This window comes from Neltuma alba, unplaced genomic scaffold (genome assembly GCF_004799145.2).
Source record: "Neltuma alba isolate B1F8T4 unplaced genomic scaffold, ASM479914v2 tig00001210_pilon, whole genome shotgun sequence".
Taxonomy (NCBI): Eukaryota; Viridiplantae; Streptophyta; class Magnoliopsida; order Fabales; family Fabaceae; genus Neltuma; species Neltuma alba.
Genome location: NW_021632377.1, coordinates 282,455 through 342,707, shown reverse-complemented (window position 1 = coordinate 342,707; position 60,253 = coordinate 282,455). Strand labels below are relative to the sequence as shown.

Sequence of the window (60,253 nt, the reverse complement as noted above, 5' to 3'; positions counted from 1 at the left end):
ATAATTTATGGGGAGAGTCTACTATAATTTTTCTCTATGATCTTAAATATGGTTTTTTTTTTGTGAAAAAACTTATTTTAAGATAAAATTAGTAGGTCAACTTCCTCTTTTTAAATTGAGTAAAACTAGAAACTTCTCCCTCGTTTGAAATTTCATTACACTGCATTATTTTAGGCATTAATATTAGAGTATTAACATATATTAATATCCCAATTGATAGATATTATTAAGTAAATTTTTCATAAAAATATTCTTAATCTGACTAGACTCATTTTTAAACGAACTGAGCATTACGGGATTTAAAGCATAAAGTTGATTGATCAATGATTGGTGATTAAAATAGTTAGGACCAAACAAATTTTAGTAAAATAGTTAAAAATGAAAAATAATAGAAATCCGAGGAAATAATACCATTGAATTGGAATTAAATATTGCTTACAACAATCAGAAATAATTTTCTCACACACACACACGAGATTCAAAACATTGAATTTTCTTAAAGAACGAATTTCTTTCGCTCAATCTTTCACTATCTGTTGGTTATCCTAAGTATTCTAACTTCAGTAACTTCACGTCCAATGAAATTATGTTCGAATTACCCACCGTAGATTCAAAAATTAAATCATAATAATTAATACTTGTGGTTGTTATAAGTTGTATATAAATGGCAGTTCCAAAATTAAAATTCATATGTTAAATATTAATCATTTGAAGGAGAAATCCATAACAAACTAAATTATGTAATCTGAAATTCATCACAATATATATATAATCATACTTGATTAATTATTTTTCCGTCATAAAGTTTGAAAAACTCGTATAGTTCAGTTCAATGTATAGTTCATCATAAGATTGTTATAAGTTGTTCCTTAAATTTAAGGCCATTTGCCAGAAAGATATATGAATTGTACTGTTTTTTTAAATTATAAATTTTGCATTGAAAACAAATATTTTTGTCTTTATTTTTTTAGTTTAATATATTTTAAATAATTTTATATTGTATGGGATAATATATCAAAAAAAATTATTTCCTAAAACACAAAAGTGCCTTTTTTTACATGGTTTCTAAACATCACGTATTAAAATTTTGATATTATATATAGATATACAGGCATAGAGTATTTTCATAAGTTGAGTCCTAACAAGTTATCAACATTATGTCAAGTAGGTGTGGGTGAAAGACAACTAAAAAACTTAACAGATATTTGCTATAAATAACTAATTTAATTAATGTTTTTAATCTTTTTAAATTAGTTATCTAGCTTTTATATTGAGATTTTATATTTAAGACCAAATCTGACCCTCAACTAGTTCGTATATTTAGTACATGAGGTAGTATCTTATTTCTCATCATTATATGTAAATGTAAAAATTAAATGAAAATTATTGCCCGTTTACATTTTACTCACTGTTTTTTATATTTGAAAAATCTTTTTTTTTATCGTCACATTTCTGCACAGGGAAAGCTTAAAAATAATTAATTCAAATGAAGCAAAGTTCGTCGGAGGAAGGAGGAAAAAATTATGAACATAAAATACTACCTCCAGTCTTATTTATAAGATTTAATTTGTAGTCCATAAATAAAGTGTTAAGTGTTATAAATAATATCAGAGGTAGTATTTATGCTTTTGGTAGAAGATTCATGCTCGTTTTATACTCCTCGTTTGCCGTCAAAGTGTCAATCGAAAGCAATCGTTGCCGTGTTTAATTGTCAATGATTAAATATATAAATCACTAGTTGGATTATTAATCAACTCTTTTTAAGTAGTACCTGCATTATAATTTATGGGAGAGTCTACTATAATTTTCTCTATGATCTTAAATATGGTTTTTTTTTTTGTGAAAAAACTTATTTTAAGATAAAATTAGTAGGTCAACTTCCTCTTTTTAAATTGAGTAAAACTAGAAACTTCTCCCTCGTTTGAAATTTCATTACACTGCATTATTTTAGGCATTAATATTAGAGTATTAACATATATTAATATCCCAATTGATAGATATTATTAAGTAAAATTTTTCATAAAAATATTCTTAATCTGACTAGACTCATTTTTAAACGAACTGAGCATTACGGGATTTAAAGCATAAAGTTGATTGATCAATGATTGGTGATTAAAATAGTTAGGACCAAAAAATTTTAGTAAAATAGTTAAAAATGAAAAATAATAGAAATCCGAGGAAATAATACCATTGAATTGGAATTAAATATTGCTTACAACAATCAGAAATAATTTTCTCACACACACGCACGAGATTCAAAACATTGAATTTTCTTAAAGAACGAATTTCTTTCGCTCAATCTTTCACTATCTGTTGGTTATCCTAAGTATTCTAACTTCACGTCCAATGAAATTATGTTCGAATTACCCACCGTAGATTCAAAAATTAAATCATAATAATTAATACTTGTGGTTGTTATAAGTTGTATATAAATGGCAGTTCCAAAATTAAAATTCATATGTTAAATATTAATCATTTGAAGGAGAAATCCATAACAAACTAAATTATGTAATCTGAAATTCATCACAATATATATATAATCATACTTGATTAATTATTTTTCCGTCATAAAGTTTGAAAAACTCGTATAGTTCAGTTCAATGTATAGTTCATCATAAGATTGTTATAAGTTGTTCCTTAAATTTAAGGCCATTTGCCAGAAAGATATATGAATTGTACTGTTTTTTTAAATTATAAATTTTGCATTGAAAACAAATATTTTTGTCTTTATTTTTTTAGTTTAATATATTTTAAATAATTTTATATTGTATGGGATAAATATATCAAAAAAAATTATTTCCTAAAACACAAAAGTGCCTTTTTTACATGGTTTCTAAACATCACGTATTAAAATTTTGATATTATATATAGATATACAGGCATAGAGTATTTTCATAAGTTGAGTCCTAACAAGTTATCAACATTATGTCAAGTAGGTGTGGGTGAAAGACAACTAAAAAACTTAACAGATATTTGCTATAAATAACTAGTTTAACTAATGTTTTTAATCTTTTTAAATTAGTTATCTAGCTTTTATATTGAGATTTTATATTTAAGACCAAATCTGACCCTCAACTAGTTCTTATATTTAGTACATGAGGCAGTATCTTATTTCTCATCATTATATGTAAATGTAAAAATTAAATGAAAATTATTGCCCGTTTACATTTTACTCACTGTTTTTTATATTTGAAAAATCTTTTTTTTTATCGTCACATTTCTGCACAGGGAAAGCTTAAAAATAATTAATTCAAATGAAGCAAAGTTCGTCGGAGGAAGGGGAAAAAATTATGAACATAAAATACTACCTCCAGTCTTATTTATAAGATTTAATTTGTAGTCCATAAATAAAGTGTTATAAATAATATCAGAGGTAGTATTTATGCTTTTGGTAGAAGATTCATGCTCGTTTTATACTCCTCGTTTGCCGTCAAAGTGTCAATCGAAAGCAATCGTTGCCGTGTTTAATTGTCAATGACCTTCGTTTTCACTCTTCACATTTGTAAATTATAATTAATTATTCATAAAAAATTTTCCCAGTCTCTAGAAATATTTATTTTTTTCAACTCCCATTTCTCTCGTCATTTTCCATTAAGATATATCTATTTTCATTTATATATATTCTTCTGGTTCTTGATATAAAGCATATTTAACTAATTGATTAAATTAATAAACTAGATAAATTAGCTAATTATAAGTAATATGATTTTTTTTTCTAAAACACTATAATCATTTTTTTTTAATATTCTCTATCTCTTATACTTAATTACGATCGACAGAGTATCGAAGAAGAGTAATTTAAGAAAAAAATGATAAGTAAAAAAATAGATATTATATTTAGAACTAAAAATAACTCAATAACTAGATCTTATATTAAAGATACAGGAAGAATATATTAGTATCATTTATGACGCAGCAAAAAAGAATCTTCTCTTATTAGAAGCAAAATTCCAAAATAAGAGAAACTTCAACCGACAATTCTAGACGATGATGCAGACACAACATATAGCACGTTTGCCTCAATATATATGCTTCTTTTTTTTTTTTTTGGACTCACAATATATATGCTTCTAGAAATGGAGAAATTGCTCAGAATGCTCTCTCTATATGTATAAATTATGGTCCATCCGAACAAAATAACCCAAAAGTTGAATCCCTGTTGATAACAATTATACGTTTTGCCTGACTAATATTTATTCCTATATTATATTGTAAATAAGGGATAATTTCATTTAAATTGAATAGACATAATAAAATTCAAATTTAGGCTTACATTTTGAATAAATCCCTGATCAGGCCAAGCTACCTAATTAGAGATTTATAAATATTATTAAAAGTCTAAAATACCCTTTTGTGATTATAATATGAGTTTTGCTTTTATATTTTTTCCCTCACAAATTCTTTTCATGAAAATTTTTTTGCCGGATTTTTCTTAAATTTGAAAATAGTAAATTTATACTAGATGACAAGAAATCACAACATAATTATTTATTCATGTTAATAATTACTCCAATACCATTATCAATTAACAGTATAGGTCACTAATAGATTTTAACTTTGGATGACTTTAATTTCTGCTCAGTTTTGATATTGATCCATCTTCCATATACTTAATTATATACACACACACAGTTTTTTTTATTAAACACTTATATTTTTTAACTGAACATACGCACATTTAAGAATAAAAAACTTATACAGATAACAAACATTTTAGAAATTTTGAATTAAGAACTGTCCTATAATTTATTATTTTCATATTTCAGGAAAAAAAATTGTAAGAAAGAAAAATATAAAAATATCGGCTCATATTTTAATTATAAATAGGTATTTTGGTCTTTTAATAATATTTGTCAATTGTCCTAATTAAGAATTTATTCAAAGTAAAGATCTGATTTTAAATTTTATTATTTTAACTGAATTTAAATGGGATTCTCCCCGTAAATAAACATATCTCACCATAATTATATATTTATTATTTAATTTGGATGAAAACTTACATCATATTTATTGAAATAATATTTAAAATTATATTTTTAATGTTCAAATTAAATACATAGTATATTAAACACACACACACACACACACATTCAAATTTTCTCATTGTGAAGAAAAACATAAAACATTGTCAATAGCTGGAAACGGCGACAAAGAGCATCGTCGTTTCGCTTAAATATCGTTGACTAAAACATGCGGTGACTGCTGACTGGTCTTTTAGTCAACATCCTCTTTCCGGTCAATAATTAGCCGTCTATTATCTGAATATTATTATTGATACTACTTTATTAATTCTATTTTTATCTTCCAGGAAATCAAGATTATTTATCTGTAATTTTCTCCTTCTTCATCCTCCCCGTCTCTCTCTCTTCCCCCCGTCCCTCCCTCCCTCTAGCCTGGAATACTGATACTGAATTACTGAATCGCAAATCTTCTTCTATCTGATCAACCGTCAAATATGAACTTACCAGGGGATTCTGCCGGCGGAAGCACACCACCATCGTCCAAGAAGCAGCTTCAACTCCAGGGGCCTCGTCCGCCTCCTCTTAGAGTCAGCAAAGAATCTCACACAATCAAGAAACCACCGCTGCCACCACATGCCGCCGCTCACCAACCTCCCCGCCCCGCGCCTGACGCTGACGATTCCGGCCAGCAGCGGCAACCGGTGATTATCTATTCCGTGTCTCCTAAAGTCATTCGTGTTCCCGTCAGCGACTTCATGGACGTCGTCCAGCGTCTGACCGGGCTACACTCCAGCAGCGAGCAGGCGTCTGGATCCGGAGCTATTTCACCTGCGGCGAAGCTGGCTTCGATAGAAAAACGAGCCCATCGGAGAAGGAAAGATCACGGAGCTCCGGAAACGACGCGATGGCTGAATTGGAAGGATTGGAAATGGGCCAGTTCCCGGGAATTTTGTCTCCAACGCCGGCGAATTTAGGGCAGATATCGCCGGATTATTTCCTATCGGCCGCTGAAACGCAGCCGTTTTTGCATGATTTGAGCTCGTTTTGGTCAGTAAACAGCTTCATGGGGAGCCCGTCGGGATTGCTGTCGGCGAGCATAGTGTCGCCATTGGCGTCGCCGGATGTGTTCCGTCTCTTTGACTAGGAATTTTGGTACCGATTTTTTCTCTTAGCTGGTTGGTAGAAGGCAAAGAATTTATATTTATTATTCAACATTCTTCACTTCCATATAAAAGGGGGGAAAAAAATCACTCTGGCGGAATTCTGTGTACATTTTGTGCCAAAATCTGTGCAAAAGAACTTTAATATTTGTTTTGTCCATGAAACAACGACGAACTTGTGGAATGCTCAAATTATGGGTTTGCCTGGTTTTCTTGTCCCTGCCAGAATTCATTTGTATCATTTTCAGTTTCTAAAGCGGTTTTTTCTTTTTAACATATTTTGGACTCTTGCTCTTATAAGTTTTATATGACTTCCATGTTATTCCCATTTGTTTATTTATTTTCTTATCCTAATTTTAATTTTGGAGAAAATGACATTTAAAGCCTGAAAGCCATATAATCCCAACTGAAGATGACCAATGGCGGATTATCACAGAAGTTCACATAAGTTTATTACTATCACATTTGGGAGTAAATGGGTGCCCCAAATAAAGCATTTCAAGTGGCCAAATTTGGGAAATTACCTCACTGTTCCTTTTTCGATAAAGGAAATTACCTCACTAACCAAGACATAACAATGAGAAGCTAAAATTCATGAAAATGGATGCCACTAGTTAAATTATTCTTGTCAGTTTCTTATAATGGAAGTTGTCATTACTTAAATATTCGTAGTCTTTGTTCATTGAGTTTTCAGTCACACTTGATAAATTCATGAAAATAGTTTTCACCTATTAAAATGTTCTTACCATTTATCATAGTACAACTTGTCATTGTTTAAATGGAGGTAATCATTTCAACTTCTTCCTCTACTTTATTTGTAAGCTTTAAGGTATAGTTTATTTTATAAGCTTTAATTTGGGCTTATCTTAATATTTAATATATATATTTTTTTAATGTTGCTCTTAATTAGTTCTCTTTTATCATTTTTTAAAGATATTTTTCTTCATCTTTTTCCTCATTTATTATAAGGACATATTTAAAAATAAAATATATTTATAACATATTTATTACTTTAAGCTAATTTTAGATAATTATTTGTTATTCATGAATTTGTTATTTGAAGTTTATAATAAGAATAGAAGGGGGTAATACTTAATAAACTAACAAACTGAAATTTATGAAAGTAATCGTAGTTAGTTAAGAGTAATCGTAGTTAGTTAAGTATCATCCATTACCAAAGTTTTTATATGAGTAACAAGATTCAAACTCATAACCTTATGGGTTATGAGTTAACCCTTTATCAATTTGGCCAATTCTTATTGGCTATAAGGAACTTAAAAGAAAGTCTAAAATTGAAAATAAAATTTAAATATCAGGTCAGAGTTCGTTTGTTCGGTGTTCAAAAAGGCCCTAAGGCCCAGCCCAACGGCAAACTAGATAGGCGACCTCCAAAGGCCACTTGTCCTCTCAAATCGAAGACAACTATATATAAACGCATTGAACCAACGTCTATCTCTCTCTCTCTCTGTTTTTTTTTGACCAGCAGCATTGAACCAGCGTCTCTGCTCTTTCAAAATTCTTGTAACTGCATCCTAAAATTTTGCATTTTCCCCCCGCGCTAAATAACACGATTCAATTCATAATTCATAAATATTGGAGGGATATTGGTAAAAATCATCTAATGAAAATTTTAAGAATATATGCCAAAAAATAATTGAGATGATTTGTAAATGTGAAAGTTTTACTTCTAAAAATTAAAATATTATGAAAACAATTAAAATAATACATTGCAGAGAAGTGTGAGATAAAGAACGCTCTGCATCATTTGTTCCATCTCAGCTATTACGGTGCACATAAATGTCACAAAACTTGGTAATTATCATGAATTATTTTATCATTAAAAATAAAGAATGAAAAAATATAGAATGTTGGCAACTTATGCATCCATTACATTATCGGAGTTATCTTGACTTAATTGACATTTAATATACAATTAAGTCCTAAGAAATGAATATAATTACTATAACAATTGAGCAGCTTGCAATGATAAGTTTCAGAATAATAAGAAATAATAAATCTTCGTTTGTCATTGAAACTTTTTTATAGTTATTTCTTTTTTATAACAGTCTATTATAATTCTCCCTTCTAAATTTTGTTAGAGTATGAGATTGTATTTTCAATTTTTTGTGAATACAACAGGATTAAATTTTATTTACATACTTATATTACATTTTATAGACCACGATTAAAAAGTCAGCATACTACCGTCAGGAGCCAATAGATTGCTGGCTCAAAACAGCTTGTTGACGGAGCTGATGAACGAAGGGGAAGATTGTGATGGAGAATTGACGAAAGGAGGAGGACACTAATTTCGGCCTTTAACGAGAAAATCTGAGTCTGACAAAAGGATTTCAATATTGAAATAAGAAACCAAGTCAAAGTTTAGCCTTTAAAATCTAAATATCAAACTAAAATAAAAATATCTGTTATTTGTTCACGTATTTTAAAATAAATTAACCACACATCTTAAAACCCAAAAGAAAAAAAACCATTGGACTTTCAAAATCAATTACAGCCTATCTTTTCAAAATTAAACCAGTGAAAAAGCAGGGAATACTGCTAATTTTAAATTTTAATTTATTTTCAGTCTAAATGAATACTATGCTTTTAATTACCTCGAAAGAATTATTACGACAGACAATTTGTAATCGATCAGCTCTCAAATATTAGATTATGCTGCCGCCAAACATAGAAGTCTTTTGTTTTTTTGACCATAGGCCGAACAAAAAAGTCTTGTATCGTTGTATTTAGGATTAATTTATGAATATGCTAGCTAGGTTTATTTTTATATGTGACTTTCTATTATTAATAATCATCTAATAGAATTTTGAAGTCGTATCTAGATGCCAGTTTGACTGGGGACTTGAATATAATCAATTTAAGTAAATAGATGCCAGTTTTATCTTTCATGAAAATGATCTAAATTTTAAAAATAAAAAAAGAAACTTCCTTTAAACAATGTAGAGCATTGTCTCAACTTTGAATGCTTTGGTTAATAATAATACAACTGTAGAAAAAACTGGCAGTGATTTTCTCAAGTGAAACAAGTAGAAACTAGAAATGCAGGATAAAATGTCAGAAAATCAAGTAGAAAAAAGATAATAATAAGACATACTGAAGCGAAACAAGAGAGAAGTGTCTGATGAAAGAATATTGGTCACATTTGGAGCAGTTTATAAGTACTTTTTAATCATAATTTACTAAATACGAAGTAAGTATGTAAAAGAAGTTTTGTTCTAATTTAGATAAAATATGCTTATAATTGATTTTAATCATGATGGTAAACAGGGCCAAAAGCAAATTACGATATTCCCTTTTTACCGTCCTCCCACAGAAGCGCCGGCTCTAGAGTAGTTGATTCCGATACCCAAATTTTGATTTTCCGATCAAGTATCCAACATGAAACCTCCGGGAAATTCCGCCGACGGAGGAACACCACCGTCGTTCCAGAACCAACTTCAACTCAAAGGGACTGGGCAGCCACTGCATGCCGCCGGCGGGAGAAGAACACTGCCGTCGACGTGGCAGAGTCAACTTCGAATCCAAGAGCCTCGCCAACCTCCTTTTACGGTCAACGACGAACCACGCATTATCAGGGAACCATCATTGCCACTATACTCTGCCGGCGGAAGAACAGTGTCACCGTCCTCGCACAATCAACTTCAACACCAAAGGCCTCCTCAACGTCCCCTCAGAGTCAACCAAGAATCCCACATTATCAAGAAACCAACGTCGTCTCAGAAGCAGCCTCAACTCCGACGGCCTCCCCAACCTCCTCTTAGAATCGGCCAAGAATCTAACGTTTTCAGGGAACCTTCACTGCCACTGCATGCCGCCGATGGAAGAACACCATCGTCGTTGTGGCAGGGTCATCAACTTCAAATACAAGAGCCTCGCCAACCTCCTCTTAGGGTCAGCAACGAATCACTCGTTATCAGGGAACCATCACTGACACTGAACTCCGCCGGCGGAAGAACAATGTCACCGTCCTTGCATAATCAACCTCAACAGCAAAGACCTCATCAACATCCCCTCAGAGTCAACCAAGAATCCCACACTATCAAGAAAGCATCTTCGTCTCAGAACGAGCCTCAACTCCGACGGCCTCCCCAACCTCCTCTTAGAATCGGAAAAGAATCCAACATTATCAAGGAGTCATCACTGTCATTACTTGCCGCGGGCTCCGCTCAGCAAAGTCCTTACCGTATGCCGGAGGTGGCCAGAAGACAGCAGAAGGAACCAGTGATAATCCAAGAAGAAGAAATCAAAATCATTCGTTGTGACCCCAAAGATTACGCAAACTTAGTCCAGCGCCTTACCGGGCTAGAGTGCTCCGAGACGGACGGAGACGTTTTGCCGGCGGTGAACGTGGCTTCCATAGAAAAGACAAGCCCAAGAAACAAAGACAAACGGCGCAGGACTGAAGGTGACACGATGACCGAATTGGAAGGATTGGAAGTGGGGCAGTTCCGGGTCAAGGAGTCATCACTGTCATTACTTGCCGCGGGCTCCGCTCAGCAAAGTCCTTACCGTATGCCGGAGCGGGCTCCGCTCAGCAAAGTCCTTACCGGATGCCGGAGGTGGCCAGAAGACAGCAGAAGGAACCAGTGATAATCCAAGAAGAAGAAATTCAAATCATTCGTTGTGACCCCAAAGATTACGCAAACTTAGTCCAGCGCCTTACCGGGCTAGAGTGCTCCGAGACGGACGGAGACGTTTTGCCGGCGGCGAACGTGGCTTCCATAGAAAAGACAAGCCAAGAAACAAAGACAAACTGCGCAGGACTGAAGGTGACACGATGACCGAATTGGAAGGATTGGAAGTGGGGCAGTTCCGGGGATTATCATCACTCACTCCGACAACATTAACATCAATAACACCGGAACGTCCGGTGGTCCCAAAAACGCAGCCGTTCGTGCATGATCTGTTTCGGTCTAACAATAGCTTCAATGGAAGCTCATCAGGTGGAGTCGTCGATCATGGCGTTGCCATTGGGACAATCAGCACTAACGTTGCCAACAGAGGCAGCACATTATTCTCTCTCACACATCCCAAACACAGTGCCGCTCATGGATGAAAATAACTTATTAGGAAGCTCATCAGTATTGCCAGCGTCCAGCATGAGTTCGTCATCGGGCATATCATCACCGGTGGCACCAACTTTAGCATCAAATAAGATACCGCTCATGCATGATATGAGTCCATTATGGTTGGAAAATAGCTTCTTGGGAAGCCGCTCGGGGTTGCAGCCAGCGAGCATGGCATCATCGCTGGATATACCATCATCGACGTCACCAAGTTTTGCAATGGCAACAGCATACGGTTTATCTCAGGTCCCAAACACGGTGCCGCTCACAAACAATGTGAGACCATTCGTGTCGGAAGATAGCTTCCTGGGAAGCTCATCATCTGCGTTGCCATCGTCGAGCATGGTGTCGTCATCAGGAATATCACCGGTGACACCAATTGTAGCGCCAGATACGACACCGTTCATGCATGATGTGAGCTCGCTATGGTTGGAAAATAGCTTCCTGGGAAGCTCATCGGGATTAATGCCACCAAGCATGGTGTCGCCGCTGGATACATCATTATCACCGGCAGCACCATATGATTTCTCGCAGGTCCCAAACACAGTACCGGTCATGGACAATGTGAGCCCATTTATGTCGGAAAACATCTTATTGGGAAGTTCGTCCGGATTACAGTCACCGAGCATGGTGTCGCAATCAGAAATATTATCACCAGTGACGCAGATCTTAGCTTCAAACATGGTGACGACCATGCATAATCTGAGCCCATTATGGTCGGAAAATAGCTTATTGGGATGCCCATCGAGCATAGTGTCGCCACCGGGGCTATCATCACCGGCGTTACCAACTTTAGCACCAGTCTTACCAGACTTGATCCCAGAAACAGAGCCATTCATGCAGGATTTGGGCCCTCTATGGTCAGATGAAGATGAGGAATTCATGCAGGATTTGCGCCGGTTATGGTCAGAAGAAGATGACTTCTTTGGAAGCCCATCGAGACTTCAGCCGTCGAGCATAGCGTCGCCGCCGGGAATATCATCATCAGCGTCACCAAGTTTAGCTACTGTCTTACCAGACACCGTCCCTGAAACAGAGCCATTCATGCAGGATACGGACCCGTTATGGTCAGAAGGAGATGGCTTCTTGGTAAGCCCATCGAGACTTCAGCCGTCGAGCATAGTGTCGCCGTGGGGAATATCAGCACCGACGTTACCAACTTTAGCACCTGTTTTTCCAGAGTCAGTCCCAGAAACAGAGCCATTAACGCAGGATTTGATGAGCCCATTGTGGTCAGAAAGCTTCTTGGGAAGCCCATCGAGTCTGCAGCCGTCGAGCATAATTTCACCACCGGGAATATCATCGCCGCCGTCGCCAACTTTAACGCCGATAGTTCCACAGACGGTCCCGGGAACGGAGACGTTCATGCAGGATTTGAGCCTGCTTTGGTCAAAAAATAACTTCACAGGATGGCCATCGGCAAACACAGCGTCCCCCTCATCTCCTCCCGCGTATCCGGAGGTGCTGGATCCTTGGAACTAGGAAATTCGGAACCATTTTTTAATATTATTTGATAGGCAGAGAATTTAATATTCTTCACTCACTGACAGTATATATACGAACCCTCTTCACTCACTGCCTGTCTCTAATGTATATACACAAGTCAGAATATCCCGCATTGTTCTGTAATTCTCAATTCTTTCTATTTGCTTATTTCTATCTATCTTTCTTTCCTTCTTTGATCTTTGTTTTAAGAATGTTTTTTATTAGTTGGTAATTTTCTGGCAACAAAAGTTCATTGATATTTTTCTTTATCGGTTCTTTGGTTTTAACTTGTGTTTTTAGCAAAGCTGTTTTGTTTATAAATATTTGATTGTGCTCCCTCCTCCTTCATTTATGTTCACGAGGCAGATGCATTTGTATATTAACGGGTGACAGAAGAGGTAAATTTATTTTTGCATGAAATTATACCCCATATTATTATACTTAGTATAAGCGCTATTTTTTTTTTTGGTCAGTAGTATAAGCGCTAATTAAGGAGTTAATATTTATTCTATATATAAGACCTATTTTACAAATTTATCAATCTTCTTTTAGATTAATCCTATTGATATTTCCCCGATAATAATTAAGTAAGAGAGGAAAGGAGGGAATTAAGAAAGATACTTAGGGTGTTTAAAAAAAATCATATTAACTAATTTAATTAATATCTTTAATCTATTTAAGATAGTTAATTAGATCTTATATTAAGTATTGAAGGATCAATTAGGAGTTAGCATCCCATTAAAATGAAAAATGCTGCAAGTCTATATGAATGGCAAATATAATGACGAATTGACGACTGATTTTGCTTTACAGATTATGTAATGTGTGTGTGTGTGTGTGTGTGTGTGTCCATGATTCAGTTACTCTTATGTACAAAACAGTAATTTAATTGATTTGGCATGAGTTTGATATGTCAGAAGAATAAAAAGAAAAGAAATAGTCATGCAAGTTGAGTCATTGATGATAATTTCGTATTTTATATTTTTCTCGCCTTATTATATTTCACAAAGGAAAAATTCTCAAAGAAAGGAAAGTGATAGCCCATTAACCTTAACATGTGTAGCCCAACAATTCAAGTATTTGAAAAATGGGCTTTGCATAATTATAGCCCAAAAGTCCCTGTTGTTTCAACTCCAAGAAGAAAATAAAACAAAAATTTTCAGAAATGTATATATTTGGTTAGATTATTGCTGTTCAAGTATGGAATGCAGCTCCCTGTATCAGACAGACCAAAAAATGGAAGCCAATAAAAGCTATGCAGAAACATGCTTTTAACTAGAATTATCAGAATCAAAAGTACTAACAAAGTTGCTGAGATGCTACATAAATTCTCCAAAAGGTTGAATAATAACTCAATGCAAAAACCCAAAGGAAAAAGAAAGAAAGAAGAAAAGAAATCTGTCATATTATATTTACAGATTTATAGTTCAAATCAGCACCTATTTGACCTCGAATTGCAATGCAGCATCTTCAGCTTGATGGTTGTATAAGAATGAATGCAAGAATTTACCACTACTTTGATGAGCTTCAAAAGTGTCATGTTCTTGCCATGGACTTGCATGCAGGCCCAATCAAAGTGCCAACCCTCTCACCTTGAATGGCTCTTGAGATGTTACCTGGTTTGTTTAGGTTGAAGACGACAACTGCACCAAAAAAGGTAGAGATGAAGAAAAGGAAAGCTCATCAACACAGAACATTTCAGTTTTAATAACTTTAGAAGCCAATAAGTTTTCAATCCGGGGGGGGGGGATTATATATATATAATAATAATTAATTCATGACTTCACGTGGATGCCTGTTCACTAGACTTACCAGGAATATTGTTTTCCTGGCACAAAGTGATGGCCGTCAGGTCCATTACCGACAGATCTTTCGAAGTTACCTCCTGGTATGTAAGCGTGTCCAGAAGACGCGCATTTGGATTACGTCTTGGATCAGCATCATACACGCCATCAACATTTGTTGCCTTGAGCACAACCTCAGCATTAACTGAGTGAATGATGGAACAAAAATAAGTAGACTGCAGCAAAATAAGATTAAGAACAGAAATTATAGGATAGCAGAGGGATCTCAGCAAATTTAAGAGTCTGTGTCTTTATGAAGGGTATCTGGATGAATCCACAACCAACAGCCCAACTAATAGAACCTGATTGGTATATGTGAAACTTCACTATAAAATATTTACTCACTTTCTGCACATCGGAGTGCTGCAGCAGTATCAGTGGTAAAAAATGGATTTCCAGTTCCAGCAGCAAAAATGACAACCCTTCCTTTTTCCAAATGCCTCACAGCCCTTCTACGTATGTATGGTTCTGCGACCTCTGACATTCGAAATGCAGTCTGCACCCTTGTGGGAATGCCAATACTCTCCATTGTCGCTTGAAGAAATATTGCATTCATGACAGTTGCCAACATCCTATTGAATAGAATGAATACAATAAGTAAAATATAATAGCTATTCACAATATATAACCAAAATGCCAACTGGCTGAGAAAATTGTACATTAGAACTGAGAACTTCGACTAAGTAAAATAAAGACTGATCCAAACACAGTATTGTAGGTCATAACCAGAGTGTTATTTCGGTATGTTGAACAACTAAGACATAAGAACAGTCCACTTGGTTCATGGGATAAATTGAGGACTGATGTTGATATACAATCACAAGCTCTGACACAAGATCAAATATGTCTAACCAATTAAAGAGAAATTACCCAATATAATCAGCCGATGAGCGGTCCAGGCCACTAGATCCAGCCCAGGAGGATCCACGAAAGATGTTACCCCCACCTACTACTAGTGCAACCTGAAACATTAACCTCAAATAGTTATCTAACTCTGAAAATGCTTTATGTTGCAATGATCATTACAACAACAACAAGCCTTATCCCACTAGGTGGGCGATTATGTTGCAATGATCATTAATTTAAAAAAAAAAAAAATCATCTCCTTCTCCAGCAGAATGTTTAATCATCGGCATAATACAGTTATAGTAATAGTTTCCTAAAATTTCTGCAAATTCCACTCATAATTATCCGAAGTATATTTAAAGACACAAGGACGCAGTAGCAAAACAAGCTAGTAGAAGAAATATGCATTATATAATCACCTCAATGCCAAGGCGAGTCACAGCAGCAACCTCCCTTGCAATGGACATGGTAACCTAGGTTCCAAGAAACACAAAATTATACCTCAAAAACAAACCCAAGAACAACATAAGATAGTGTCACTTTATTTCTCTGTTATCTTTCTGGCTGAGTGGACAGATGTAGTTAATTTGCTTCCTCACCTTAGGGTCAATGTTCTGCGAGTGATCTCCGGCAAGAGCCTCTCCACTTACTTTGAGCAAAACCCTTCTCCATTTGTATGATGGCTTACTAGATTCGTCCATTGACAGTCCAAAGGGAGACATAGATGACATTTCAGGCCGCATGCTGACAATTTTATTGGCCATAATAATTGTTAAGTAAAAGTAATTGATAATAGACAGATGGCCAAATACAAGCGCAAGGAAGAACAGTAGGGCACCCACAATATCATTCAAGCAAAGCATCAGAATATCAATGAAGAGGAAAAGAATGCAAATCGAAAAATTTGCGAGCACGAAAAGATAAAATCAGTTATGAAGTAAGTTAATTGTATCTGAAGAATCACTTGACCCAAAAAAAGAAAAAAGAAAAAAGAAGTTATCTTCATAAATGTTTGGAAATGATCTCTTTCCTTTAAAGTAGTCATTTTGGAATCCGAACATTCTTCGCCATTGAAGTTTCACTTTCACCGACATTTGGGTATGAAAAAATTGGGTGGACAGATGGCAAAACAGGATCAAAATGTTTACATGAGAAAGATATGGTCGCAACACAAAAGCATTTATCCAACTAAAGTACAAGTGAAGGACTAGAATGTAAGCTCAACAATCGAGAGAAACAAGAATTCAGGATGAGCAGACAAAAAGAGAGGAAAATAAGTAAAAGGCATACCTAGAATTGAAGGAGTCAGGGGAAGAACCCACGTCAGAAAAAGAAGAGTGAATGAGGAGCTTGTTGAGATAAGAGGAAGAATTAGGGAGTCTGAAAGAGCGGAGATAAGGGCAGAGAGGAGAGAGAGAGGAGAGGATGAAGATGAACGGAGAGAGAGAGTTGAATTGGAAGAGATGAGAGGGATGGAGATAGCCATCATTCACACTCACTGCTTCTTCTCTCTGATGCCGCCCACTCCTCCTCCTTCGAGTCCCAATTCCTTTCGCTTCTGGCATAACGCCTTGCCGCTCTGGATAAATTTCATTTCATTCTTTTTCTTTTTTTAACTTTTCTGTTCTCTTTTTCAAATAAATAATACTCCTCCGATCCTTATTATAAGACCCAATTTGACTTTTTATTTGGTCCTAATTATAAGACCCAATCCATTTTCTCTTTTATATTTATGCATTTTTTTCCAAGATAATCCTTATAATAATGATAGTTTTAACCAATATACTTAATTAGCAAGGATATTTTAGGAATAACAACACTTATTTATTATAAATAACCAACTTAACTTACTTCCTTAATCTTCTCAAATAAGTCAATTGGGTCTTATAATTAGGACCGGAGGAGTATTAGATTTGAAATTTTAAGAAATACAATTTCTCTGGATTGTGGACCCCAGTTTATAAGACCGTCCTATCTTAAAAAAAAAAAAAATCCCTCGCTAGCGCCAACGAGACGGCAAAATACTGAAATGGAAAACTTAGTGATAACGAGTTTTAGATATTTTCTTCAGTAGTCGCTACTCACCAACCATATCACAAGTATACATATTAAAAATGCAGAAAAATTTATAAAAATATGTAATAAAAATTATCATTATTTTTTTTTCATAAATATAAGGATATTCTATTTTTCCTTTATTTAAATTATCCAGCCCATATCACGTGTTAAATAAGCTAAACCATCATGAACGTTGTGGGCCTATTCCTGGAAGAACCAAAGTCCAATTTCCTCCGCAGTTTGGAATTGGTTGGATACACAAAGCCCGACGTTATAGCCCAACGTCGCAAATTAGGACTCGTGCGTAGCTATGCCAAATGACAGACCCCACGAAATATATTCATTGATTTTGATTTTTTTCCTTTTTTTTCAATTAGTAAGGATTTTTTTTTTCACATTGGAAATCTCTTAAATGGAAGAAACCATTTCTCGAAAAAGGACATTCTATTAAGAAACACTGTGCAAAAAACACCAATGTGTAATACTGTAATGCAATACACAAGGAAAGGTGTCTAATTTAGAGGCATAAACAATGTTGAAACACAACATAATAACCTATGACCCAAAAGTAATTTCATTTCTTTTTTTCTTTTTAAATCTCTTCTCTAATGTGAATTAGTAATGTAATATTCACATCCCACAAAAAAAATGTAGAAAAATCTTTCTGCTAAGAAGTGAATGGGAAAAGGGCTCATAAATTTGAGAGCAAGCAAAAAGAACTTGGTAAATGAGATAATCACTATATTTCTAAAGCCTGACAGGCAATCCAAAGTTGTGAAACGTCTTTATAATTCCATCACAACTAGCTGTCACAATTGATAAACCCCAAGGATCCATAGGACATAGCTTCTCCTGATGATGGCTATCATAAGCATCTTCTTCTGCAGAAGGTGAATTCCACGTAGGAAGCTTCTCTTCAGGCCACGTCACAGAACCTCTACACGTATGATCAATGGAAAACCAATTGCTGTGAGAAAAACATTCTCCTTTATCTTTAAGCATTTGGGGTTGTAAGTCTGAAGAACAGTGAGCTAAACCAGTGGCCATTTGGTCTGTGTTCATGCCTGACCAAGGTACTGCTACAACAACACCTTCAGAGAAAAAGTATTCACAAAATCTAGTAGTGGATTTTTTGCGTTTAGGTGATGAGTTTTTTAAGTCACTTGAGTTCCAAATATACACATGAGAATCATCTCCAACTGAAATTATGTGTTTTCCACTTGATGTAAAAGAACCAGACGTCTGACTTCCTGATCTGGAAGGACCTGTTACAACCAACAAGAACAAGTTTATGAAATTAGTAAAAGCAAAGTCAAAAATTAGTACAATCTTACTAATGACTTAAATCTCAAGTAGTATATTTACCTCTGTATTTCTGGACAACATCAATCCCTTCCAATAAGCAAAATTTGGAATCTTCTGATGTGATCAAAACTCTTTCATGTTTCTCTTGGCAAAACTGCAGCAAAATAAGGTACTATGATGTTAACAAATGAAGCACAAGTTGTCACCATTGTCATTAGAATATTAAGGTTAAGACCTGAATGCCACTGATTTTATTGCCCCTTGATCTCTTCTTTCCATTAATAACCTGTGCCTCCAGTCTGCAATGTTGATCTAAACCAATAAAAATCTTAGTTATTTTTTCCCCTCTATTGAAGGGTTTAGGACTAGAGGATCCACAAGTGCATACCTGAAGTAACATAAAGGCGGCAAGTGCCTGAAATGGAGCCAACTGCAAATCCCTGTGTAAAATAAACAGTTTAAAAGTTCATTAGATTAGGGCTACGTTAGGTTTCACAGAATCATGAAAAGATTAATCCTCCTAGTCTTACTTTCCCATCTGGCTTGTAACTTATGGCAGTTATCACATCGTGTATGTCTGTCCAGTCAACAACCCTCTTTTCATGTAATCCCCATATTCTGACTTTGCCATCAATGGACCCGCTGATGAAGTAATTTTCATCAACTGGATTGACTTGAATGCATGTCACTGCTTCCATTCACACCAGAGACACAATCAGAATTGCACTCACAGGATATGTTTCAGAACTTAAATTTGTGTTTAGATATGAACCAATTAGCATGGAATGGTGTGTTGTTGAGAAATAATCTTACCATAATCATTGTGACAGAAAGCACTTAAGCATTGATCACATCCAATTTGCCACAAACGGACGGTTTTATCCATGGAAGATGAAAGAAGAATCTGCAACCAGGTGGTTTAATTAGGACAGTTTTGAAAACTAATGCAGAAATAGGTTCGATAGGAAAAATCACATGAATGAAAAATAGGTAACTCACTTTTGAATTATTAGACCATGCCAAGTCCAAGACATCACTGGAATGACCACAGAATTCTAGGAATGGTGATTCCTCAATTTGAAAAACCTTGTTCGGAAGGACAAGGTGGTTTTGACCTGACTGTTTCTTCCAAGAACAGAACATGTCTTGCTTCACTTTGGTAACAACACTGTCTTCTGCATTGAAACTGTCACTAGATATATCCTGTAACACGACACGCCATATTCTTACAACTCCATCTTCACCTCCAGTTGCAAGATACTGTCCATTGGGACTAAATTTCATAGCCCATATAACGCCTTTGTGAGCTGTAATCTCTTGTCCAACATATAACCCACTCAACTCCGTCCACCTCTTCTTGTTCTGCCTCACTTTTATCCTATGAGTTTTATTTGCCCCTTTTTTGAGTTTTGGTCTGATTTTTTCTCCACCACTTTCTCTCCTCTTGTTCACAAATCTGTTCCACCAGTTCTTCTTGTTCTTCTTCTTCTTTTTATCTATATCTAAATCCCAATGTCCTTCTCGGACCTCGGCTTCTGTGTGTCTGTTTTCATGAACGCTTACATCTACTTCATCTTCAGGAAATATTTTCATTTCATCAAAGAGGATATTTGCTTCAGAAGTTTCTTTCTCAACTATATTTGAGACAGCTCCATTGGCGTCCCTAATTCTCTCTAGTCCCAAGGAGGGTTTTGAAGATATTTCAGATGAACCAGATAAACCCATTCCTTCAAGAAAACGTTGTCGTCTTTCCTTCACACTCTGAGGCTCATTCACCCAAATCTCATAATCCAACTGGTTGGAACCTAAATCAGATTCTTGAGGTGACAGATAATCTGTTGAGTCGAAGAACACATCATCAATATTTCCTCCATCAGAGCTTAGCATATTTAGACTTCCAAACAAATGCCCCACATGAAAATTTCACTTTCTAACACTTCCTTCCCTCAATTATACGAAACCCAGAGGAATACAAAACGTGAAAACGAAGGGCTAGCTTTTCATGTTCTGTGATTGCAACTAATATCTGCACACACAAAGTAATAAATGGCGAAAAAAGTCAGTCTCAAATCAATCCCAAAAGTCAGAGGCCCAAAAAAAAAAAAAGGAGCAAGGTTTTTTTTAAAAGCAATTCGACTTCAGATCACCATAGTGAAGAAAAAACGACAATGTGTAAACAAACAAGAGAATTGATCATAGTCTCTAGACGTCATAGAACTGAATATAGAGTAACAGTTTTACAGGAATAGCATTCTTTGCTTTGGTTTATCAGTATTCATGGATGGAATAGGATACTATGAATTAAAGGTGGCATTAATGATACAGCGAATTCCGTGATCACTGATTAATGATCTTCCCAAAAGCACTAATGACTATTGGAGCTTAAAAACTTGAGGAAAAAAACTAAAGAAAAAAGAAAAAAAAAATGGTTGCCAGCAAAAAGCTCAGAGATAAATATAGATATCATATGTAGGGGTGATGAGTTGATACCCTCCTAGCGAAAGCGATGACTCGTAACTCTGAAGACCTATCACCTGTGAGGCTTCCTTATTTTACAGAAATATATGCAAAAGACCAATGTGAGATTTGAATTCCTCGAGCTTCGTGTTTCAATGGAGTATGTTTTTGTTTCCGCCATTTCTAGCCAGCATAGCAATAGGTTCAGCTATGGCTATCAGGGTATATTAATTATCTACTCAATTAATTAAGAATAATACCCTTCATTTTCATTCTTTTCCCCCCCACTTTTTTGATAAATCGTTTTCATTCTTTTTATACGTCTTAATCTAAATAAGCATAGGGATTTGTGCTGTGGGTGTTGGCACTTAATCATGTACTGTTGACAAAACAGAGGAAGGGTCATTTATTGTGTGTACCTCGTTCGTTTCTGATGTCAATGACATCGAAAGAATCAATCTGTTATCACTTTTTCCCTCCAAAGATTCTCCAAAACCCAATCTTTTTTTTCTGTCTATGAGCAATATAATACCATGAAGTTAAAAACTCATCATGAGATTGATTTGAAACAGCGGGGGATAAGAAGAAGTCTAACCATTGAACTTCAGAGTCTCAGTGAGGCCACGATGGATCTCTCTTTCAAACTTGTAAAGCTCAAGATCTCAAAGACTCCTAGAAGCAATAATCATGAAAAGGGATTTCATAAGAGGGTCGTATAGTTGTGCGAGGCAGAGTTGGTAAGATCGATGAAAGAAATTGAAATAGGGAGAGAAGGAGAGAGAGAGAGATGATAAGATGGATGATAGTTTGAATTAAATTATGAGAACTTAGCATCTATCGAAGCTTCCAAAACCATTTTCAGAGTGATGATTTGACACCAACCATCAGCTCAACTCTCTCATCTATCTATCTATCTGGATCAATCTGCAAATTATCCCATCTATGAATGTGAGCTTTCATCATGTTGATTTGAAATTTGATAACTTTTGTTTTCTTTAATCACAGCAATTAATTAAACATATTCAGAGGATCTGTATGATTTCCAACCAGAGACGCTTTTCTTCATTTGGTTTGTTTATTGGTTTGTCTTAGTGGGAAGGAGCTCTAGCTGGAGCTAACGTGTTAGAATCTCACACTCGTGTGTTAATTCACCCCACATGTTTCATACATACTCGCTACCACATGCTCTTGAACATTAAGTATGTTTACATTCTCTTATATTTTACTAAATTCTACTTCTTTTCCTGTGAAAAATCTACATTCAACTGCATTTTGATGAATTGATTTTTTAAAATATAATATCATTTCTTTTTTAAAAAAATTTTACTAAGGAAAAGCATGGATGCAGTGACAAGATTCTTTTTTTTCTAAAAAAAAAAAAATTGTATGAATAAGTGCTTCCATGAATGAAAGTGCAAAGGTAATGGGAGTTATCTCTTGTGTCGGCATGCAAGACAAATAATGGTCGACTTTTTGATTGATTAGTTTATTAAATATATATATATATATATATATATAAATGTATACATAGTCCCTTCACCAGTGTGTTTATTGTTAAAATATTTGCCATATAATGACACAGGGCGGGAAAACTAGTAAATGAAAGATGAGAAAAAGTTGTTGAGGAGGGAGGGAAAGATCAGAGAAAGCATGCAATGAAATTGATCCGTAGGAGACTAACTAATACATATGAAGTTAAGAGATGAGTTGAAAGGAAGCAGAGACAACAAATTAAGAGGAACATATATATATATATATATATAGAGAGAGAGAGAGAGAGCACTGACCTGAAAGAAGAGGTGGGGGAAGAAGGAGAGAAGAGGAGGACACAGCTCTAAATGAAACCAAAGTTGGGTATTGGATATATAAAAGCATATATGTGGCCAACTATATATGTCTAAGTCTAACACAGAGGGCGAAGACATATATTGGCAATGGCATGATTGATATGTTCTTTTATATATAACCTCTCACTACCCTACTTGGTCTCCATGCTGTCTACGTATATATGTTCAAAACGAGACACAGAAAGAGAAGCTTTTCTCACTTCATTAGACCAAATGGCAGTTATCATCCTATTATAGGCAATTATTTTGAAAGTATTATCAGGTATTAAATGTAAGCATATCTTGTAGTAGATATTCCAATTTTAGTTCATCGTGTTGTAAGGAGACTAACCTTTTCTGCTAATCCTAACTCTTGTTAATTAGTATGAATAAAGTTATTTGTTTACCCAGAATAATGCTTGCCCTACTAAATATAGGACATGGTTAAAGAGTAAATTGTAGTCATAAATATAATACTTTAATTCATTTTATATCTTATATATTATTATTTTTTTAACTAATTTACTCAATTTATAAGCTGATAGATAATATAATATTACACAGAATTGTTTTAGAAAAATTAAGTGACATATGTTATAATTAAATAATATATTTAGCTTCCTTAATCTTTGAAATTAGATTAGAAAAACTATTGTATCAAAGTCCAAAAGAGCACTATATATGTTAAATATATAACATTATTTTGTGGCCGCTGTTATAATAATAATAATATATGAAGAAGCATTTTATAGAGTGAGGGATAGTGAATAATATTATATGAGAAAAGTGTAGAGAGAGAGTGAGAAAGAGTAGTTCCTAATTGTTAGGGACATATCTCCGCTCAATCTTCTCTCGATTTCCTCTCTATGCCCACCAACCTACACTTGTTCCTCTCATTTTATTATCTTCTTTTTTCTTATAATATAGAACCCTAAAGCTGGCCATTCATTTAAACACACACACACACACACACACAAAAACAGAGGGCCTGAGTTGTTTCGAACTCATCAAAATCTTCTACTGATTCTATTTTTTCCTTTCCTGATGCACACCCATAAATGCCTAAAGGTGACCATATATATCCCTTGCGTTCCACGAAACTTCTAAACAAATAATTAACAAATCGCAGCTTCCCGTGCGCATGTACGTATACATTATTTCAACATGGAAAAACACCTTTAAAGGTATCAAACGCATAATAGCTCAAATCCATATATATGTATATATATAGGAACTGCTTGCGTGTATATAACTCTCTTCAAAGTTCCAAAAATTGAATGGGTTTGTGCCAAGTGTTCCCCAGACTATATATAGCGTTTACTTGGTCCACAATTCATATGTATCAAGGTGTGTCTTGGCCATTAATGGCATAACTTTTTAGTTTTTCAATAGCCCATTCAAAAATTCTGCTAATAATGTGGCACACACTATATGGAACCACGCATGTTCATTTGCCTTCAGCTTATATTAATTTCTATCCTTTTTTGTGGTCTTATGTTATTATATAGTTATTATGAGAAGTGATGCTTGTTCTCTCTGTTCCATATATGCAGTTCTGGAGGGCATTAATAAATTAATCAAACTTTTTGGAGAGTGACTAAAACCAAGATTACTAAGCAACAAAACATAGACCAGATCAAAGGGACAGACAAGACATAACAGAAAAGCGAGTCATTATCAAACATTGTACAGAATCAATTTCTTCAGGCTAACCAAATCCAAAGAAGTTTTGTGGGGTCTGTTTTATTGTGTTGTATCTTGCAGCACCAAAGCCAATCAAATCCTTGAAGACCCCACTGATCACATGCCCTCCTCCCTATATAAATAACAACACAAAGAAATACTTATTTTCTGTTAATTTATTTAATTTTCAAACCTTCTGGATCATTATTGCTCCTGATTGATTAGTCTATGATTCCATAGACTGACCTGAAAGATACGAAGATCCCTTTCTGGTTTAGTTAAGATTAATGAATCACTTGAAATCTACTACAACTATGTATACCACATAGAGTGCATGTGAGATCAAATATTTAGCGTACCTAATTGCTGATATATCTGAATAAGTTTTCATCGTTTTTTTGGCCCGTAGGCTTCTTCATTATTAAGATAATGTAAAGATCTCTCTGTGATCTTTTATCTATCTGGTTCACAAAAATCGAAGACTTTAGTGCACCTGCTTTTTCTATTTTTAACTCCACGCACGCTCATTCCTTCTACAGATAAGCTTGTGGTCCATAAATTAAGATCATTAAATTCATATATATATATATATATATATATTCTTATGGCCAGAGATGACTCGTTTGCATGTTGATGTTGCTTACTGAGTCCAAGTCAATCATAGTGGGAATACATATATCTATGTGTCAGCGTGTGATTTGGCAAATGCATGTGTCAGGTGTTTGTTCTATTTTGTAGAAGAAAAAGGAGCCAAAAGTGTATGAGTTTGCGGACTGCGAGCGAGACACATAAGGACTTGAGAGAAAGAAGGGAACACAAAAAATAATTAATTAAAGGATATGGGGGTGCATGGCTCAAAGTTCAAACACATTGCTTGTATTTTATGTGTTTGTGTGTGTGGCTTTAATTTTAATGAAATGTGACCAAAAGGGTTTTCTTTTCTTCACTTGAGAGCAACAACACAGGAAAAGTAGAAGGAGATACAGTTGTGAAACATTGGTTATCAGATGTGATTTGTCTGATACACTCACACACACATGCATATCCTTTTCCATCCATGTCTTAACATGTACGTACTATTTTCTAGCTAGCTAGGATTGAGTGAATTATTTAAAAGATATTTCACAATGGCAAGTTTCTAAGTTGTCCTGTGAAGCGGTTTAGGTAAAAAGGGGATAATAGAGGGAAGACTTGGGAATGAAAAAGGGAGCGTGGCAGCCTAGTGATCAAGGGAAGGGAGGGGCCATATTTGCCACAAGATGAAGATGAAGGCAATGATGGGTGGGTCATCAGTCAAAATTAACATTTTGTTAAATGCTTCCTGGGTTTATTATTATTATTTTGTGGGAAAATTACATTATTGGTTGTGGTGATGATATGTATATGACCCACAAAATGGCTTTTGCTGAGAGGGAGGGGAACACTTGTTGCTTTCTGTCTCTTCATTATACAAACTCATCATTCCCGCTAATTAATTAGCTCCTGTCTTCTTCTCACTACTTTGTTCCCATTCATGCACATATATCACTCCCGATCCCCAAAATATTTGACCCCTTCAACTTAATTAATTACACTGTGTTCTTATTTATAAGTCACTGGTACTTTAAGTGTGTAAATTAAAAAATATATTAAATTGATAATTTTTTTCACCTTTTACCTCTTATTAAAGAAAGGGTATTAAAAAATATGTTCTGTATTTTCTCTCACCTATTTTAGTCAATAAGGATTAAATTAAAAAAAGGCTCATTAATTATCCTAGAAGTGATTCATATTTAGAAATAAACTTTTTCCCTACAAGTAGATGTGGTAAAACAGCTTGACTTGCCTATTACGAGCCAACCCGTTGCAGGCTCGAGACTATACAGGCCGGTCTTAAAAAAAAGGCCTCTTGGCAGGCTCACATTTTGCTAGCCCACCCTGCCAAGGGGCAGCCTGCCAACCTTTATTTTTTAAAAAAAAATTTTCTTACACATATTTAAAGTTTTTAAATTAAATTATAAGTTTTTATATATCAAATTCTTCTTATTGTTATATTTTCATATAATTATATAATTAAATTAATCTTAAAAGTTGAAATATAAACATATAATTCATTGTTAATAATTATTTTATTAGTATAAAAATAGTAAAACAATAAAAAAAAAAGAGAAATCAAATTTAAAATCAAAGTTTTTAACAAAACACAAAGTTATATATAAGTTACGTGAAAATAATAAAACCTTTTCCTAATAAAATTAAAATAAAAATTGTAAAAAAATAAAAGACGAACTAGCGGGCTGTGGATTAGCAAGTGTGGGCTGAAAAGAAACGCATCAAAATAGTTTTCATTTTCTTCAATCAAATCCGCTACCTTATGGCAGGTTGATGGGTTGAGCCTACACGCTCAACCCATATTATTGGTCCTATCTACAAGTGACTTATAAATAATAACATAATAGTATACATTTGTGTCATGTTTGGTGCCAAAGAATTCTCAATATGAAAAAGGAAATTGAACGAGGGAATATTTAACTTCGTATGTTTGGTACGTCTCTATTCTCTATCAAAAGGGGAAGAAGCCTATTATTAATATATTCCTATTTAATTTGCACCATGTTGGAGCCCATGCCTAAGGCCTTAATTAAGAAACAGAACTCATTGAAATTAATTATAGAAATGTATGGTAGAAAGTGGGAGACTAATTCAGCCAAAACCACTAATGAAAAAGTGGGGGAAAATGGTTGCTTGAATAATAAATTGACCCCTAAATTTATGGGACTGAGTGAGGATTTGTCCAAGTTGGTCTATAAATAGAGTACATGACTCTTACTAATCACACACATCATCTCTCGTTAATCAGACAACCTTTCAACAACGTCGTCCAAGCTTTCTACGAGCTCTTTGCCATTTAGTCCTCCATTATTCTTTCCACAACATTACTATTCACAAATCCTACATTATTGATCACAAATTCTATGTTTATACATATATGGTTTTGTTCTCATTAAACTTCATTTTTTCCAAGATCTTACTGTTCATTCTCACTTTAAATTACATTTTTCTGTTTGCATGTTGAAAAAAATTTATGATAAAAAACCCCCCCAAAAAACTCACTCATTATTTGTCTAAAAGTCAAGTTTAACTTTAAATCCTTCAATTTTTGGTATGCCCAACTCTTGCTGTAGTTTTTATCAGATGAGAAATTTTTAAACCCATTATGAAGAATCCAAAAAATGAGTAATATTTTTCGTTACTCACAAAATATGACGACTTATTACACACACACACCCACAAATACACACAATCTACGGCTCGTGAATAATCTGATTTGTAATTTATATTATATTAATAAATGGATAAAATGTATAAAAACAATGCATGAAAGCGAAAGGTTGCGAGGGGAAAACATCGTTTTATTTTATCTGGAAACGCAAAACCTTTTTGTTGGGGAAAAGCCCTGAAATGACAGACTGCGATGACGATGAACTTAATAGGGGGTCAAAGAATGATAACGGGCTAACCACTTAAGCCCAAGCCCATGATATCATGGTTAGTGGGTCTCACGGGAAGAGCAGCCCAACAATAACGAGCAGTTAATTACCAAAACTTCGGATGCTCAGGACGCCAGGTTGAGATGCATGTTAGGCTTGCAGAAAGGATTAAAGCAAAAATCAGATTCAAAATAAACAAATAAATAATCTCTTTTTTTTTCTATACTTGAAGTATTCTCTAGTCACTTTAAATTTGAGACTATTTCTGTTAAATTCTAGAGTGTTAAGGTTAAAACTCTCCTAACAAGTATGTTTTCAGAGATTCGAACCTGTGTTTTTCTTTTTATAAGGGTGAACCGCTTACTAATAAATAAATAAATAATCTTTAGTACATGATATGATACAGGTTAATCATTCATTGACGGACATCATGGTAAATGAATACATCAAATCAAAATAAAAATAAAGAATGGATAATGTTGAAGGCAGATCAGCTAATTAAGTGGGCAGGTACAAAATTAGTGCGGCTGGTGGTATAATTAATCCACTGATGATTACGAATTATTATAATATATAATTATAATTATAATTTATAACTATGAGTATTTATATACTCATTGATGTTTGGACTGATTTTGAGTAACAAGGAGGAAAAGTAAAGATAGCATTTCATTTCAATAGTATCCATATAGACGGTAATTAATTAAGCATGAAACCTTAGATACGAAGTGATATGATCATAATTATAATCATGATCAATATAATCATACGTGCACGTAGTGCTTTGTGTATATCATATGCATATGTATGATAGTATTTGTTAATATTAATCATATACTCCTCCGGTCCTTAATATAAGACCCATTTAATTAATTTGATTAGATTAAGGAAGTTAGGTAAGTTAGTTAATTATAAGAAATATGACACATTTTTCTTAAAACACCACAATCATCTTTCTTAATACCTCATCTCCCTCTTTTACTTGATTATGGTTGAGAGAATATCTATAGGGGTAATTTAGAGAAAATTGATAAATATAATAAATAGATCTTATATTTAGGATCAAAACCAACTTAAGAATTGAGTCCTATATTAAAGACCGAAGGAGTATATATTTATATGAGAAGAAAGATAAAGTTATCGTGTATAGTGTACGGAGGGAAGAGAAATGGGTAATGTCTAACCAATGAGGTGCGTGGGGAGTATTTTGTTGAACTAATTAATTAATTATATCCAAAACCTCAGGCCAGAGAATAATTAAGAATTAATTAATTAATTAGAGATGGAGATTAGAGATGCGCGTCTGAGTCATCATTTTACTAAATTCGGAGAGCCTCTCCTTTCCCTTTCTACTCTTGCTTTCCGCTATGGACTGCTTCAAGTCTTCAACAAAATTAGCCGCATCTAATTTATATGATTAAAGTGAGATGATTTGAGATTTAGATAACAAGTTCATGTTCAGGTGTTATTCATGTAACAAAAATACAAAATTTGCTCAAAAATACTTGGTTGATAATTTTGTTGGCCGGCAACATCTAAATTTAAACGAGTGTAACCCTTTCCAACTATGCATAAATATTTTTTTGTTTTGAATATTTTTGTATATAATTAAATATATGTTATTCACAACTAAAAGATGTTGAACAGAATCAAAACCATAATTTTAAAAATACTTTATGATATACGAAGTAAAAATATTAAAAAATTTATCTCGATTTATAAAAAAAAAATAAAAAGTACTTTTTCATACTATCTAAAAACCCTCTAAACATGGATTGTACTTAGAATTTTGAGTTTAAATCAATCTAAGTATCTATAAATAATAAAATTTTCAAATATCTTAAGAAAAAATAATATATTTATTTTTAAAAAGTAATCATAATACATTTATAAATGCTTGTATAATGTTTATTTATTTATTTTTATTCAAGCAAAAGGAGATAAAATTAGAGATAGGGGAGTGATTTGCAAAGTGAGATTGGACAAGCAGTCATTTCTTGAACAAAATGCCTGAGGCCTACCCCACTTTCACATTATTGTCCTCCACAATCCAACCCTGTCCTGCCCATGCACACCCAGATTCTCTATTTATTTCACCTAAAATTCCCCCCTTCAAAAATAATTGACAGCCCTTTTCATTATTTTACTCACTTTTTACCTTCTTTTTTTTATTGTGGGGCTTTCTCCCGTTCATTTCAGTGGGACTCCATGTGGGCCCACTCGCCCCGCTCTGTTCAACGACAGATCTTTGAATGAGCACCCCACTTGGCTCCATATTCAACGCTCACTGTGTTGTATTGGACAGCTTATGCTCGCTGGGTCTTGAGTCAAAACACACCACGCCCTTGTCTCATCAATCATGCCACCTTACTTCTACACCTATTTATTAATCCTTTTAAAAAGTATTTATAGAAACCAAATTATAATTTTAGAATAATTTTATGACATACAAAGTAAATTTATAGAAGAATTTATCTCGATTTGTACAGAAATACTTTTTAAAAACACTTCTCATACTATCCAAACACCCTCTTATTATCTTAACCCTGCTCCTTTATATAAAAGAAACAAATATCTCTGTTTTGGTCTAAAAAATTTTAAACTAGTCTTTTTTATTTTTACTCTTTCTAAATATATTATTTATTATCCGTTCACAATAAATTTTTACTCATTATATCTCATTATATCTCATGTACTCTCTATACAAATAAAGATATAATTGGAAACATATATATCTTACATATTTATTATTTTTAATTAAATTTAACCACCATTTTAAACAGCATGATTTTGATGGTCGTTTTTTTTTCAAAAAAGAAGGGATAAAGAGAGGTCCTAAAACTAATTCGGGTCAACCAATCAGGCCAATGAATACGGGCAAATCAGTCTCTTCTCCAAGTGGATCAAGAATTTTGAGCCGATTGACGAGGTTGTATTTTGAGTTGAAAAATTCAAAAAAAAAACATTTAATCATATTTGTGTTTTAATCACTTATGTATAATTTAATTATATATAAAAGTGTGTATTAATGTTATTTTATTAAAATATATTTTAGTTATACATAAATCAATAATTCTTAAGTCTAGTTTTGAGCACATTTTATTAAAACCCAAAAAGAATCAGGGAGATTTTTTTGTTTTTGGCCTCCAAGAAATGAAAAGGACAGAGAAAAGATGGTCAGCATCCCCAGCCTCAGAAAAAGAGTGTGGAAGGAAGGCACTGAGAGTCGGAGAAGTGAGAACCCCCCAGCAGGATCCAGAGGTCAAGTGTAACCCAAAAACGACAAGTCGCATTAGGGAGGATTCAGCCAATTGGGGGATCGGCCCCGGATAGGATTCGTGCTCTTCCTCGCAACCCTCACGTGACTTGTCAATGGTCCCCCAACATCCTGCCCCATCGAATAATGGCACTTTCCACTCATTAGTGACCAGTGACCACACATGATCCAATACCTACGTAGTACTATACTAATCCCCCATACTCTCCCTCTACGACAATTTTGGTCTCGTTTGACAGAGTGGTAGAAATTTCTTATAAACCTGTTTTACATCAATCGAGATAAAACTCTTCTCATATGTTTGTCTCGTATTTCATAAACTACTATTAAAAAGTTACTTATAAACTACTTACAAATTGTTATAAACGAGCCCTTTGTATCCATATTTCTTTTCTTTTCTTTTTCCCATGTATCATAAAAGAGACGAGAACATCAAAAAGGGGGGATAGTGGTTGGAGAACCAACCTTTTTTTTTTTTCCCATATAGTTCCAGCCAATCCACACATACAGACGCACCACAATATCCAACAATACTACCAGACAAACAAAGTTTGAATAGGTTTTTGTTTCTTTTGGAGGTCATGGATGGGGTGTGAGGTGAATAATGATACGCTTGTTGTTGTTGTTTTTTTGGGGGAGATTATGGATTGCTTTTTGGATTAATTAATGAAGATATTGAGGATGGTAGGAGGAGGAGGATGGAGGAAGTGGGCATTATTAAGGGTGCTAATTAGCAAAGTGTTTTTGTCCAGTTTTCATGTGTGCCGTAGGGATTGGAGTGGTCAAACCTTTCATTTTAATTAATGCTTTTCTTCTTTTGGTTCCTTTCTCTCCCCCCCCCCCCTCCATCTCCATCCTTTTTACACATTTCTTTTTCCATTTAGATTCCCATCCTTTTCATTCTTTTCTTGCAAACGAACAAACACACCTTAATTAATTAATCATTAATCACAAAGGCCGCATTATCAGAGTCAGCAAAGCATACCCCTTTCAGCATTTTGCGGCACCCCCTCTCTCCGACTCTCTCTCTCTCTCTCCCTTCCTTGCTTCTCCTGCAATAAAGCCCAGTCCTAAGTCGCTTCCTTTCTGAATCTCCCCCTCCTTCCTCTTATCTGCGTAGTTCCGAGAATCTGGGTTTTAATCTCGATCTTCAATCCTCAAAGCATGCTACCTTTCATTGTTTTCACTCCACTCCACTGCCACCTGTATAGTCCATAGACTCCATCGTAAAAGCGACAACCTTAATAACCTCATGCGTCCAAACTCTAATCTGGTAGACAGAAACCTGACAATTTTCATTTCCTGCCCCTTACGTGCAGTGTTCCTTGTCCATGTTCATCAACTATCAACCTAATGCTCAGCCCAAAGAGTCCTGCCTTTGGGGTTTTAAAAGAAGGACTTCAAGAAGGAAAGCTAATTAAGAATCTTTCACGCTTAAATCTTTTCATCAGATTTGTCGTGGTTTTTGTATATGGTAAAGAAACATTCTTTTTACTGTGATTCTAAACAGCAACAGTGACTTGAATTCGTTCACCGTGCGAAACAGAAATTGAAACAGAAGATAACGTAACATGACTGGCATCAAATGAATTTCTCTTTTTCTATATTCCATTTACTAACAAAATTTTCTTTGATTTACAAACTTCTTTTTTATCTGTCTGAATCTTCCCCCCGGGCCAAGGAGAAGATGAAAAAACGGCCAGTATCAGAAGGGCATGATGTGGGTGGTCTTAGTATCGTAACAAGAGAGGCATGATTTCGAGTTGACCCGAAAAATCTTTAGCAAATCGGCGGACATTTGACGAACCGCCGGCGAACAATTGCTCTGCATCAGGAGCAGAAATTTGGTGAAGCCGTTGGCCATTGCCACCACTTCCTGCGCCTTCTGATCGCGAAACAGATAACACACAGTCCACAGTATCATCACCGCGTGCTCCGTCGAGGTGATCGATACCTTCATCACCTTTTGCAATACAGCCGGTAAACAAGCCGGGTCCTCGCTAATCTCTGACCTACCTTCTTTGGTTGACGATACCGTTTCCAGCAGTTTCAGGACGTTTTCCGTTACGGAAGTGCTCGAATTTGAGCCGGAAAGTAATTGCGAAAGTGTCTTGATAGCTCCGAGATGGACCAATTTCAACTTGTTCCGTTTCGGCGACGAGATTGCGATCAAACACAGCAGGCTGTTTTCGATTAGCGCGGGGTCCTTGTCTGGAGAGATTGATTTGACCAATTCGGACATTATACCTTCCTTTTCGGCGATCATGACTTTGGACTCGGCATCCACCGCGATGAACTTCAAAATCCTCGCCGATCCGATTTTCGAGCCGGCGCTGCCTTGTTGCAGAAGAAGGAGCAGAGAAGCTAGGCAATTGTCGTGGTTCTTCAACATCAATTTCTTCAACTGCTCACGATCTTTGATTTTATCCAGAATCGTATCCAAAGCATTAACGACTCTCTCGAGCATTTCAACGACGCCATTGACATTGTCGAGTAAATCAACGAGTAAAGGGACGAACCCCTCTAACTTCGAGAGGAACTCCCGATTCTCTTCAGATTCTTCGGCGAAATATACAATTCTTGTTAAGGAATTGAGACAGTCCTCGCCTTGGCCGTCCAAGTATTTCATAGAGTCGACGACCTGAGCCGGGGAGGGGACTGTTCTGGTGGCCGGAGAATCGGCAGATTCGACTCGGTTGCGAACCGAGTCAGACCAGATCTGGATAAGCCTCTGTAGAGTACGGTTAGGAACAAATTCTTTGGTTTGCAAAACCTGCATGGTGGCCGGGCAGGTGTTGTTGCCGTTGTCGAGCCAGCGTTGGATGCTGGAACGGTCGTAGGTAACGCCGGTGCAGAGACTTACCGGAGATTTCATGACATCGAGGGATATAGGACACCGGAAGAAGCTTGGAATCGTGATGTATAGATCGTCCCTGACCATGGTGACCGTCGTTTGGCCTCCGAGGCAGCGAGAGAAGGCAACGGAAACAGAGAGAGAGAAAGAGAGAAAAAGAGAGAGGTAGGAAGTGGAGCGGAGAAGAGAGGGAGTGTATAAAGAGGGGAGAGAGAAAGAGAGAGTCAAAGGTAGTGACGTCAGAGAAGTTCACATTTATTTTTTTCCCCTATTTTAATTTTTCTGATAAATAATATTCTGCTGCATCGTCTTTGCCTTTTGGTCTACGGTCAATGAGGGGAAGTTAATTTACTGAAAGGTGAGGTGGGAGTAAAGATCACATGTGGTGGTTTGAAGAATGAGTGAAATGAAGGTCGTCGGATGAAAAAGGAAAACGGAAATGGAGAGTGATGGAAGATCCAGATGAAGATAGGGAGACACGTGGGATAAAATAGAGAAGCGCATCGTGAGGAGGAGAACGTGGGGGGGAAGATGATGGGGACCACAGCGTAGACGAGGGGCCACAAAGGGTTCCTTTGGTCGACCTTCTGACCTCATTTCAAATTGATTTTTGGAAAATTGCTCAAAAGGATTAAATGATAAACATATTTATTTTTAGGGAATATTATTATGTCCTTCAAAATTTCATAATTATTAACAAGGATAGAGTTTTCTTATTTGTTATTTGCGATCAATCTTAATCGTAAAACGATCAAAATGTTGTAAGTATAATTTACTAAAAGAAAACCTTAATTCTCAAGCTTCCATCATTGATGTTTTGCAGAAATGAAAGCACAAGAATCCTAAAATAATTTACAGAAACCTTTGCATAATTTATATGAGCTTTTAATTATTATAATTGTTCTTAATATAAATCCCAGTTAATTAAGTTGGAGAGATTAAAAAAAATAAAAAATTACTTTAAAATATTTGCACTTATCATGTTTTTTTCAAACTAATTTGCCTAATTTATAAACTACTTCTTTGATCCTTAATATAGGACCTAATTCTTGAGTTGGTTTTGATCCTAAATATAAGACTCATTACTCATATTTATCAATTTTTTCTAAATTACCCTTATGGATACTCTCTTAACCATAATCAAGTAGAAGAGGGAGATAGAGTATTAAAAATGATTATTATAATGTTTTAAAAAAAATATGTCACTTTTCTTATAATTAACTAACTTACCTAACTTTTTTAATTTAATCAAATTAGTTAAATGGGTTTTATATTAAGGACCGAAAGAGTAATATATAATCTAATAGTACACATAAATATTTTATAAAAATCATGCGATATATAATATAATTTTTTTTAATCTTTTTAAATTAATTAATTAGATTATATATTAAGCATCGGAGTTAGTAATTTATAACCAGTATTCTTTGATTTACAAGTCAAGTCCTGCGCAGAGTTTAAAGCATTTGGATAAAACATTTACAAGATTCCTTATTTTCAAGAGGTTTTCGTTGGTTTGCCTTAATTTACACGAGAAGTTATTTTTTATATTTCTTTTTTTTTTTTGGATTACTCTATCCGGTATCTCAGGGAAATAGGCGTCTTTCAGCCGTGACAACGTTCCCAGACTAATCCGGATTCGGGGGCTTGCAAGGATCCATACGGACGGCGCCCCCTAACCCTTTAGAGTGCTGCGTTCTCACGTCTCGAACCCGAGATCCGTGATTAATCTAGGACGACTCCAGCCAGTCCACCTAACCCCGAGGTTTTTTTAATATTTCTTTTTGCCAACTACGTGACGATTTTCATGATTTACAAGGCTTCCTGTAGATATCTTCTGGGATTCAAATATTTTAATGGAAGATCTTTTGCATTTATAATTCATTCGAAGCCACTTGAAAGGGTATTTTAGTCACTATACTATTCAAATTAATTGCAATGGAAACCTTAGTCTTTATTAATAACTGTGAAAACTAGATTTCACAGCTCAGAATATCAAACCTTTTATTTAATTGAAGGAAAATTAAGGAATGAGATAACATCATAACAGATTCTAATGAGTCTATTTTTAAAAATGACAAGTGATATCATAAAATTTTTATAAAAAAATAAAATTAGGAAAAAAAGATCAAAACAAAATTAATTTAAAAAAATTTTAATTTCACTTTCCAGTTTTTTTAAAATCAAACTCATAAAAAAATTTTCTCCTCCATTTCATGAGTCAAACAGATAACAAAAATTAAATACGTAAATATTAATTTAATAATTTTACCAAAAATAACAATATATATATATATAACACAGAGATTTGTGTGAAATAGAATCATATAAGTAATTATAAATACATGGAGATTTTTTGGACAACTACAACAATGAAAAATAACTATAATCTTTTGTTCTAAGGTAATAAAAATATAAATAACTATATTTTTATTTTGTGTGATGCATATTAGTGATTGAAATATGGAAATAAACAACAATTTACTTATACAAAAGAATGTAAACAACAACATTTTTTTGTTCAACGTTATAATTTGTTACTACATGCATACTAAGAACCTAAACGATGCATATCATATGTAAAATGTAAATACGGGAAAATTATTTTATTAGAACTTGTTTTATTCTACAATTTCCCACCCTGTACATATTTAAAATATAAGCAATATAGTATTTTATTCATTGCTTGTTGTATTCTGGTCAAAAAAATATTTATTACTTGTTATTATGTGTAAATTAAAAATTAAAACCGCAAAAAACATTTCAGTAAGTTGCTTGTCTATGTTTTCCCTTTACAAATTGTGTGAACCAAATTTATAATTTCATTATAAATCCTGTACGTATTTTTTTAGCCTGGTCCCACATCTGCAACTTTTTATGTTGCAGGTTTCACATCCATTTCATTTAATGCAGGCCCCACATTTTTCTTTAATATATTTACAAGATGAAAGCAGAAAATGCATTTTAAAAGAAATAGAAGAGAGTAAAATAGTAGGTTTTATATCTAAATATGGAATATATATATATATATATATTATATGTCTCTTCTTAAGAGTGCAATTTATATATTTAATTTATAAATAATAATTGAGAGGATCACATACCATCGCTATCTAGTGAGTGAGTGGAGAAGGAGGCTTTGTTACCAAAAGTTTCAACTTACCTTTTCACTTATCACAAGTTCCTCTAAGTCTTCGATTCTTATTTCTTATTACTTATATATTTTTAATTTTGGAGAGAAGATTAAAATTGAAATCATATTTCAGTCCCAAAAAAATGAAATCATAAATAGTAAAAAAAAAGGTACTAATAAATAATAAGGATCGGGAGAGAAAATGAGGGGGAAATAATAGGTCAACGAATATGTGTAGGAAGTGAGTAATGGCCATGATGGCACCGAAAGCCACACCCTTTTTTGTAGGAGAGGACCAAAATTCCTGCCCCTATAACCCTTTTCTTTTTTTCTTTTGGACTTAAAAAACGAATAATTAAATAATTAAATTAAATTTAGTGTTTGGGAAAAGCGGAGCTTAGTAATTCGGGAGACCCTCCCTTCACGCAACCAAAAGAGAAGGCAAGATCCATTGGCCTACGCTAACCCTACGCTGGGGGGGCACTAACAAAACCCAGGAAGGAAACGAAAGGAAGAGAAGAGAAGAGGAGAGAAGAGAGGTTTTTTTTTTTTTTTTTGGGGGAGGGCGGGGGTACATTCCCATGAAGCGAAGGGAAAAAAAACCTCTTATTTTTAATATAAAATTTATTTAACTAATTTGATTAGATTTAAAAAGTTAGATAAGTTAGTTAATTATAAAAAATATAATATATTTTTTCTAAAATACCATAATCATCTTCTTTAATGTTCTCTCTCCCTCTTCTACTTAATTATGGTTGGAGAAGTATTCATAGCGGTAATTTAGAAAAAATTGATAAATGTAAGAAATAGATATTATATTTATGACCAAAATTAACTCAATAATTAAGTCATATATTAAGGACTGGAAGAGTATATGATATACTCCCCCAACGTTTTATTTATTTTAATTTTAAGTAAAATAATTCGTAAATTTTAAGATTCTTAAATATCACCTAAATAAGTAAAATTCTAGTTTAGGTATAAGTGGTCAAATTGAGATTTGCAAATTTATAGAAATGATTAAATTGGGTAATATCGTCATTATCATGAGGTCTAAATAAGGGATGCAATTACTAAAGAATAATTTCATCATAAACGAATGACAAATGTAAATGCAAAAAAATGACAAGAAGTTCCATATTCTACTTTAGCTTTTATTGATTATATTTTTTATTGATACCTTACAGTAATTTTCCTAAAAAGCCCCGGAATCCTCCATTTAATGCAGGAATAAATACAAGAAACTGGACGTATTAGTAAAGGCAGCGTTTTTTATACCACATTTAATACCCTTTTTTTTCCCCCAAAAAATGAATGTAAAAAGCATTTGCAATAATAAAATTCCAATTAAGTGGCCATCACGTTGATTTCCTATACCAGTTATAAATTTAATCAGTGTCAAAAAAAAAAAACTCTACATGTTTTTTTGTTTTGTAATTTTATACAACAAAATACACATAGACATGTCAACAAGAGATTCAAGTCTGAGATTTTATCCGAACATAACAAATAGTGTTACCACTAAAACAATTTGGGACAACTCCACGTGATTGTTTAAGCAACCAATGCAAACAGTTTAAGTGAATTTAATTGGAAAAATTACAATGAGGTTCTAAAAATAAAAAATAAAAAACAAGTCATACAGATTGTCATTCTTTATTTTAAAATTTATCATTACAAACTGTTCAGACTGTTATTGGGACTTTTTAGTAATCATTTTCTTTTTGTAAGATTTAATTGTAATTCTGCTTTCTTTCTTTCTTTTTTTTTAACTTTCTACATTGGATAAGTTTATTTTCTATACTGATTATGAAGCTAATATAAAAGTCATGAGTTGATTCTACACCTTTTCTACAGCTTGCATAAAAAGTCATGGTGGTGTAGCACAGTATGAAATTATGATTATACGCAGATAATTTAAGAGATGTCTTATGACCCTTTAAATTAGCTTAAAAAATATTTTTATACGACATAAAATAAATATATAAAAAAAAAATTTACGTTGTAAAGTGAAAAAATGATTATTCTAAGAGGTGCCGAACATCTCCGTCATGCAATCATGCTTGTCTACTCAGATATCAATCATGAATAGCCAATGAAACCCTGACTTTAGCATAATTGTCTTTCAAATAATATCAAATCGCACATACTTTTAAATAGATTTATAATATTAGTTAAATTAATATAAGGTACTTTTTTTAAAAAAAAATTCATAATCATTTTTCTTAATTTCTTCTCCTACTTGATTATTATTAAGAAAATATTAATAGAATTAATTTTAAAAAATAATAAATATATAAAATACATTTTATATATAAAACCAATATTAATTTTCAAATTAGATCCCGTGATATGTGTGAATATATATTTTAGTGAGATCCGGAGTGGTGGGAAAAGGAAGAATGAGACTATGAGAGCGACAAGGAGGAGAGGATGGTGTCAAAATTTCAACGACAGGGACGCCTAACTTGTGGCCTCTCGCATTTTGACTTTTGACCGCCCTCCTCCCTCCCTCCCTCCTCATCATGTGTGTCTTTCCCCCTCCAACTATTTTCCAGAAGCCAAAGTAAATAATCCCTCCATTCTTAAGTATTAACAACCACATAACTTGATTATATAAATTTAAAAACATTCATTAAATTGGTTATTTATTTATTTATTAAAAATCTTTGTTCATTCTCCAGAAATACCCATTTCTATCATTGTCATTTAAATCTGCTCCGTTCATGAAATTTTTTTTTTTGATATCTACAATTAATAGAGAGAATTTAGATTTTAAAAATTATAAATCTAAGAGACGGAGGGCTTGTTTGGAGCTCCGTTCAAAACGGGCTTTTAAGCAAGTTCACGTAAGCCGAGACAAAACTCTCCTCACATACTTACCTCGTATTCCGTAAATCACGTTTGAAAAACTACTTATAAGTCAATCCAAACAAGCCCGGAATTGATTGCAGTGAGGACAAAAACAAAATCCCTCTATTTACTCTTATATTTAGATGACTATAAATTTGACACGTATTATAAAGGTATGGATAAATATCATCCAAAGTATTTTTTATTTTCATGCATATGTTTAAATTATGGGAGAATTACAATCAAGTCCTACAGAAGAGAAATAATAACTAAAAGGTCCCAATAACAACCTAAGTAACTTGTAATAACAAATCTTACAGTGGAGAATAACAACCTTTAAGACTTGTTTTATAATTTTTTTCTTTTCATGAGACTTGATTAATTGTAATTCTTCCTTAAATTATATTGTTTTAATTGAGACTGGCCCCAACACTGTATATTCAAATGAACTAGTACCCCAAACTGATATTCAGTAGCAGGTCTCGTTTTGACCACATTGAATTTACCTTTTATTTGAATGGAGAAAGGGGATCATGGATGGAAAGAAGGGTTGAATCAATGTTAGAGAAGAAGGAATTGAAGTTTGAGTTGCATTAATACTACACGTAGCTGGGGTGGACCTGAACCATACGGCACTTCACGGCCTCCACTTGCATCTCATTCTTACCAAAAAGAGCTTTGAACCTTTCAAACTTTGCATTTGCATTTGAATTTGAATTTAAACTTGAATCCCCCACTCATATATATGCCTTGTATTTTGGGATGGGGTCAATCGTAAATTAACCCAATTATATTCTTAATTGTCAAGTACTCCTTTGATCCTTATTTTAAGGGGTTATCTAGAAAAAAATTTTGGTCCTTATTATAAGGAGTCAACAGGATCATTTATATATTTTTTTTCTAGCTTGCCTCTAGCTACAAATCATTATTACTTATGTAAATAACTTTTCACTGCTTTTTCAAATTTTGTTATTAGGGTAGGTTTGAAAAATTTTGTACTTTTAAAATATATTTAATGGTATAACTGTCATTTTTTGATTTGTGTAAATTAGCTTGTTGACTTTTTATAATAAGAACTATAGAGAGTAAGTTAGATTTACTCAATCTTAATTAACACCACCATAGTTACGCAAATCTTAATATTTTTCTTTTGGTAGGTACAAATATCCTCTTATTAAAAATAATCCTATTTGAAATACTGTCGAACATTTCTTTCAGTAAGAATTTGAACCTTAATTCACATGTTGTAAGATATTAGTCCATTCTGCTGGATTAAAGGGGTGTTTGGCAACTCTCAAAAGTGCTTCTCAAAAACACTTTTATGTAAAACAAGATAAACTTCTTCACATATTTATTTTGTAAACTGTAAAAGCATTTCAGAAACTATAATTTGGTTTTCATCCAAACACCCTCTTAATCTTTATAGGTATGCAAGTCTTAATATTGGCCAACGTGTAGTATGGGTTTCACTCACACTCCCGTATATGTTCATGCTAGTTTCATTTCTGACTAACTAGTGATCCATGATGACCGACCCTGGTCCTCTGTCGTGTCTCATACTCCTAAGCTCGTTAATTAATTAATCAATTGTACAATTAACTTACCCCTCACGTACCTTCATTTTCAACTTCAAACGCCTTCTTTTTTAATCTCATCATTCACCAGGGTCCAGGGTGGTTGTAATAGTTACTCCGAGGGCTCATATATATATATATATATATATATATATATATTTTAACCAGGAGGGCTCATATATATATATATATATTTATATTTATAGACACACGCTCCTTATGTCTTTAATGCAAGACATAATTTGAATTGATATTAATCTTAAATATAAGATATGTCTTTAAAATTACCCTTATTGTTACTCTCTGGATTATAATCAAGTATAAGAGAGAGAGGAATGATATTAAGGAAGATAATTATAATATTTAAAAAAAAAAGTCATATTTCTTATAATTAACCAATTTATTTAATTTTTTTAATCTAATCAAATTAATTAAATAATTTTTATATCAAGAGCGTGTATACACACACATTCCATCCTGTGAGCTTTTTCCCCATAGAATGGCGTCTGGTACGTATTGTTGTCTTACATATAATCATTTTTTATGTAATTATCATTTTATATTTAATATAATTGATCATTTCATTGTAAAAAAAAATTCAAATGCCTTCTTCTTCCTCCACTTTTCTTGTACGTTCATATTTTCAAGACTATTTACTCCTTTGGATTTCTTATTCACAATTTCTTTTTTTAAAAAAAAAACTAAATCATACAAAATGCAATATTAATAAAACTCATTTGAATTTAAGACAACTTTAAGAAGATGATTTTTCAATATGATTTTTTTGTTCACAAAACTCAAACTCAAACCTCTCTTGATAAATAATTATATATATTTTTCCGCATTATTTACAGATTTATTATTAATACAGTTAAATATCCTCCTCATTAGAAAAGAAGAAGAAGCAGCTCCCCGTGGTTTGTTTTTTAACCTCAGAAAATAAATAACAACCTGGGTGATAATTTCCCCACCCAACTTGCCCTGCAAGTAAGCCTCTGGATGACCAAAATAGTAAATATGTGGAATCTTGAAAGCACTCTATTTTTTTTTCCCAAGAAAAAGATATTGCAGTATTAAATTTGGACTATGTGTCCCATGTTCTCATAAGTCATACCCACGACCAGTTTTCAAATTAGAAAAGCATATATTTATAAAGATATCACCACACTGTACACTTTATTTAGACCACCTTTCATTTATAATCACTGCCTTAAAGGTGCGTTTTCTTAGCTTTCATCATAGTGGATGAATTTAAATTTTATTTACTTTAAGGAATTAATAAATTAATGGTAATTACGTTTTTATATTTTCTTCAAATAATTAATATTACTTTCCATCTCTAATATAAGAGCTAGTGAGATAATTAATATGAAGATATTAAAAAATTAGTTAAATTAATTATTTATAACAAATGTCTAAACTGCTCTCGTTAATCAGATAGTGGAAACTCTTTATAATTAATAGGGATAACTTGAAAAAAAATTATAAATTTATAAAAAAAAATGAATTGATACTTTATATACTTCTGATCATAATTATAAGATCTCATTTGTAGATAGTAAATAAGTTCTTATAATTAGAATCGGAAGTAATATTTAGAATTAAATTCAAATTTTTAACTAATTTTTATATTAAAAATCGAACGGATTGGTACTATAAAAGTCATAATTAGGAAACACTACAATTCGACGAGAGTGGTGGCTGTCGTGTTAGACCCGACTTAAATGCTGAGGAAATTCCACAACATAATTAAAATGATATATTCCAAATGTTTTATTTTATTCTTAGTTTGTCTGTAGTTCTCATTTCAAATTCAAAGACATCTTTGCCTCCTCCCATTAATTAACCTCTTCCTTCACGCACTTCCTCTGTTTCCAATTTGTTCTGTTCTTATACGACTGTGATTTAATTTGAGACCCAGAAAGCCGCAAAAAATTAAAAGGAAAAAAAAAGGATTATATTTTCATGTTTATATATATTTTTTCATAATTCATTGATTCAACCGCATATTGGAATATTACGGAGCACCATTTAAAGTTATTTTTTTTTTACTTTATATAATACACATACACCCCGGACACAAGACATAAAGCAAAAGCATTATTAAAGCAGCAAGGTTATGCTCCAAAATATATATTGCACTCCGTAATACAATAATTGAACTCTAAATCGAATATTCCCCGGGATATTTTTTCTTTTTCCATTGCCTAGATATTTTTATAGATAAATTACTGATAGATCGAAATGAAAAAAAATATAATTAAAAAAATCTCAATGTCAGGTGTACATCATGGATTTGTTATTCTTACTGTGGAACTTGCCATCCCCTTGTTATGAGAGCATCATAATTATTTTTCTTGTTTTGAATCCAGCTTCCGTGACCCTTTTGTTAAAAAAAAATTATGTTGATTTTCTGAGGGAAAATTTCCAACAAAAAAAAAACCTTTTTAAATTTTAAAATTCCAAGTCAGTATTGTTTATTACACTTTAATAGCAATTGAGCATACTTTTTGTAGTAATTTGTGATTTGAGGTTTTGAAATTTAAGAGATATTTTTTTGGATTTTTTCTTTTTTTATATGGCAATCTCATTTTTAATATTACCATGTTAAATTCAATTATTATCAGAATTAATTAAAAGTAGCTCTCCCCAGTGTACTTTTTATATGGCTGACTTCTTTCCCAAACCATGATTTGAGTAGACATCCAAACAGGGCCTTAGAGGTGTTTTCATATTTCAATGAGTTCGGACATGTGATAGGTACTACCTTATAAATACATAAAGTAAATGTTTTTTTTTTTTGGGGTTCAGGAGAGGAAAAATAAATGCATTTGAGCTTCATTTGATTTTGAATTTTGAATTTTGATTGTATGTGCACTATTTGAATTGGGCCAAGGAGAACCTCTATTGGCCCAAACTGTAAATGAATTGGAAGACCAACACAAAGATACCCATGTAGGGGTTGTGTTGTTTTTTTCCTTTGGTAATAGGGGTTGTGATGTTTTAATTATTGGCTTCACACTAACAAAAATTAGTCAAATTGGTAAAGAGTCAGCTCATAATTCATAAAGTCGTGACTTTGAATTCCGTTGTTGATGTAAGAACCTTGTTGCCAAAGCATGTTCTGGCCCTGATGAATCCCTAGGATCCAACTCACCTAAATTTTCATATACCAAAAAAAAAATTATTGCCTTCGTAATAATGAAATTTTAAATGCAAAATAAAAAATCATATTTCATCAACAAGAATAAAAAAGAGCTCAAAACCTTTTAGAGAAAAATATAACAAACAAAATGTATTTCTCTATACATTATAGAAAATGTAAAATGAATCACACAATATTTTTATTTTTATTTTTATTTTTAATTTGATGCTTATATTTGTTTTTCTCTTTATTAATTTTTTTTAAAAAAATACATGTTTTATATGATATATTGAGATTGGTATTGAGGATATTGCATATATAAAATATCTAGTTTAGTGAAATTACATATTGGGTCATAGGTAGCCTTAACATGGTAGGTGTGCGCTTTATGGACGGGGAATTTGGTGGCCGCTTTTGCCGGGTCTGGTTTGGGTACGAAGCTCCATTTTTATTCCCTTCCAAGCAAAGAAAACATATTCCCCCCCCCCCCTTTTTCCCCTCCTTCTTGATATTTCTTAATCGAATATTATTTCTTCTTCTTAACCTACACACAGTCATATTTGTACGTATATTATTTAATTTGCATTAAAGCACACAACTTTTCTATGCCGCTTCCCTGGTCTACACTTTGAAGATGATGACGACATGAATTATGCCTCGTGACTCTCCCAGCTACAATTACATATTTAATTACTATAAAATCCTAAAATAAAAAATATAATTATTAAAATGTTTTAGTAATAACAGAGCAGCCTGCAATGAGAAATTTCAAAGTAATAAATGATTCACTGGTAATTATTTCTTTTTTAAGGAGCTCATACCGTACTTCAATAACTATTCAGCTTTTCCATATTTCATGATCCTGTTGTTATACATATATATGTCCTTTTATAAGTAAATTGAACTAAAATAACAAAACTATATTGAAAGAATAAAAAAATGCCTTTATTTGATGGGATAACACCTCTGTGTGTGTGTGTGTGTGTGTCGTTGCATGTCGTGCACAATGAACCATGCACTTGGAGTTGAGACAGTGAGACATGAAAGCGAAAGAAAATTTGAATCAATCAAAGTCTCATAATATTTTCTTTGATGATCTCACGAGCGTTAATGTTGTTGGGGTGGTTTGTGCATTAAGGTACGTAAGTTGCTTTTCCAGCTCACTCTCTCGCTGGAATACGGCACACACACACATATGTGTGTGTGTGTGTGTGAATGGTAACACTCACAAAATATGCAACCTTCCATTTATTAAAAGTTCATTTGGATATTATCTATTAACAACTAACCTTGGCTTTAATCTTGTCCGAACCGTTTGGCTCAGCTGATGCTAAACACCTTCTCAAGTCTTAGATATATTAAACAAGAGTATGATGGGTACGTGAGTTTTTTTCCCGTTTTACAAGATGAAAGGTTAAAAAACCCGGGCCTTAACCTTGAACATTTGATTTGGAATTCTCCAAGCTTATGAAGTGATCATAGGAAAGTCAGAATAACACGCATGAATCTAACGATATGTCATAAATGTTACATTGCCTTGGACGTGGCCAATGTTTGGTCTTATACGGATGAATTCTTTGGACCCTAATGGGCACACTGATAGTTCAACTTTCCAAGCCATAACCTCCACTTTCCAGTTTCCACAGCAGAGAAGAATCAGTAGAGAGCAGAAAACTACTGATCATAAAAGAAAAAAGGAATAGGAGAAATTAAAACCCCAACACCATGATTCCATATTTCATTTCACTTTATTGATAGTACTGAAACCTGATCTTCTTGTTTCAGTATTGTGCTCTGTGGTGAATTAAAAACTTTTTTACCCCAGAAAAATAAAATCCCATCACCATTTCATGAATCATGAAAGCTAAAAAGAAAAGTGGTGGAGACATCATGTGAGGCAACAGCTTGTGATTTTCTTTGGTACAAATTAACAATAGTGGGGTCCAATCTCTCAGCATACTACAGTTCGTGGCTTCTTTTTCTGGGTTATCACAATATATCACTCCATATATATACTGTTTATATATATCGCTCTATCTCTCTATACATAAATATATATATATATATATTCTGGATCTCTCTCTTTTTAACCTGGCTTCTATATATATATATCTACGTATATCATCTAGCTAGCTGGAATATATATAGGTTAATATTTATGGGCATGCCAACATTTCTATAAACTCTTTTGCGGGTTTGAAACTTTTCCATTCATCAAATCATGTATGGCTATCAAATGTCAACTCATTGGACGTCATATGATGAGAAAGTTAGTGAATGTGGTTAATTTACCTTAGAACGGTCATATCTTGTGAATTAAAACATATTTGAAATCAGCATCTTGCTGTTTTAAAACTTTAAACTTGCCCAAACCTAAAGCGTAACAAAGAGGAAACAAAGATAAAAGAAGCAGCAGCGGAAAGGAAATGGAATTGAAATTCTTTGGGACACCGACTAAAGCCCATACATTCGACCTCCACAGAAAGGCATTGACCAAACCATCTGATATGGGTCCCTCTGACATTTCATGCACCCTTCTTTCTTCTCCCCTCTATGCTCATTATATTATAACACACACACACACAAAGACACACAGTAATCAACCTTTAAACTGTGATATATACACGTATAACCCACGCCAGAGAAAGCAGTAAACTAAACAGTATTAGACAAATTCAAGAGCAGAAGGTGAATTGGGGATCACTGTGTTAAAAGGTGTCTCCTTTGTTTCTGTGTGTGAATGGGAAGATGCAGTGATGAGAGAGAAAACATGACAGTAGGGCATATTGGAGACTGGAAATAGACAAGAGGGATGGAGAAAGATTGGATTCTAAGTCAGAAAGTAGGGTTAGAACATAGAAGCAGTTCACTTACTACTATATATACTGTTGGTGAAGATTGACACAACAATGCACAAGGGGAATGGGTTTGACAACTTAGGACACACATACAGATTCATTGTACAACCTTAATGCTGAAACTCTATATTTTTTACGTCAGTCACAGTAAATTAAATTTCAATTCGGGAAAAAAAGTTTTGATTTTTACTGTGGTGAAGTGGAGGGGTCTAAAGCTACAGTTCCTTGGTCTGCATTATTAATACTCTGTGGGTCCAACCTAAACACTAACCTAACCAGAAAAAAGACGACATAACAGTGAACAAATCTCTCTCTTTTCTTGGTTTTCCCCCAAGAACAAATCCCTCTCTTACCTTTCTTCCTTTTTTTTTTTTGCTTTTTTGTTTTGGTTTTTTTAATTTATTTTATATTTGTAATAATCATAGTCTCTCTATCCCATAAAGACCCGTTCCAAAAAGCCTTCCTTTCAACTTTCAGCCTTCCAACATAACATTACTTCTGCAGCTTGTAGAAGCGTCTGTATTCTTTTGACTCAATCTCTTTCTCTGCATTGAAAATTCCTATATCTCTCTTTCTCTTGCCTCAACTATATCTTGTTCATTTCATTTCAACCTCATCTTCTAGCTGACCGGTGAGTTTCAGACGACAATGGGTGTATGTAGTAGCAGAAGAAAGCCTCTAATTCTATTTCTCTGGGTTCTGTTGTTCATCATCGTCTTCATATCTGAGCACTCTCATGCTTCCAGAACCACCAACGTCTTCAAATGGAAGCCAAAATCGCATCATCCAGGTCACTTCTTTGGGTTCTTGCCACGAAGAATGCCTATTCCTTTCTCTTCTCCTTCAAGGAAGCACAATGACATTGGCTTAAAAAGCTGGAGATCCCCATAAATTATTAGTTGCAGAACAGGTTTCTGGGGGGGAAAAAGGTGACCTTCTTCTTCTTCTTCCTCTTCGAGAGGAACAAGGATATTATATTATTGACTGATGGTTGATGTACATGGAGGTTTGTTAATGGGTAATTCATTGTTCGTTCGTACGTAAGCTTGATGACTATCATATATATATGTTCTTTTTGTTTGATCAGAGGATGTAATATGGGTATGATGATATGATCTATAACCCTGGATCTCTCCTTTTTACTCAGACGAGGAAATCCATGTTTCAATCTCTAATTCTCTTCCGTTTTGGTTTTCTTTTTGATCAGTGTGAACGACACAGCTTCACATATAGATTCTCTCTCCTTGTATACCTCTTTGTTTTGTAGTTCAACAACAAAACTAGAAGGAATTTTTAGTTATATATTGAATAATAATAATATTAATATGGGAGCCACTTTGATTTGGTTTGATATTCTTGGCTTTAATTCCAGCTCAAGAAAACAGTTCATTCAATGAACTCTGTCAAATCAATAATCCCTTCTTAATGGTGGTACTTGGAAATTTGTCTGAATTTTTGCGAGCACGAGAGAAAATTTTTTCAAATAACAAGAAAATATTTTTTTTCAGTTATCTTTTTTTGGTTTTACATCTTTTAATTAGCCTCACACGAAATATTAGTTTCTTAATTTAAAAGAATCATAAAAATATAATCATGAGCTGACTCAAACAATATTAATTTTATTAAACTTAATCTATTTAAACCCAATCCAAAAAGTATTTACATCCCTTTCACGTACTAATAAAACCAAAACAGAATTAAAGTACTATTTTGTGTAAAATTAATTAGATAGACAGATTCAACCTACTTCCTCTGAATTTTCTTGCATACAGGCAACAAGAATCCCATGCCATCAAATTCTGGTAATCTGATCTCAGGGTCATGTGTGCGGTTGCGTGTACTGCTTTCTTGATTTGATATATATAAATATATCTATTCTATATATATATAATAGAGATTAATTTGATGGTATCTTCCACACGGGCGGTATAAAAATACGTTTCATTGAGAGAAATAAATGATAATACTTTTTTGTATAATGATAAAAAGTAGTTTCACTTTTTTGTGTAGTGATGATGTGTAAATTTGCTCAATTAACGCCCAAAACTTTGCCCAAGAGTCATTATTTCATGTCATCATCACTACTTCCAATTGGTGAAGAGTTGGGGCAAAAAATTAATATCTAAAATCTAAAAGTGCACAAAAGTTCAATTGCCTGAAAGTATACTACTATCACAAATAAATTCCTCAACCATGTATATTAATTAATAATAATTTTTTTTTTCCATTTCCACAAATTTCTCATTTACTAGTGTCAATATTATATGCAATGGAGTATTTAAAATTCTTTAAAACATGTAGCACATCATCTGAAAAATATGTAAATAAACAATAATTTAATATAATAGATTATTAAATTGCTTTTTTTTTTTTTACTTGTGAAGGATTAGGAATATTAAAAATTCAATTATATCCCTTCCTTGGTAATTAGTTTAGGAACATAAAAGTAACAACTTGATTTAATCTGGATAGAGTCTACATTGTGAAGCAACATTGGATTCCATAGGAAATAAAATACATTATGAGTAATAAAGAGTTTTTTTTTTTAAAATTCTTCTGTATCAATATTTTTATCATTATGGTTCTCATTATTTCAATTGGTTTGATTTGTGGAAAATAAATTTCCAATCATGGCCGAAATACGTGGAAATGTTGAGAGCGAATAATTAAAAATAATCAATGGAAGAAAAAGCGGTACACTCGAACTTTAATTGTATAATTTTGATAATCCGAAATATGTATACATGATTATTGAATCCTTCAGGTGTTATTTTGTATTATTGCTTACTTAATAATTTCAAAACCACAAAAAAGCAAAAGGCCTTTGAAATTGATTAATTAGCTTTATGTAATGCTAATCTTACTTTGCAACTTTTTATTATACACTCTTCTTTATCTCATTACCAAAAGTGATTGACAAAACCCATGCTTACTTGTATTCCATTTTCGATATTGCCGCCAAATAGTGTCTGGTGCCGTCTTAATCACTGACTAATTAAATATTAAAAAATAATTTTAAAATTTATATGAATAATTAATTCATAATATTACTAATGCAAGGTGAATTACATCATATATCATATATATATATATGTAACTAAAAAAATTCAATTATATTGATAAAATATCTTCAAAACAAAAGAGTATATCATAGGGTTATCATCCATGCGCAAGGTGAAAAATATTTATCTTCAAACAAAAATTAAGTTTTGAAATGTTCATTATTATTGACTTATACCACTTCATTATTGGAAAAAAAAAAGATTAACCAATGATAGAGAAGATTATAAATATAAATTTATATGAATTTTAAAAATTGATCACCTATATGTGACAAAAACTAAGTCAATTATATTGATAAAACTCAACTTTTGAAAAAAGAAATCTTTATCCCTACCAGGAACAAAAGTAGGGGTGGGATATATATATATATATATATATATATATATATATATATAAAAGTAAACACAGCCGGGAGATTTATGATTAAATGTTTGTCCCACATTGAAGTGGTGATCAAACAACAATATATATCACCAGTATGAGGGCTGGAGGTGACCTTTCTCAGTGAAAATATAAATATAAATATATATTTATATGTTAATGCCTTCCCTCTAGGTTATTTGAATTTCCAATTATGGAACAGCGTGTGTATAGAGTTTAAGAGAGGTAACAGGACATTTTTATGCTTGAACTATTTTTTTTTTTTGGGATTACTTGATATTTTAAACTATTAAGTGGTATAATATTACATTTGTGATTTTAACCACTAGTTAGTTGAGCATGTAAATTACAAAAAAGTCTTAAAAATTAAAAATAAGTAGTACTCTATAAAATAAATAGTTGGTCACCTGGTAGCATGTATAAAATGGTTGGTTAGAATTATATTTTTATTTTTTATGTAGGTAAGAAATAACATTAGTATCTTAGAATTTATTTGTAATTTTTGGCATTTGATTAATATTAATTTTCTTATAAGATTCATCATTTATATTTATAATCTTTTAGGGCTTTTTTTGGGTAATCTTTTGGATCAACCAACATTGAAAATGATGAACGCTTAATGAAAAGTCTTGATACTTCAGAATAAGATATATACCAAATGTCTCTAAGAGACTTATATATATAGATATATATCCAAAATACCTAAATATACTTATTTCTTATTTATGTTCAGTTAGTACAGTGTCAATTCATTTCTTCTCAAAGTATAATATTTGCTTCATTAACTAATTAAGTTCCCATACCATGTGATGTTGCTTTCTAATTTGAGCACCAATGGGGCATGTAGTCAAACTTGATTGACTAATATTGTTGAAGGGCCCTTTCGCACTTTCATTCAAAAATTGCATTTAATTTTCTTGACCATTGACCAGCAGATTCCTATTAACAAATACTAAAAGCGTTATTAGTGGAATAATCAAGAATGTACATTTGGATTTGGATTATTAGACGAAGGGTTTTAATATTAATAATGTACATATCGAAGCTAATGATGGTTTTGCAGAACCGATGACTCATGCTTTTCCCACGTTTGTCGTTTAAAGAAGGTAAATAATGAGCATTCAACTGCTAATATAATGTTATTTTAAATGATTAGCCTTAATCTTTATTCAGAAAAAAAGTTAATTATTTCAATTCAGGGATGATGTAATATCCTCATCCATCTTTCTCATTTGCTAATATCCTCTCACCAGAGATTCTGTGGCTTAAATCAAGTGTGCTTTGAAGTGGGCCATCCTTTTCGTTTTTGAGAAGTGGGCCCATCTACCGATGTAATGAAGCCCTCAACAGAAAGAAATTGGGAGGAAGAGGAGGGCATGGGCAAGGCATTGAGTTAATTCCTTACAATACAACGAGTTAATATTTAAATCTATGTTGAGAAAAATATTCACATTTAATACATATTAGTCTCTCGAATATGATTATTTTTAATAAGAAAACACATGTGTTTGTAAAACCAAAAATTATCTAATAAGGTGTTATTAAGTATTAACACAGACTTTTAACACATTAATTTGAAGGATTACTCTCTCTAATCCTAAATATACAGTGCAGCTTCTAAAAGTAATATTTATCTTCAATGAAAGTTATATCTTATGACATTAATTGTTATTATTTTTTCAATTCTACCCTTATCTTATTCAATATGCATTAAGTTGGATCAGGTCAGGTCTAGTCCTACCCCAATTTTTTTTTTTTTAAAAAAGGTTAATACAAATTTTGGTCTTTCAAGTTTACTCTTATTTTAGTTTCAATCCTTCAAATTTTAAATTATAGGTTTTAGTCCCTCAAGTTTCTTTTCATTTAAAACATTAGTCCCTATAATTCAATAAAAACTTGGACCATTTTAGCCTTAGAAGGACCAAAACCTATGGTTTGAAACTTGAGAGACCAAAACCTATGGTTTGAAGCTTGAGAGACCAAAACCAAAATAAGAACAAATTCGAGGGACCAAAGATTATATTTACCTTTAAACAGAATAAAATAGGGTAGTACTATTTACATTTTACAACCACCATGCACGCGTTGGTGTGAATTAGCATTCTTTAATTGATGTGAAGTGGTCGGTATTCATGTAATGAGAGTCTCATAAAAGAGACTGAATAATTGCTATTTGCTATGATTGCATTGGCGGCAAGTAAATTTTGGAGCCCTCATGGTTAAAAGTTAAAACACATGTACACCAATTTTGTAATAATGTTTCACATCAATACTCATTTTACTGGAAGGGATTTTATATTTTTATACTTCTAAAGGATTGTTGATTATTATGAGACTGTATTTGCAATTATTTTTTTTTCCTCAGTAGAAAAACTGATAATGATAAAAACGTAGAAATGATTGTTCATGTTATTGGTGGACAGCCCGGATGTTACTGCTCAGAATTATGGATTCTACCATGCCCACCTAATTCTCAGTGATGATGATGATACTAATTCATATTTAACAAAAAAGTATTACAATAACTGGAATTTCCTTTTTAAGATAATAATAGGAAAAATTGTAGTACATTTATACGCAACATGATGCAAATTTGTATTGGGATTGAATTAATATTAATTTTAATATCAATTCAAAGAAAATGATCAGTGGAATTTTTTTTTTAATAATTTAACTTAACATGAGTGAACTAAAAAAGGTTTACCCATCTATCTATTATATATATTGAGAAAATGGAACTAATAGTCCTTCAATTTTCAATCAATTTACAATTTTGTCCTTATATATTAATTGGTATTAAACCAATCCTTGAAGTTTCAAATACTTACAAAATTAATCCCAATTATTATTGCCTTGATAAAATATAAAGTTATAATGTCATATTATGCTTGTGCGTGTTTTTTGGGGTTGGCTGTTTTGGACCTGAAATACTTGCGTTGACTTTGCAAATGTTACTTAGTTATTTGCGTACATAGACTAACTGATAATACATTATGACATAATGGAATTAGTTCTTACTTTGGTAGGATCCATCATAAAGATGAAATCTATGGTTGGCAGAAAAAATGAAGACTAAATCTATGAGTATTTGTTCGCAAAAGAAAAATCTACAAGTATTTGAAACTTTAATGATTCGTTTGATAACAGTTAAGACATATGGATTAAATTATAAATTGGGTGAAAGTTTGAGGACCGAAAGTTGTGTCTTTTTTTTTTATATATACTTATATTAGAAGTTAATAATAAATACTAATTTTTATTTAAATGTAACTTTGTAATAAATGAATAAATCAATATATATAGTCAAATCTATTAACTAATTAAAAGTCATGGATGTGCGCAAGTAACTAAATGTTATATTTTAAAACAAAATAACTAGGCCTTATCAAAATAAAATATGAACTTAATACTTAGAATATAATTGAGATGAGTTGTACCTAATTTTGCCTCACCAAACATAACTCTTGTGCATCGTAGTTAAGTTTTTAAAATCAAGTTGCTCTGTTAATACCAAGACTGATTTTGTAGTATAACTAGTATAGTGCCCGTGCATTGCACGGGTATAAATTGGTGGTTTCTTTTATACAAGATAAAAAAATTAAATTACTACAAAATAATTAGTTGAATATCACGTTATTATTTCAAGTCATGATTTTAACTTAATTTAAAATAAATATTATTAAGTTTTTGAAATCTGCAATCTATATATGTAGGTATATAAATGGATGTTCTTTTAAAAAGACCGAATTAATGGAGACAAAAGAGTTAATGGATTGAAATTTAAATATTTGATTATATTCAATAATTACACAAATAATGTCGTGGTCAATAATATTATATTAGACAAATATGATATCTGTATTGTAAAAGTAAGCTATTTAATACAAGAAAAATCAATGGAGACAAAATCGTTAGTGAGTTAAAATATTTTGAATTAGATTTCAAAATAATTCATAAATAAAAAATAATAAATATTTCAAGTATAAATAATAGTTTAGATTTAGGGTGTAAGATATTATTTTCAATATACTAAGAGACCAGCTAAAATTAAATTTCAAGCATAATTAATTTTAAATTATACCATCAAATTTCAAATTTTGAACATACATTACGCCTCGCATATATGTCACGATTATTGGGATAAGACAAGTTATATAATTTTATTTATTTTTCTTAATTTAAAATATTTGCATATAAAGGATATTTTGGTTTTTACAAAAAATAGAAAAAATGAGGCTCATTATTGGAGATAATTGCAATAAATTATGTAATAAATCAGAATTAATTGAATTAATCAAAAAATTATATAAAAAATTAGATTTATCTGTCATTAACAAAAATCATTATTTTGCAAAAATAAATAGAAAGACATGAAACGTACACTTAAATAAATATAATCGAACTAATTCCCAAGAAAAACGCATAAATAGAAAGATCATGGGTAAAAATGTGGCTTTAACAAAAGTAAAAAATAAAAAATTTATTTGCAAACAATTCCACTAAAATATAAATAATTGAATTAATCAGAATTAATTGAATTAATCAAAAAATTATATAAAAAAGTAGATTTATCTGTCATTAACAAAAATCATTATTTTGCAAAAATAAATAGAAAGACATGAAACGTACACTTAAATAAATATGATTGAACTGATTCCCAAGAAAAATGCATAAATAGAAAGATCATGGGTAAAAATGAGGCTTTAACAAAAGTAAAAAATAAAAAATTTATTTACAAACAATTCCACTAAAATATAAATAAACAATACATGCCAAGAATTCAACTAAAACCATTTAAATAAAAAATACTGCATTATTATGAGAGATAACTAACTGATTCTATCACAAAAAGAGATGAGCAGAGAGAATAAGGAGTAACATGTATTATAGTGGTGAATAACGCATAAATAGGGAGTTGGACATAAAATTTTGGCTTTAGAAAAAAAAAGAAAAAAAAACCATTTATCTATATTCTGATTGAGCCAAGTGACAGTCTGTTAGTAAGTCATGCAAGATACAATTATATGAAAAAATTGCCCCATGTTTCTGGATTTTGTGAATATACTTCTTCCTATAATTTATCCATTTATAAATCAGTTTAATAATTAAGTGGCCAATTTAAATTTTAAGTGGCTTTACATTCCAAATACAAACTTTCAAAGTGTCTTTAGATAATATAAGATAATTCAAATACTCGTTCATATCCTAGAAAAAAACGTTTAAACTAAACTAACTATCCGATAATATATAATTAAAAATTGCCACATGTTTCTATATTTTGGGAATATACTTCTTCCTGTAATTTATTCATTTATAAATCAATTTAATTATTAAGAGGCCAATTTAAATTTTAAGTGGCATAACCGTGTTTTAAATTCCAAATACAAAAAAGTCATAACTTTCTAATAGGAAGCGTGGGTTTTACCCAAAAAAAAAAATAAAAATAAAAATTAAGAAAAACACCTAGAAAGTGGAGAAAGTGGGTAACAGGTGATGGATGATGGAAGTTATCTTAACTTCCTGCTTAATTGCAATCAAATAGTTTACGATTTTTGAGGTGATTGAGATCATGATAATGAGAATTGTAAGAAGAAAAATAAAATTAGAAGTTTTTAGAAAGTAAAATAAATACAATATCCTCTAGAAAGCCATAGGCAGGAGAAATTGGTTAAATCAAGACCCTAATTAACCCCAAAGCATAAATATCGGATATGAGTCATATAAATATGAGAATAAATTAAATATAAATAAAAAATCTTTACAGCTGTTTATTTATAGCTCTTTCTATAATTTATCAATTTATAAATCAATTTAAATAGTAAGTGGCCAATTTAAATTTTTAGTGGCATAACCGTGTTTTAACTGCCACATGTTTCCGAATTTTGTTATTATAGCTCTTCCTATATTTAAAACCGTATTTATTAGCCACTTAATATTTTAAACTGTCACACATTTCCAAATTTTGTGATTATAGCTCTTCTTATAATTTATCAATTTATAAATCAATTTAAATATTAAGTGGCCAATTTACATATTTAGTTGCATGACCGTGAAAATTGCCAATAAATATATAATAAAAAATTGCCACACGTTTCCGGATTTTGTGATTACAGCTCTTCCTATAATTTATCAATTTAAATATTAAGTGGCCAGTTTACATATTTAGTTGCATGACCGTGAAAATAGCCAATAAATATATAATAAAAAACCGCCACACGTTTCAAAATTTTGTGATTATAGTTCTTCCTATAATTTATAAATTTATAAATCAATTTAAATATTAAGTGGCCAATTTAAATCAAGACCCTAATTAACCCCAAAACGTAAATATCGGATATGAGTCATATAAATATGATAATAAATTAAATATAAATAAAAAATCTTTATAGTTGTTTATTTGTGGCTGAAAAATAGCAATGTCAACCAATTTTGTTAATGGACCAAAAAAATAATCTCCATACATAGATAACAATTATTCTAACTTCTTGTATCTGTATTATTCAAAAACAAAAATTTTAATAATATATAAATATTAAACTGCCAAACACTTCCTCATTAGTTATCAATATCTATTTTGTTTTATCAGTTGAATTGTAATTATAATAATTTAAATTAGAATCTAAACTTATTCAGAATTTTGGTTTTTTATAAAAAAAAAAAATAAAACACATTTATTTGACACTACGGGTAAGTTATGTGTAGGGACGTGCAGAACATGGGTAGGAACATAACTTTTACCAAAAAGAAAAAAGAAAAAGAAAACCATTTATCTACACATAGAGGATGCCACGTGTCATGCTACCAGCAACTCCTGCCTTGTACTCTACTTTTATATATTAATAAATTTATACTATAAAATAAACTTTATATTTAGGACCGGAGGAAGATATAATTAAAAAAAATGGGCTAAAAATTTATAACTATGAAATAAATTGTGTAAAAGTACTTGAGATTTAATCAAAGACATAGATGGAATCAATTTTTAGTGAATGCCATTCTTCTTTAATTATATATGCAACTTGTATTTTTTTGGGACTGAAATATGCAATCTATTTTCAATTATGTGAAGAACAAAAGACATTTGCATATATTTGTAGATATGTTGCGTACAATTAAAGAAGAATTGCACACACTAAAGTTGCCTTCATTCAAGGACCTAAATCCTCATGTACCTTTGCACAATTTCATTTTCCAATAAAAAAAAATTGACCAATTTTTCTTAAAATTTATATATATTCTCAATCGATATATTGATGTCTTCCAATATTCACTCGGTTGCATTAGGGGGAAAAAAAGATGATAATTATTATTATGATGAGAAATTGGAAATGGTGCATGCTTGGATAAATAAACCTTTAACAGGCGCCGCGTCTACAGTAACAACGCTTTGATTCTTTTCATTTTCATTATTACGCTTCATTTATATATTCATCATTTCTATTAAATGAAATCTATCAACAAAATAATAAAACACTGAAGCCAAATAATGTAATAATAAAGCCAAGTATATACACATGTATGTGTGCGTGCATGTGGAAGCTTGAGAGAAAATCTAAATACGTTTTTGAGTTAATTACTGAAAATGATGATCGAGGATGATGGAGGAATCAAATCAAACGAATGAATGAATGAATCAAATCAAGTATGCATAAATACTATATAGTTGATGCCAACTTATTTCGTATGCTCAAATCATAATTAACAAAACATCATTTACTTTCAAGTTACTGCTCCTTTTACCTTTGCAACCTCCTCCTCTCTTCTATATAATCCTTTTTGTTTTTCTTTGATTAAGTATAGGTATTTTTGTTTGTTGGAATCAATCCTGTTTGAGATATGATCGGGTATTAAATATAAACATTTCTTCTATTAAGAATTTAAATATTAATTTATTATGTTATGAAAAACTAACTCTTTTCGCTAAACTCAATTATGACTATCTAACTGGCATATCATTTATTTATGCTTATGATTTTATTTTCATGTATATCTCATTCATTCCCATAAAGTTATTAGAAGCTTTGTCAACACGATATGTATAATATATACACATGTTAGTATCATTTGGAAGATTCTCAAATCATACTAAAAGATTTTCATTGCATTATACTAAGTTACTTGCACAGATTTTCTTCTTCCGTTCAACTTTTGCCTTCCGTGTACCTCTTTCATTCTTGCTTTGCCTAACGTATGTATGGCAGATTTTTCATATTCTTTCTTTATCCTTTTAATAACATGACGTGCGTCTTGTTTCACAAACAAAAGAGGATTCGGATTCATATGGTCATATACATATGTGTATAGTCAAATCTGATGGATTTTTTTGTTTTCATCTCTAACTGTTCTTTAATTGTTTTTGACTTTCGTTGCTGTGCTTTACGACTTTGTTTATCTCTTGATGTAAGAGGATAAGATATCCGCAAGTAGGCAGAAAATTTTGACATTTTCATGGCTGTGGCCTGTGGGGTTAATTTACGAGGACCATGAAAGTGTGCTTTGGACTTCATTGTTGAGTCCTTATCATACTAAGATAAGCCCATTAACAGGGCCAGTTTTTCCCCCAAAGAATAAGTATTTTATATTCAGTATCGTTGATTAACAAGTTTAAATAAGGACAGCCCTATTGACATAACTTCTTTTTATCCACAAAATTCAAACTCCCACTTCACTTAAAGGGATATCAATTCATCCCAACTATGATTGTCACCATGGTGAATTTAAGTTGTTAAATATACAGTATCAATTATAAAATAAATCATGCTTTTTTTTAATTTTGTTTAAATCAAGTATAAAATTAAAACTTTGTATAGTCCCTCTGTAAAAATAGTTTTACTGCAGCTAATGATTTTTCATTTTAACAAATTTAAAATAGATCAATGTACTTTTAATACGCACAATTATGGGTGGTATGTGAGTTTTTTTTAAAAAAAAAT

General features: G+C 32.5%; 3 protein-coding genes, 1 long non-coding RNA gene and 1 pseudogene across 4 annotated transcripts; 1 reads left to right on the top strand and 4 right to left on the bottom strand.

Annotated features, from left to right (window-relative positions):
* The first annotated feature begins 5,087 nt into the window (after positions 1 to 5,087).
* LOC114753617 (protein MKS1-like) lies at positions 5,088 to 6,387 on the top strand (annotated as a pseudogene).
* Positions 6,388 to 13,932: 7,545 nt separating this feature from the next.
* Positions 13,933 to 16,959, bottom strand: LOC114753697 (uridylate kinase). The gene is made up of 7 exons (XM_028942404.1): positions 16,674 to 16,959; positions 15,983 to 16,127; positions 15,803 to 15,856; positions 15,408 to 15,499; positions 14,883 to 15,109; positions 14,506 to 14,682; positions 13,933 to 14,336 (listed from the first exon to the last, which is right to left on the bottom strand). Exons 1-7 carry the CDS (start codon positions 16,946 to 16,948, stop codon positions 14,230 to 14,232), a joined length of 1,077 nt encoding a protein of 358 aa, XP_028798237.1. The 5' UTR covers positions 16,949 to 16,959; the 3' UTR covers positions 13,933 to 14,229.
* A 1,129-nt stretch (positions 16,960 to 18,088) lies between these two features.
* On the bottom strand, positions 18,089 to 20,633 carry LOC114753397 (2-deoxy-glucose resistant protein 2-like). The gene is made up of 7 exons (XM_028942090.1): positions 19,746 to 20,633; positions 19,560 to 19,650; positions 19,277 to 19,434; positions 19,135 to 19,186; positions 18,982 to 19,058; positions 18,807 to 18,900; positions 18,089 to 18,706 (listed from the first exon to the last, which is right to left on the bottom strand). The coding sequence occupies exons 1-7, from the start codon at positions 20,631 to 20,633 to the stop codon at positions 18,189 to 18,191; spliced, it is 1,878 nt and encodes a 625-aa protein (XP_028797923.1). The 3' UTR covers positions 18,089 to 18,188.
* Positions 20,634 to 20,703: 70 nt separating this feature from the next.
* LOC114753826 (uncharacterized) lies at positions 20,704 to 23,034 on the bottom strand. The gene is made up of 4 exons (XR_003741057.1): positions 22,991 to 23,034; positions 21,799 to 22,127; positions 21,623 to 21,717; positions 20,704 to 20,772 (listed from the first exon to the last, which is right to left on the bottom strand). It is a non-coding gene; the product is annotated as an uncharacterized LOC114753826 (long non-coding RNA).
* A 9,931-nt stretch (positions 23,035 to 32,965) lies between these two features.
* Positions 32,966 to 34,492, bottom strand: LOC114753753 (U-box domain-containing protein 27-like). Its single transcript, XM_028942465.1, has one exon. It carries the CDS (start codon positions 34,398 to 34,400, stop codon positions 33,165 to 33,167), a length of 1,236 nt encoding a protein of 411 aa, XP_028798298.1. The 5' UTR covers positions 34,401 to 34,492; the 3' UTR covers positions 32,966 to 33,164.
* Between the last annotated feature and the right edge of the window lie 25,761 nt (positions 34,493 to 60,253).

What these genes read in the sequence shown, in the direction of transcription:
- LOC114753697 (XM_028942404.1), bottom strand. Translation starts at nt 16,948, where the DNA reads ATGCCAGAAGCGAAAGGAATTGGGACTCGAAGGAGGAGGAGTGGGCGG. An exon ending in CCTGACTCCTTCAATTCTAG is followed by an intron (nt 16,128 to 16,673) that starts GTATGCCTTTTA and finishes TAAAATTGTCAG; the next exon opens with CATGCGGCCTGAAATGTCAT. An exon ending in TCATCGGCTGATTATATTGG is followed by an intron (nt 15,110 to 15,407) that starts GTAATTTCTCTT and finishes TCTATTCAATAG; the next exon opens with GATGTTGGCAACTGTCATGA.
- LOC114753397 (XM_028942090.1), bottom strand. Translation starts at nt 20,633, where the DNA reads ATGCTAAGCTCTGATGGAGGAAATATTGATGATGTGTTCTTCGACTCA. An exon ending in CCGCCTTTATGTTACTTCAG is followed by an intron (nt 19,059 to 19,134) that starts GTATGCACTTGT and finishes TTATTGGTTTAG; the next exon opens with ATCAACATTGCAGACTGGAG. An exon ending in ATAAAATCAGTGGCATTCAG is followed by an intron (nt 18,901 to 18,981) that starts GTCTTAACCTTA and finishes ATTTTGCTGCAG; the next exon opens with TTTTGCCAAGAGAAACATGA.
- LOC114753753 (XM_028942465.1), bottom strand. Translation starts at nt 34,400, where the DNA reads ATGGTCAGGGACGATCTATACATCACGATTCCAAGCTTCTTCCGGTGT.